General features: G+C 45.0%; 1 protein-coding gene across 2 annotated transcripts; it reads right to left on the reverse strand.

The window, feature by feature from the left end:
- Nucleotides 1-6834: 6834 nt before the first annotated feature.
- Nucleotides 6835-60262, reverse strand: hk2 (hexokinase 2). 2 transcript variants are annotated; one of them, XM_063018255.1, is made up of 18 exons: nt 60020-60262; nt 48766-48928; nt 44680-44828; nt 41686-41805; nt 34362-34457; nt 33516-33615; nt 31579-31762; nt 29112-29273; nt 24257-24490; nt 21948-22252; nt 18196-18344; nt 17090-17209; nt 13621-13716; nt 11926-12025; nt 10773-10956; nt 9855-10010; nt 7199-7435; nt 6835-7112 (listed from the first exon to the last, which is right to left on the reverse strand). In XM_063018255.1, the coding sequence occupies exons 1-18, from the start codon at nt 60080-60082 to the stop codon at nt 6971-6973; spliced, it is 2760 nt and encodes a 919-aa protein (XP_062874325.1). In that variant the 5' UTR covers nt 60083-60262; the 3' UTR covers nt 6835-6970. The 2 variants fall into 2 exon arrangements, with proteins under 2 accessions (XP_062874325.1, XP_062874326.1); XM_063018256.1 differs by lacking the exons at nt 6835-7112; nt 7199-7435; nt 9855-10010; ... (1 more) ...; nt 11926-12025; nt 13621-13716 and adding an exon at nt 16103-16199.
- Between the last annotated feature and the right edge of the window lie 11827 nt (nt 60263-72089).

Consider the following 72089-nt stretch of genomic DNA (forward strand, 5'->3'; position numbering starts at 1 on the left):
ACAGAGACGGGGGATAATGGGGATCAGTGTGTGCCTCTCGTGCATAATGCAGATCTCATTTACAAATTTTCGGCATTTAGCGGACGCTTTTATCCAATGGGACTTACAGTATACAGTCTAAGCACTTAAGGGTTAAGGGCCTTGCTCAGGGGCCCAGCAGTGGCAACCTGGCAGTGATAAACCTGTCTCTTGCAGGTAAAAAGAAGCGGTCGGTGCTGCACGTGTGTGTTAACTGTGATGAAATATGTTCGGGTAATTGGATTTGACTACATTTGGAAAAATGCTTTTGAAAACGAGAACTTGACTATTTGACATGATTGGCTCAGATCTGTGAGGTTCGAGGTGCGAATGCGTTTGAAATGACGTTCGTTTCGACTGAATTTGCAGCGATACGTGATGAGTGAGTCGAGAGAAAACAGACAGAAGCTATTTTCAGAGTTTTGACCCTCAAACCCACCTCGGTAATCTGCAGCAGAGCCGCTCGGCTGAGACCACGATGTGCTTCACATTAAAAACATACGTTTATTAAAACAGCAGAAGTTCTGACTGACACACTGAAGCGCCTGAGATTTAACACAATAATCATCGACTTCATTAAAATCTAGCCACGCAGATCACACCTAATCAGAAGATTAATTAGAGATGGATTCAAAGCCGTAAATGTAATTTATTTTTGTGGTTTTTTTAAATGAGGAAAGACAAGAAACTGCTGATGTATAAAGTGTACAGTCGACTCCACGAGTGTTAGCTCACTGATAAAGATGAAGGAATTTAATGTTCAGTAAATTAACTTTATCTGACACTGAGAAAATGAAAAAAATCTGATTATATTTAATAAAACCGTGTGTACCATGATTACCGGCACTGCTACAAATTCTGACTAATGTAAAGTAACTGAAGCATTTGGGACGGCTGGGAGTAAAAATGGGACGTCTGTTATTCAAAACTAGGAAATTAGGACCACTGTAAAAAATATTTGTAAGTTTTGATTATAAAAATAAAGTGGAAATATTATGGTTGTGTGTGCAGCTGTCGTAGGCTTGTCAGTTCAGAGAAGCTCGGGTCTCAGTACCTGGATCGTCCTCCACTTAGTGTTATTGTGGTTATCCAGTAACCCAGGATTATTTTTGGGTGGCTGTTTGTATTGTAGCTTCCATTCACATGACATGATGACTAAACCCGTCAATGCAATCATTTATAGCGATGCCATGCAGCTTTAGTTTATCATGAACATCCCTCATCCCTCATCCCTCATCCCTCAAGGAGGTTATATGGCCATGATATTTCCACTTTATTCTCATAATCATTTCCACTTTATTCTCTCAAATTTATTTCAATTTTATTCTCAAATTTATTTTGACTTTATTCTCAAATTTATTTCGACTTTATTCTCAAATTTATTTCGACTTAAATTTCAAATCTATTTTAACTTTTTTTTTTATTTATTGCAACTTTATTCTTGAATTTATTTCGACTTTATTCTCTGTTTCTACTCAATAACAGATGACAATACAGTATTATAACGATTAAATGGTTTTTTTATCCCTGAGGAGAGAATTTAATAAAAAAACATGTATCTGACTTATTATTAGATTTATTTAGAATATTATTAGAATTAGATTTAAAACTGAGATTACTTGCAAAATTTCTGAAGAAGTCATTGCTGCATTAGTAACTATAACCTAAAACTCACCAAAAGAAAATCATATATTAATTTTAGTTTAAGTTAAAAGTGATTCAGAGATTCAGAAAAGAGATTCAGTTTCTGGCTAAGACGAACAGAACCGTTTATGCTGGTATTAATGAACGGTGCAGAAGCCAGCGTGGGTACGTGAGCATGTTCGTCATTAAGCGTGATTAAGTGCAGATTGATGCCTAAAAAAATGGTAATTTTATCCATTCAAAATCAAAACCACAACATAATAAAGTGTGTCAGAGTCCTGGCGGTGGGTCTCCACATTCTGAATCGAGTGGAAGTGGTTTTAGGGAATGAACAGATTTTAAAAGTCCTTGATGGTAGGCGTGCCGTGAGAATTAAACGCAGCTCAGTTACTCATTCATACCTATAATTACTGATTTTTTGACAGGGTGCAGATTTTTTCTTTTATTAAAAAAACGCCTGGAGACAGATAGCATCACAGTTGCGGTGGGTGAACGTAACGAAGCACCGCACCATCCGAACGCCCACAATAATAAAAAAAAAAGGTTTATCGTTTTTAGGGATTTAAATGCTGGTCAGGCTGGTTTGGTTGGATGGTTTAAGAGGTTCTTCTTGCTGGTCAGGCTGGTTTTCTTTAATGGTTTTAACAAGGTTTTGGATGCTGGTCAGGTTGGATGGTTTAAGAGGTTCTTTTTGCTGGTCAGACTGGGAGACTGTCTGAAAACCAGCTAAACCAGCCCAACATCAGCTTTTCCAGGGTGGGAAACCAAGTAACCCATCAAACCAACTTTAATCTGTTCTTAAGCAGGAAAGTCTCACCTGTGTATCTGGACCACCTGAGCGGTCACGTTCCAACGTTTAGCCTAAAATTAAGCCCCTATTTTTTAATCTTGCCAGATTGATTCAGTTTACAGGTGAAATAAGGGCGTGTACATGCTGTATATGAGAACATGTACCGTTCACAATGGTTGTTAATGTTTCTCAGTATTCAGCCCCACAGATGCACAAGTTATATTTGCCTAAATTGGAGGAAAAAATCGAAGGGGGTGATAAAATTGGACGTCTTTGACAGCAAAATTGTGCCGGTATTGAGTCAGTCGGCCGGCGATCCTGCTGTGTTTTACAGCAGCCTGAGGTCTGACTGCGCTCAGCAAAAGAATAAACACAGAAAAAGCACAAAAGCACATTTTAGTCCCAGTAGATTCTGACCTCAGGTGAACGTGCACACGTACTCAGTGACCTTACACATCACTACATGTGAGCAAAAGTTTGTAAACCCGTCTTATTTAGTCAGGTTCCAGCAGATTTCCAGCTAATCAACTATAAATAAATCATAAATATAACAATGATATTAATTATGCTAAAAAAATACATACTTTCAACTATGTGGTAACAGTTTGGGGAAGGTCTTTTTCTGTTTCAGTATGACTGTGCACCCGAAGAGGAACTCCAGTCCTGACCACAAGATTACTGAGCAGGACGAACTGGAATCTCGACTACAAGCCAGGTCGTCTCATCCAATCAGTGCCTGGTCACAAATTCTCATACGTCTCATAAAAAGCCCCAGAAAAGTAAAGGCTGTTGTGGGGTCATATTTACGGTTTTAGATGCTGGTCAGGCTGGTCTGGTTTAATAGCTTTTGGGGTTTGAGATGCTGGTCAGGCTGATCTGGTTTGATATTTTTTAGGGTTTTAGATGCTGGTCTGGATTTATCATATTTGGGGTTTAAATGCTGGTCAGAGTGGTCCATGGTTAATCATTTGTGGGTCTGCTGGTTTGGTTTTATTTTTGTGGGGTTTTAGATGCTGGTCAGGCTGGTCTGGTTTGAAGGTTTTTGGGGTTTTAGATGCTGGTCTGATTTAATAGTTTTTGGGGTTTTGGATGGTTTAAAAGGTTCTTCTTGCTAGTCAGACAGGACTGACCAGCACAACATCAGCTTTTCCAGGGTGGGAAACCAAGTAATCCATCAAACCAACTCTAAGCTGTTCTTAAGCTGGAAAGTCTCACCTGTGTATCTGTGATTAAGAATTTAGGCTCAAATAATGCCAGCATCAATGATCTAGGCTTTATTATGGGTGATGTGCCAGTGAGAAAAGTGCCAATGAAATAAATAAAAGCCTCATTTTTAATGCCACTGCGGATACAATTAATCCAGGTACAAACATCTGCTATAATAAATCCCACCTGAGCCCAAGAGATAACAAACACGACACTTATAACTCCATCAGTACCTTATTTTCTCATCTCAGGTTTATTATTACAAATCATTACAGGTACACATGAGCCCTCAGTTTGGGTAGTTTCAGGATAAAAGCAGCACTACTCCAGCGTAAGTACGATTGTCCTCATTAGTCACAGAGAAATAAAGGTGAGAAGTCCATCCCAACATGAACAAAGTGCACAGATTTGAGTTTATATTTCCAGAAAATGATTTAAAGGTAAATAAACATGAATGTGTTTGTTCTGATCTTTTGATCTACATGCTATCAAACCGAGCCTGGGTGTAAAGGTTCACCGAAGCTTCACAGTCACACGGAGCGCTTTACAGGGACAGAGACGGTTCTGAACAAACAGCTTTAACAGCACGTGTTAAACCGAGACTGAAAAGTTAATAAATACAGACTGACGTTCATATGCAGACGTGTATTATTATAATTCACTGCAAATTTTGTAGTAACTCAGCAGTAATTTTCAGTTCTTGTGCTGCATTTACGCCACCGACAATAAAAATCAACGAGTGCAAGTCAAGCTTAAGAAACGGGTGGAGTCGGGGGATGCAAAAACACCCAAAAAAACAATGAAACAAACAAACTGGAGTGATAATGGTGGAAACTGAGGGATGATTTTCCACTCACATACCTGTATAAGGGAAACTGAAAAATCTGATTTGGTAATTTAGTTGGCCCTTGTACAGGGGACACGGCTCTCTTTTGGTTTCACCAGATTATAAATCGAGCAGTCACTGCTAGTGTATTGCAGAAAATCCAAAGTAAAATCTAACGTCATGCTGGATGTTGAGCTGTAACAACTGGCGCCTTTACTGGAACCAGAAAACCACCAAGTCCAGTTTAAAATTCAAACTATAATGCAATGCATCATGAGAATACACTCGAATTATACGAGGGTTTACTTCGTATGCACTTTTTTTTAAACTCTATTTATTAAGAATTTCAAAAACAAATCTCATTACTTTTCTACATCGTCACCTTCTGATGCCTCCCTTCCAGCGTTTTCTTCCTAATTTATTGAAGTCAATCTGTCTTCCGCTGCTGGTGGATCACTGATTGCAGTCGAGGTGGGTATATTACTGCTCACGCCTCCTCCGACCCGCACAGCCCTTAGCGGAACCCTTTTCCACCCATGCCCTCTGCACAGGCGCCTCTCTATCTACCAATCAGGGTCCTTACACAGCGTTTGAAGACCCCACTTACATAGTTCGGATGTCGCGCCCCCTAGCAGAAACGCGTCTGTCTAGGCACTGCCAATTATGCCCGCTAGATGGCACCCAGCCGACCGGTGGCAGCGCCGAGTTTCGAACCAAGGAGTTCAGAATGTCAGCGCTGGTGTGCTAGAGGAATATCCCGCTGCGCCACCTGGGCGCCTCGTAACAGCTTTTTTAAATGCCGTCAGCAAAAAATGTGGGTTTTTGGTTGAGCAAGTAGCCACTGATGCACCGCTGCTTTCACATCATCATCGCATGAAAATCTTCTTCCCCTTAAAGCTTCTTTGAGCGTCCAAAATGGTGGAAATCAGATGGAGCTAAATCCGGACTATAAGCGTCTCAGACACGACCGATTACCCCTCCTCCCGTCCTCCGCGCTTATAACCAACATATAAACGTGAGGAAACTTTTTGAAGATCGTCTACAAAGCAAAAGGAACGATTATTCTGAGCGTATAAAGCTACAAAGAACGTCTTCATAACAAATCTTCTCTTTCGTCTGTATTTGGTGGTTATTTTGAAATTATTTTGGTACACTTTGGTTGCTGCTATAATAATTACTGCACACCACGCGTCTGGATTGGATACTCGCCTCGGTCCTGGTCGGGGGTGGGGGGGTCTGTGAGGAATTCTGCTTGGTGCTGGGGTTTCTTCCCACCTATCCAAATCTGGCAGAGGGGGGACCGATGATTTTCATTTGCTATTTATTATAGGTAGGTATAAATAGGTGAACGGGTGATTGCATTGCCCTGTGACAGAATTATTTATTAATTTATTTGGATTTTAATGCCATGTTTAACACGTATGTGTCATTTTATGGCAAGATGGGTGTCACAGGTCTCTCTTGAAAAAGAGATTTTAAATCTCAATGAGATCATCCTGGTTAAATAAAGGTAAATAATAATAATAAACATTTCTGTCTGCTTATTTTATCTAGTTTTTATAATTTGAACTAGTTTATATTTTCACTTTTATGACTGCAAGATAGATAAATGTAAAAACAAATAAATATATACATTACATTAATAAACCCGTATTTTTATTTATTGTTCTTTATCTTTTAAACTGGATTTTGATCAGGAGGGCGACACGGCGGCCCTGTGTGTAGCGCCGTCGCCTCAGAGCAAGAGGGACCTGGGTTTGATTCCATTCTGTGTGGGGTTTGCATGTTCTCCCTGTGTCTGTGTGGGTTTCCTCCGGGTGCTCCGGTTTCCTCCCACAATTCCAACTACAAAATGAATCAGACCCACCGTGACCCTGACCAGGATAAAACAGTGGAAGAACAGACAATGAATGAATACATGAATGAATGTATTTTGATCAGGGTCGCAGTGGGTGCAGAAGTTTACCCCAGGTACACTGAGTGCACCCGGTCGTTAGCGCTAACATCAGGGTAAAGAGCCAAACCATCTACTGGTATGTTATATGTGATATGGTAAGAACATTCAACATATATTCAACATATATTCCTTATAATCAGGACTGATTTCAGACCAGCACTGTAGTTTGAAGACGTGGGTTTTGTGTCGGACCCTTAAAACCTCAATCGTGCGCTTTAGTTCCTGCAGTCATGGTTAAAATGCTGAGGAAAGCCTCAAATAATGAGTTACGTTACAAATAAATCTGCTCCCTCGTCCCTTTTTTATCCCCCACACACTTAAAAATGATTGTACACCCCCCCCCCCCCCCCCTCCTCCACCCACACCAAAGGAAAGCTAAAATAACAGAGAGGTATGAGAAAGCGCCTCCTCCACGCCGTGATCATCAGTCTCGTTTTGGTTTCTCGCGGTGGAAGAACAGTCCGTTCACATTAAAGTTCTTTTCCCTTTTTATATCCAGAACCCGTTCCGTTTTCCCGCTCTTACTGCGCTACTTTTTCGCGCCGTTTATCCGACAGGCTACGGCCGTGATCAGGGCGGCGCCCTTCCCGCTGCCGTCTTCCGACTGGACCAGGGAGACGTCGCACTGGGGCGCCAGATCCTGCAGCGTATCCCGCATCACGCTGGAGAAGCTGCAGAGAGAATTTAATCAATTAAGTTTTCCTGGTTATCCAGTCGACCAAAAACTAAACGAATCTGTGACCGGACCGGCACTTACTGTGGGTGCAGTTTATAGAGCGTCCCGTCCACTCCCACGGTGACGCTGAGCGTGTTGAGGTTGCGGTTCTGCCGGATCTTGTCCACCACGGCGGCGAGGGCGGCTCCACACAGCTGAGCGGCTCTCTGTGCGACCACGGTACACACCTCCTTCACCAGGATGCTGTCGTCACACGTACTGCTGGTCAAACCCAAGTGCTGCAGGATGGACCGGACCTGTCGCAGAGCCAGCCGGTCACTAACACACACAGAGAGAGACAGACAGAGAGAGAGAGACAGACAGAACACACAGACAGTTTAATGTATAATAATAAGATGAATAATAACAAGAATAAGAATAGAAAAAGAAAGAAAGAAGAAAAAGTCTGTGCTTCTCTGTCTGTCTGTCTGTTCTTCTGTCTGTCCATCTGTCTGTGCTTCTCTGTCTGTTTGCATTTCTCTGTCTGTCTGCGCTTCTCTGTCTGTCTGTGCTTCACTCTCTCTGTCCTTCTCTGTCGGTCGGTCTGTCTGTGCTTCTCTGTCTGTCTGTCTGCACTTCTCTCTGTCTGTCTGCACTTCTCTCTGTCTGTCTGTCTGCACTTCTCTCTGTCTGTCTGTCTGTCTGCACTTCTCTGTCCATCTTTTCTTCTCCGTCAATCTGTCTGTCCATCCGCCCGTCCGTCTGTACTTCTCTTTGTCTGTTCATCTGTCTGCTCTTCTCTGTCTCTCTACCTGGGCTTCTTTGTCTGTCCTTGTCTGCCCGTCTGTCTGCACTTCTCTGTCTGTCTGTGCTTCTCTGTCTATCTGTCTGCACTTCTCTGTCTGTCTGCACTTCTCTGTCTGTCTGTGCTTCACTGTCTGTCTGTGCTTCACTGTCTGTCTGTCCTTCTCTGTCTGTCTGTCTGCACTTCTCTCTGTCTGTCTGTCTGCACTTCTCTCTGTCTGTCTGTCTGCACTTCTCTCTCTGTCTGTCTGTGCTTCTCTGTCCATCTGTCTGTTCTTCTCCGTCAATCTGTCTGTCCATCCGCCCGTCCGTCTGTACTTCTCTGTCAGTTCTTCTCTTTGTCTGTTCATCTGTCTGCTCTTCTCTGTCTGTCTACCTGGGCTTCTTTGTATACCTGAGCTTCTCTGTTAGTTTGCTTGCTCATATTGTTTCCTGTCCGTCTTTCCATTTGTCCAGGCGTCTCACTGTTCAGGCATCCGCTTGCCTGCTTCTCTGCCTTTCCATCTGTCTGTTGTTTCATCAGTCTCCCCTCTGGCCTTTTTCTTTGTCTGTCTACAATCTGTGTGTCTGTCTGTCTGTCTGTCGCCCTGCACAAAGTTCTTCATCTGTCTGTCTGGTTTTCAGTATCCGTCTGTATTTTATCTGGCTGGACAGCCATGAAATATTTCTGATTTGTTTATCTGTCTCACCGGAGCTGCCCGTCTGTCTGATGATCCCAGAGGTTCGTACTGAACCGCCTGAGTGTTTTTCTTTAGTGCTGGGAAGCGTAAAATCCCAGCAGAAAATCCCAGCAGAATTTAAGACAGTCGAATGGAAGTGAAGCGAATGATGTAAAAAAGTGTTCCTGCACTTAAGATTATTCATCCTCACAGCACCAAACCTTCCACCAGTTACACCAAACGAGCATCTAACACCCGTCAGCCACTTCTGAATCAAGCAATCTGAGATCATTAATATTCCGACAGCTTCACACACTTTACTGGATTCTTTTCTTTGTATCCATGCTCAGAAATTCAGTTTTAAAATCAGTCATACACAATGTGAACCATTTTCTTTCTCTTTTATTTAATTTTTTACCTTTTTTACTCTTATTTCATGTCATTTCCATTTCTTTCTTTTTGTTACATCCACTCAGAATTTGTATTTTATTTTTTTATAATTTTATTTTATTTTATTTATCTATTGTTATTTATTTATTTAATTGATTTCATATTATTTTATTTATGTATTTATTTTCTTATTTATCTATTTATTTTATTTTATTTATTTATTTCTCTATTTTATTTATTTATTTTATTTAGCTATTTATTTTATTTTATTTATTTTAAAATTTTATTTAGCTATTTAATTAAATGTTTTTTTATTTGACTACTTCATTTTATTTATTTTATTTATTTATTTAGTTTATTATTATTATTTTTAATTTTATTTATCTATTTATTTGCAGTTTCAGTCAGCGCTTCTGTCTTCATGGTTTGTTACTTTTTATTTCCATAAAGTTTTATTTCGTTTCCTTATATCAAATATTTTAGCAGCTGTTTTACTTCTAATTTTTGTGTTTTTATTTGAACCTTTTATGCTCTTGGTTTTTCTATTGTTCTGTTTAGCTTCTCTTCCACTATTCAAATATTATATTTGCACCTTTTTTAATATACATGTTTCTTTTTCTTTTTATTCACTTATTTTATTTCACTTACCTTTAAATTTTCTTGTATTTCCTTAAATTCATTTACACATTTAGCTTTATTTAAAAAAAAAAATTAAATTCTCTTATTTATTTATTTTTTCTGACCTTTGGTTTTGTTCTATTTTGGTTCTTTCTCTCCTAATTTATCTTTTTTTTTTTTTCTCACCAGACACTAATAGATGATTAATTATTGATTCTGATACTGACTGATCACGTCCGGATAATCCCACATCAGCAGCTGTGTTTTAAACAGCGGTACAAACTCGCCTCTCGATCTGGGAGAGGAACTTGGTCTCGAAGATGCCGTGGGTCTTGAGTCTCTCTGAGAGTTTTCCACGGAACAGCAGACCTTTAGAGGTGAAATCCAGCAGAACGTTCCTGACGATCTCACCCAGGTACATCCCACTGATCATCTTCTCAAACCTGCCTCACACACACACACACATGCAGGTAAACTGCTTATTGAGGTGCATTAAAACTGTTATTAAACATTGTAATATCACTGCTGAGAATCGAACCCTGGATCCCCAGATCTCAGCAGTAGCGAGCGCCCCAAAATATAAACTAGTACATCAAATATAAACGCTATATAAGGTAAACCTTTAAACCTTAAACTCCTGACAAAACGTGGGAGGGATGAAAGATCAACGTTGTGAAGCCTTACCATATAGGAGCACTTTGTAGTTCTACAATTACTGACTGTAGTCCATCTGTTTCTCTACATGATTTTTAGCCTGCTTCCATGCTGTTCTTCAATGATCAGGACCACCACAGAGCAGGTATTATTTAGGTGGTGGATCATTCTCAGCACTGCAGTGACACTGACATGGTGGTGGTGTGTTAGTGTGTGTTGTGCTGGTATGAGTGGATCAGACACAGCAGCGCTGCTGGAGTTTTTAAATTCCGTGTCCACTCACTGTCCACTCTATTAGACACTCCTACCTAGTCGGTCCCCCTTGTAGATGTAAAGTCAGAGACGATCGCTCATCTATTGCTGCTGTTTGAGTCGCTCATCTTCTAGACCTTCATCAGTGCTCACAGGACGCTCCCCATGGACCACGACCACCGAGTTACAAACTGGACATTTTCATTAAGCGATTGCTAACTGAATTGCTGTAGGATTGCTAGGACACCTCATAGACACCTTAATTATAACATGCTTTGACCTCGAGACCTTCAGCTCACCTCTGTTTCCCCGGATTGGTCGAATTCTCGTCCACGGTTCGATCGAACGGCGTGCAGATATCGTCCAGCTCTCCGTCGTCTCCGAAGGCGCCCCACTCCATGTTCACGCACATCTGACCCTCGTCTCCGTCCACCAGCTCCACGTTACTCATCTCCTCCATGTAGCAGGCGTTCGTACCCGTACCTGAGGCAGCAAAAGGTGTTGCGATCAGGTTGTGATTGTTGTGAAGGCAAAATACAAAAGGGAAACCCTGGGGAGGAGTGTGTGGCGTAATATAGTTTATATCAGAATAGCTTTACAGTATTTGTGACCTTATCGTCCATGCCAAACCATCATACCAACACTGCATTGCAAAAAAACTTATTATTTTAGTATTTACTTCCAGCTCTCTTTGCAGAACAGAACAGAACAGAACACGGATGATCCCTGCTGGCTGAGTAGCCAAATCCACTCCTTCACCCAGATTCATTTATTTTACCTCTTTGCTTTTACGCTACACATCAGTGCACAAACAGCTTCGTTCGCTCACAACTTTGACACGGTATCATTAAACCCCTCGTCACTTCTTGTGTGTTTTTGTGTGACTAAACGTAGTTTGTGAGACCGGACAGACTCGTCTGAGATTCCTCCTGGTGATAGATGGTGTAGTGTGTGACCCCCTGTCGTCGATCAATCGTGTAGTGTGAAATACACAATGACTTTAAAGACTCCCGATTACAAGAGATCCAGTCGTGTAGCGTGAACTGTACAGAGATCTGAACAACTTACATTCACATTCGGCATTTAGCAGACGCTCTTATCCAGGGCGACTTACAGAAGTGCTTCCATAGTGACCATTACCTTACTGTAGTTTAAGTAGACAACAGTTCAAGAACACAAATCTGCTGAAGCCCTGTTAGAACCAAAGTGAGTTTTTTTTGTTGCAAGAACTGAAAGAGTGTTAGTAAGTAAGTAAGTAAGTACAGGTCAGCTTAAGTGCTCAGTAAAGAGGTGATGAAGGTTTTTAATCGTTTTTTAAAGACAGCAAGAGACTCAGATGTTCGGACAGACAGAGGAAGTCCGTTCCACCACTTGGGTGTTAAAGTCGTGGGTGAACTTGGCATAAAGCAACACCAAAAGCTACAAGAATCATTCAAACCCCGTCTGACTCACCCACGATCAGCCCCACTTCACACTGAGGGTCCTCGAAGGCGCACGACATCATGGTCCCCACCGTGTCGTTCACCACCGCGACCACATCCAGATCGAACTCCTGAAAGAGAAAGAGGACGGGCGGCGAATGAAAAGGAAGGACGGCACAAGACTGATCCAACAATAAAACATGGGGAGAAAGCAACAGAATCGAGGAACAAAAAACCAGGGCGTGGGGAGAGCGATCAGGTCAAACCGGACAGCAGGAACTCGACTATTGGTCAGAAAAGCTAAATTGGTAATACGAGGGATCTTCGAAAAGTTTCCTCACTTTTATATTTAGGTTATAAGTGGTGAGGGTGGAGGAGGGAGGAGGAGTCATCGCTCGTGTCTGAGAGACGCTTATAGTTCTGATTTAGCTCCATCTGATTTCTACCTTTTTGGACGCTCAGAGAAGCTGTAAGGGGAAGAAGATTTTCATGTGATGATCAGTGGCTACGCGCTTAACCAAACATATTTTCTGCTGACGGCATTAAAAAGTTGGTACGGCGCTGAAAAAACGCATCAGAAGGCCACTGTGTAGAAAAGTGATGGACTGTGTTTTTAGATTCTTATTAAATAGAGTTTAAAAAGTGCAGAAACTTTCTGAGGAACCCTGGTATCATGGCACGACGCCTGGCACCGTGTTTTTAAGTCTTTGTTCTAATAAGAGGCGGCGGCGTTTGCGCCCACACCGAGATCCGTCTCACTTCCTACGACCGCGACAGCTTTCTCATTAAAACCCTCTAATTAAAAACTAAAACCGGCCCTTCAGTGCGCCGAATCTCCGCCGCTGGGTGACGACCGACGGGTTCCTCTTCCTCCCATCAGAAAGTTCCTCAACAGTTCCACTTCCTCTTTTTACAGGACTTTTAACACTGCGTTTCCATTGTAACCAAAGCTTGCAAACGCCTGACCTATATTACATCTGGAGATATTTTATTCTAATATTATACAACCCCAAATCAGAAAAAGTTGGGACAGTATGGAAAAGTATTGTGTTCCTTACATTTACTTCGACTTTCATTTGATGGCAGACAGGATGAACCTGAGAAATTTCATCTTTTATCTGCACAATTTAATTTCATTCATTAATAAACATCCATTCCTGCATTTCAGGCCTGCAACACATTCCAAAAAACAATGGGACGGGGGAAATTTAGGGCTAGTAATGAGATGAAAAAACTAAATAATGATGTGATTCCAACCAGGTAATTGGAAAAATATAAGAAATATTATATAGTTGTAGCTATTATCCGATGTCCGGTGATGGACCCACTATTAAACATAAAATGACCTGAATACATTTACATTTTCAGCATTTAACGGACGCTTTTATCCAAAGCGACTTACAGTACTGTGACTGTACATACTGTCGAAGCAATTGAGGGTTAAGGGCCTTGCTTAAGGGCCCAACAGTGGCAACCTGGTAGTGTTGGGGCTTGAACCAGCAGCCTTCTGATTACTAGTCCAGTACCTTAAACGCTAGGCTACTGTGATTAGAATTCGAAGGGACAGTTGATGAGTAAACGTTGTTTCAAGAGTTATAAAATAGGACGTGTTTAATAAAGGGCTCGTCCGGGATTTGAACCCGAAACCTCTCGTACTCGAAGCAAGAATCCTTATACACCTAGACCAATGACCCGAGGAATATATAAAGGCGGTTTGGGTGCAGACCTCCATGCGATGAATAGCATCCTTGAGGAGAACAGCTACGTCGTGTCCCTCACAGCCGGTGGCTTTGAAGCCCTTCGTCCACTTCATGAGGACGCCCTGGAACACAAAGAGTGTGGTCACCACACAGAAAAGGGAAAACACCAAAACTCACATCAGTCACAGTCCATTAGCAACGTCCAGCACCCCGGTTCGAATCTCAGCTTTGCTACCGGTCGGCTGTGCGCCATCTAGCGGGCACAATTGGCCACCGAGTCTGCTTGGTGGGAAGAGACCGGACTAAGTGTGTGGGGTCTTAAAAAACGCTGTGCAAGGACCCTGGTTAGCAGACCAAAACGCCTGTGCACCGAGGCACGGGCGGATATAAAGGGGTCAAGGGACCACGCACTGTCGGAAGGGGCGTGGGACAGGCGAATATATATATACCCCCCCACGAAAACAAAGCCAAAAGTATTTGGACACCAGACCATTAGCTTGTCGGACATCCCACTTTAAAAACAAATGTTATTAAAATAGAGTGACCTCGTGTGGCACCTAGGTCCAGGCGCCCAGGTAGAGCAGTGGGACATCCCACTAGCACACCATCACCGAGATTCTGAACACCCCGGTTCAAATCTTGGCTTTGCTAACGGTCGGCTGGGCACCATCTAGCAGGCACAATTGGAAGTGCCTGCAGCAGACAGAATTGGCCACCGAGTCTGCTGGGTGGGAAAATGACCAGACTAAGTGGGTGGGGTCTTTAAACGCTGTGCAAGGACCCTGGTTAGCAGGCCGAGGCACCTGTGCACCAAGGCACGGACGAAAAAGAAGGGGTCGAGGGCCTGCGCATGCGTCAGAGGGGGCGTGGAGCAGGCGAATATACCCTCCTCAAACGCAATAACAATCCCCAGCAGCGGAAGACTAAATGGCTACGCATAAATGCATATATAAGTAACCTCTGTGTGATCTTTTCAGCTAGAACAGCAGCCGCTCTTCCAAGAAGCTTCTCGCAATACTTGGAAGGATGTCCGTGTATGCAAATTTGTGCCCTTTTGGTCAAAAAATGGCAGCATTTGTACGGCTGAGCAGTTATGTTGGTGTTCCGGTTCATCCCAGAGCTGTTGAGTGGGGCAGAGGTCAGGGCTCTGTGCAGGACACTGGAGCTTCTGCATATATTTTATGCATAAATGCTTGTCTGAAGGTTTTAGCGCTTGGACAGGTCGTCAAGGTCGAGGCATTTTTAATCTGCATATTTTGGCTTCTTTCTTTTTAATGGTCAGAGTCATTCTGGAACAGGAAGGAGCCTTCCCTAAACTGTAGCTGCCAAGTTGGAATTGATTTATTACACCTGTTAGCCACTGCTGTAGCTGAAACACATTAATTCAATCATTTAAAAGTGTGTCCCAATACTTTATAGAGTTTTACGCGTGTTTTTTAATACCTCTGACGGATTTATTATGAATATTCCATCTCATAACGCCCTGATCTGTAATCACCGGCCGTTGTTGATCCCCTCGGCGAGAGATAAGCGCAGCCGAGTCCAAATTAAACTTCATCGGGCCTCCGGCGCTTTTGTTAACCCTCCTGTGCACGAGCTAAGGACAAAAAAGCAAACAGAGGGCCGAGGAACGAGCGGCCGGCCAAGTGGCAAATTACTTTCGGTGCCCTGAACAGAAGGATTATGCAAAAAAGCCGGACTGACGTGTCCTCATACTGAAGCTGGAAATCTGCGCTTCACATTTAGAGACCGGCGCTGCATATTAAACACGTCGTGCTTCAGGAGTGGTGAAAATCCAAAACAACCTGAACCAACTTCACGGAACTGATGAACTAGTGTAAAAAATATACATGAGAAAATCATATGCTTCTGACTTTGCAGCAACAGTTTAGGGAAGGTCCTGTTCCAGTATGACTTAAGACTGAAAAGCTCGGTTTAAAGAAACTCCTGTGTCCTGCACAGAGCCCTGACCTCAGCCCCACTCAACAGCTCTGGAATGAACCGGAACATCAACTGACACTTTCTTGACCAGCATCAGTGCCCAGCCATTCAAATGCCATCATCTTTTGAAGAAGAAGAAGAAGAAGAAGATATACTTTATTTGTCATATATACATATACAGGTGTACAGTACAATGAAATTCTTTCTTGGCATATCCCAGCTTGTTTTGGAAGCTGGGGTCAGAGCACAGGGTCAGCCACTATACGGCGCCCCTGGAGCAGACCGGGTTAAGGGTCTTGCTCAAGGACCCAACAGTGGCTGCATAGCAGAACCTGGATTTGAACCGCCAATCTTCCGGTTGATAGCCCAAAGCTCTACCCACTAGGCTCCCACTGTCCCAAAGGCTACCACTGTCCAGTTTTGATTGACTGGGTTCAAATTCCCACAGACATACTACAGAATAATGAATGTTGTTCTAGCTGAAAAGATCACACAGAGGTCACTCTATTGTAATATCATTTATTTTCTGAATAGGACGTCCAGCATGCTCATGGTCAGGCGTCCAAATACTTTTGGTCGTGTGGTGTACTGGCTATAACGACAGGGCTCATCACAGCACCTCAAGACTTTTGACTGGGTCGCTCCACGACACACACACGTCCAGCTGTAGAGCATAAATACGCCTCAGCTTCAGATCATGGACAGATGAGCTCACGTTCTTCTCCAGAAGTCATCATTTCATCTTTATATAGACACATTTTACATCATCCTAGAGAAGAGGGCGTGTCTAAATTCTTAGATCCCTTAAAATGCTCCTACTGAGGCGCCTTAATTCTGAGTGATGATCTGACTGAATGACGAGGGAGCGTCCGACGCCTCCTCAGCGCCGACGGCAACCCCAGCATTCAGTGCGGCACGACTCTTCTCATTAAAAATAAAAAAAAAGAACTCTGTTGGTTGCTCCGCATTCGTCCGCCACGTTTTTTTTATTTTTTATTTGTATAGAGGTGATTTATACGAGTGTCGTTTATTTGTAAATTGGGGCGTCAGGGACAGTTTAACCGTTTTCGGTACACGGAGGGAGACGTTAGCTGGCGTGGTAGCGGGTTGAGTCGCCTCGGCCCGTCGGTTTGAACCGTCTGATGCTAACTGTGTTAGCTAAGTAACCTTAAACTGTGGTGACGTAATCTCTGCATAAGTAGTGCGTCTAAATAATCTGCCTCATGAGCTCCATGTCTTATTAGAATCCTTTCTGCTGAGGCAGCTGATCAGGTAGGCAGCAGGCAGCAGGGCGGGTCACTAGGTTTTCGGACAGACCCGTTGTGTCCATGTTTAACTGTGTGCATTGTTCTTACTTGGTAGTGTGAGACCCTGTGCTGTTAAAGGTATAATGTGCACTTGCACAACACGTGCTTCCTTCTCTTGCAATTGATTGGTTTCAAGTCATGTATCGTTCACTAAACTGTAGGTCACTCAGGTGAGACCCATACTAAAAATGCCGTACCCCTCGGGCCCTGGGTGGACGTATCTCCCAGTGAGTGTGTGTGTACCAACCTGGTCCAGCGCCGTCTGATGGCAGGGGAAGGAGAAGGTGAAGCCCAGGGGTAGAGATGCTCCTTTAATTCCCATGTACTCCATAAAATCAGAGATGCAGTGGACGATGTGATCAAACAGCTGCACAAAAACACAGAGGAAAACAGAAAATAAATAATTAGAGAACTGTTTCAGCCAGGTCAGGGTCGTGGTGGGTCCCCGGAATCACTGGAATGTTGGAGATTCGAACCCTGGATTCCAGCAATAGTGGGCAGGAGTAACTTACTGCCGTGTCACTTGAGTACAAGATACAAAAGTTATTTATACACTATACAGACAAAAGTATTTGGACGCTGCTACAACCTCTAACAGGTGTAATAAAACTTTAAACTTTGCCGCAGCAGTTTAGAGAAGACAATATCCTGAGCATAAATTCCCACAGTCTTGATTCAAAGTCTTGTCAGAAGCCTTCTCAGAAGAGTGGCATCTGTTATAGCTGAAAAGATCACACAGAGCTCACTCTGGTTTAAAATAATTTGTTTTTTTTTTGTTTTTAAATGAGATGCACGACAAGCTCATGGTCAGGCGTCCGAATACTTTTGACTATACAGTCTATGTGGACACCGCTCTTAATTACTGCCACACCCATCTCTAACAAGTGTACAAACTCAACTACGCTGTATAAAATCAGTTTTAGGCCTATTTTAGCATTACGCTGCTTTTAGGAATGAAGCCCTGTCCATGTCAAATGCAAGTCAGGTCTTTCAGTCCAAGATCAGGTGCCTGACCTCATAAATGCTGGAATTTCCGTAGAAACACAGCTCCCCTGTACGAGTGGAGGCTGTTATAGTTGCAACTCCATATTATTGTGCACATGTAGTGCACTAAAGCAGTGGTCCCTAACCACCGGGCATTATTACCGGCCCGCAAAGGCGTTCTATTCTATCCTTTAATAAAATGATTATGTTACTGTGCTACTTGATTTCTGACCATATTAGCTCTTCAGGCCCATGTGACCATATATGAATGAAAAACCAATAGATGGCATCAGCCTAGTAGTTCATGTAGTGGAACGATTAAAAAAAACATAGACCCCGACACTGCAGGGACTGGAGAAGGTACCGTACCTCTTCCCCCGTGCCCTGCATGACTTCCTGTGGAATGGCGTAGATCTTGTTTTGCATGTCCGCGCTGCGTCGCTTCCCGCTCCGAAGTCGAACCAGCAGCACTCTGAAGTTTGTCCCACCCAGATCGAGTGCCAGGAAGTCGCCCCGCTCTGGAAAAAAATGCTAATTAAAGGTGATGATGACTAAAAAGGCTCGGATACGAGGGTCTGTCTGAAAACCTAGTGAGCCACCCTGCCTAAATAGAGCGGATTCTAACTGACATTGAGCTTTATAAGGCAGATTATTGAGACGCTCTGGTTGGACGGAGATTACGTCATGGACCGATATATGATGTTGGAATCTCAGAGGTGCTATCAGCCAGTGGGGCGTCTCCACAGACATGACTGGATGTGTTGAGGTCAGCATGCCGGTGGATCGCAACACGGTTGAACATCTCTACATTTAAATTTTTAGTATTTAGCAGACACTTTTATTCAAAAAGCACCATGACAGTACACAGTCCGAGCAATTGAGGGTTAAGCACCTTGCTCAAGGGCCCAACAGTGGCAACCTGGCGGTGGTGGGGCTTGAACCAGCGACCTTTCGATTTTTAGTCCAGCACCGTAACCACAAGGCTACAACTGCCCCAACTTTCTACATCTTTAGCCAGATGCAAACCTGCAAACTCCACCCACACAGAAAGGACCCGGACCGTTCCACCTGGGAATCGAACCCAGGCCCTTCTTGCTGTGAGGCGACGGTGCTACCCACCGAGCCGCCCTCATTTTTACGTATAATCTATATGAAGTTAATCTGGCCGGTGTTTTTCCATATGACAAGATGATCAATGTGAAGATGCTCCCGTGCTGGTTGATCTCAACTCGGGCGGGCTCGGGCGGGCGGGGCCCTACACAGACATGACTGACTGGGCCGAAGGGATCGCTGCGATTCTGCTGCAATTACGACCCCTGCTGGCTGGACGATGGTGACATAATATGAGATCAGTGCGTGACTGAGTGAAAAGAAGCGGTTGGCTACTGGAGCGTGAGTAATGTCCGGCCCTCCTCGGGGATACAGTGGGTCAGTGGAGGTGATACGAGAGGGTAATTGGATACGACTTGATTGGGTGAGAAAGCGAGAAATGCAGAAATAGAAACAAAAACTCCCTCATTAGGAGCAAATCAATGAACAGGTCAGTTAATTACTCCGTCGATTATAATTACACAGACGTCGGTCCTGAGCGTTCTCATCATCACTGCAAAAAATGGATCTGTAATCACTACTAACGGCTAACGATGTTCCCAGCGGTTCAAATAAAGAAACCGTGCTCGGTGATTAGCTCCATTAGGTTAGAGGATGTGAGTCACTGCACGATTGCTTCCTCTCGTTCTCCTGACGTCCTTCTTCTGCTTTAAGTGTTTAGGTTTTATTTTGTTGTTCTACAATTACTGACTGTAGTCCATCTGTTTCTCTGCATGCTTTTTTTTAACCTGCTTTCAACCTGTTCTTCAATGGTCAGGACCCCCACAGAGCAGGTATTAATTAGGTGGTGGATGATTCTCAGCACTGCAGTGACACTGACATGGTGGTGGTGTGTTAGTGTGTGTTGTGCTGGTACGAGTGGATCAGACACAGCAGCGCTGCTGTCACTGCTGGACTGAGAATAGTCCACCAACCAAAAACATCCAGCCAACAGCGCCCCGTGGGCAGCGTCCTGTGACCACTGATGAAGGTCCAGAAGATGAGCGACTCAAACAGCAGCAATAGATGAGCGATCGTCTCTGACTTTACATCTACAAGGTGGACCGACTAGGTAGGAGTGTCTAATAGAGTGGACAGTGAGTGGACACGGTGTTTAAAAACTCCAGCACCATGTCAGTGTCGCTGCAGTGCTGAGAATCATCCACCACCTAAATAATACCTGCTCTGTGGGGGTCCTGACCAGGGTGAAAGGGGGCTAACAAAGCATGCAGAGAAACAGATGGACTACAGTCAGTAATTGTAGAACTACAAAGTGCTTCTATATGGTAAGTAGAGCTGATAAAATGGACAGTGAGTGTAGAAACAAGGAGGTGGTTTTAATTTATTTACAGGATGGATTTTAAATGACGTGTTCCTCTTAACTTACAGTCACCTGCTGAGTGTTGAGTGTTTATTTGCTCCAGGTGGAGGTGTTTCTACTTATCAAGGTTTGTCGCCTCTTCAGTTGGCGCGGTGCTGAGCGTGATCCTGTCTGGTTCTCAGGTTTTCGGCACTTGATATCTTTTCCTAACAACCCAGTCAGTGTGACCGCCCTTTCCAGACTGAGGCTCTGTGTTTGGACCCAAGCTGGATGGTGGAGTCCTGCTTGTTCCTCATTTATCAGGGAACTGCCATGTTGTGACAACCAGTTTTCTTTTTGATGTAAATGACTGCCAGGGACTGTTTAAGCGCTTTCGGTACACTGAGGGAGACGTTAGGTGGGTGCTAGTGGGTTGTGCCAACCAAACTGTGTTAGTTTAGTAAACTAAAACTGCGGTGACGTAGAGTAGAGCGTCTAAATAATCTGCCTCATGAGTTCCATGTTTTATCAGAATAGAATCCTCTCTACTGAGGCAGCTGTAATGAGCTCAGGACACCAGATGCATCCAACCACACTGCTGCTTTAGATATGAACCTTATATAAAGCAGGAGTCTGGAGGCGATAGAGACTGCAGGCGTATAGAACCGTGTATAGAGACGTATAAAACAGAGGACTTTTTGTGTTGTTGTGCACCACAAGCTCCTCAGCGTAGGTGGCGTCTCTCTCTGATCACTCCTCTCTCCCCGCTGACCTTTTCCGTGACGTGTTCTCATCAAAACCCTCTTTCTCCTAAAGCTCCGAGGTGCTTTCTGAGCAGGAGAGAACGTCTCCGGCGCGGCTATCAGACTGTAGGAGGCTGAACGCAGCTTATCTGAGCGCCGAGTGCGAACGCGTCACTGCGAGAGGCAGGTCGGCATCGGTACGCCGGCACCACGCTGTTCTGCTTCAATGCCCGCTGCTCTGGATGGTATCGCTAAGACTGCGCTTTTACGCTTTGAAAGTCCTGCAGCTCCCAGAGTTCCTCATTACGCCCTGCAGGAATCCAAAATTCACGTTCCAAGGTATCGACGGCGCCGATTGAAGTTCTGGGTGGATTTATTCAGAGCTACGCCATGATGATGTGGATGAAAGTAGAAGGGCATCGCTTTTTATTTTTTAATTCATGTGTTCCAGCCACAACAGTTCTATGTTTCCGACTCTGCAGCAATGGTTTAGGGAAGGGCCTGTTCTGACCTGAACCCCAGTTGACAGCTCTGGAATGAACTGGAACACCAACCACACCTAACATCTGCATCCAGCCATACAAATGCTGGCACCTTTGGACTAAATGGGCACAAATTCCCACAGATATACTTAAAATTCTGGTGAATTCCTCTCTTCTTTCATTTGCAGCATTTAGCAGGCACTTTTATCCAAAGCAACAGTGGCAACTTGGTGGTGGTGGGGCTTGAACTGGCAACCTTCTGATTACTAGTCCAGTACCTTAACAACTGAGCTACCACTGCCCACTTGGGGTGTTGATCTAGCTAAAAACATCACGTAGAGATCATTGTATTTTAATACAGATTGTTTATGAATTGGAATGTCCAGCCAGCTCATGGTCAGGTGTCCAAATACTGTTGGTCATCTAGTGTATCCCTTCTTTAAAAACATCGTCTGCACCAAAGCGGATTTGTCTCCACCCTGGATGCAGGTAGGCTGGTGTTCTCACCTGTACCGTCGGGCGTGGCTCGGACGTAACTGGGCAGCATTTTGACAGAAGCGGACGAGTGGGTGTCCTTCGCCAGTCCTCGTCTCATCTGCTCCTCCATCCTCCTCTTCACCACCATCAGCTGCTCCCGATCCAGCCGGAGCGAATCCAGGACCTGCTGCCTCTCGGCGTGCTGCTTGGCCAGCCTGTAGGCCACCGCCGTCACCATGGCGGCGCCCTTACCGCTGCCGTCCTCCGAGCGCATGAAGCGCACGTCGCAGTCGGGCACCAAGCGCCGGACCATCTTGTGCAGCCGGCGGGCGAACCTGCGGGACGGGGCGGAGACGGGTCAGACCGAAATTATACAGAACGATGAACAACGAACCTGTACGAGTAACCAGAGGGAGAAACTGATCACGGTGCGCTCTCAGTGCAGGTCCCACGCCCAGATAAATAAGGACGGTTGTGTAATGAAGGGCAAATCAGTGCCAAATCAGGTATGTGGACCATAATGAACCACTGTGGATGACCTCAAAATACAGGAGCAGCCAAAAGAAGATCCAAATGTATAGAAAGAAACAGCGGAGATGAACAAATTACTAATAAATGCAAACCCAATTCCAACACTAGGTAAAATGCATTTTTTTAAATAGGTTTTAACTATGAAAATTTAATTTAATTTAATGTTTTAACTTGCATTTTCTCCCGATTTAACATAGTCAATCTGTCTTCCACTGCTGGTGGATCCCTGATTGCAGTTGAGGTGGGTATATCGCTGCTCACGCCTCCTCCGACCCACGTGCAGCCCTTAGTGGAACCCTTTTCCACCCGTACACTCTGCACAGGCGCCTCTCTATCCGCCAATCAGGGTCCTTACACAGCGTTTGAAGACCCCACCCACATAGTCCGGTCATCCTGCCCTAGCAGAGGCGCATCTGCTTAAGACACTGCCGATTATGCCCGCTAGATGGCACCCGAGGAGTTCGGAAGCTCGGCGCTGGTGTGCTAGCGGAATATCCCACTGCGCCACCTGAGCGCAATTATTATTATTATTATTTTTTATAAATATACACTTAGTCCTGATTGGATGCCTTAGTTAGCGTTAGTTTGACACGATTGCAAGGAATTTGAACATTTACCATCTACAGTCCACAACATTATTAACAGATTACACAAATTCCAAACATGCTATTGTATTTTCTACACACTAATCACGTGATCTCGGCTATAAGGGAGCTTCATTTGGTCGAATCCCTTCATACGGAATGCCCTGCGATGTCATCACGTCAGCGTCGGCGATCTTTGAGCGTTCCTTCGCTTTCTAAACGCTCGCAAACTGGGCCGTGCATCATATTGTGTGTAATACAGGAATTAAATGTGATTTGATGGACGTACAGCAGGTTCGTGGCGTGTTTACGCCGTGTCTTAATGCTCCCGATCAGCTGTGCAAACGCTAACGAGCTCAATTAGTTTTCTGGACGTCGCTGTTTACATGGGCTGTAGCTTTCAGCGGAGATTAATGAAGCGTCAGCCTGACAGAATCCAGCTCGTACCGCTCGCTGCTCTCTGATAACACACCGGCACGACACGCAATGACTGATGGATTAATTTTACTGTTGACTCCCTGCGTAGTGATGCAGCATTACTCACGACTCCCCACACAGTCTGAAGTTCCTTCCAAACTAACTATTTCACTCCTTACGGTTCTGAACCTCACTTAAAACAGCCGAATTCGCTGTGTAGTCCAGATCATAAGCAACGAGAGCTCCGCTTTTATGGAGCAAATCAAAATAAATGAAATAAAGCAAAACGAACCTGTGCTGTGCGTGTGTGTGTGTGTGTGTGTACGGTGTTAACGATGAGGGCTGGATGAGGAGGAAACGGGGTCGTGGAATATGATGTGTTTATGGCTGATCACAGTAACAATGGTCACTGATGAGCTGAGGAGCAGCCGCGTCTGATTCATCAGTGTCTGATTCATCGACGTCTGATTTTATGCACAACAAACAAACAGAACCAAAAGATACAAACACTGTATACTAATGCGGCAAAAGTTTGTGGACATCTGATCAACCTTTTGATGTCCCGTTGCACGTCTTTGTACTGTGGGGAGGAAACCCACAGAGACACGGGGAGAACATGCAAACTCCACACAGAAAGGACCTGAATCGCTCTAACTGGGAATTGAACCCAGGACCTTCTTGCCGTGAGGCGACAGTGCTACCCACCGAGCCCCCGTGCCGCCCCTTTAAGTAAGTAAGTGAATTTGGAAGCATGTGCCTGTGGGAAGAGAGAAGAAAACGGCGCCCGGTTCGAGCCGCTGTACTCACTGCGGGTGGTTCTTGTAGACGGACCCGTCCACTCCGATGGTGGTGCGGAGTCTCTCCGCCGCCTTGTTGTCGCGGATTTGGCGCAGCACGGCGACAAGCGCGGCCGCGCACAGGTGAGCCGCCCGGGTCGACACCACCTTGCAGACGTGATGAACGGCAACGCAGTCCTCGTTTGAAGGTTCCAGTCCCAGGCTGCGCAGGATCTCCTCCACACACACCAGGCCCTCTTTACTCCTGCGACAGCAGTGTCGTACGGCTTCAGTTTCAGGGGTTCTAATCCCATTCTGTTTAATAAACTTACTGATTTTAATTGTTACACTGGACCCACCAGGACCAGGACCAGAAATGATTAGTAATTAAGATGGAATATTAGCATGGAGGGTGAGATGAAGAACTCCACTTCTATCTTCAAATAGTTTTGATGGAACGATCCATTTGCATTAATTTATTTAACCTCCATCGACCACTTTATCCCGGTCAGGGTCACAGCGGGTCCGGTTAAAAAAATTCCTGTTACACCATATAGCCCCCAACAATGATTAAGTTCAGCAACATCCACAGGTATTTAAATTCAATTTTCTAAATTCAATTTTCTAAATCTAATCAAAGAAGCGACTGTGAGGAGAAGCACTAACGCTGGATGAGACCTGGTTTCAAGTTGACACTCCAAGCTCGACCACCTGTGTTTAAATACAATTAAAACCGGAATTAGGCTGGATTATTAAATAAAGGTTATGAGCTCAGACCGCGATCGCTTCTAACTCTCACTGGCAGCATAAAAATAGCTTCTAATTTCTCCTCTCCAGACAGCAGGACAGGAAATAAAAACACCGTCCTGGCCGGAGTGTTTACGCTTTCGGTCGGCCGGTGACGTGATACGAGCCGAGCGCCGATTAATTACCCTGGACGTGAAAACAGACTCCGCGTGCGCTCTGATTGGTGCTTAACCTTCAGTCACCTGCAGAGAGCCGTCAGGCGTCTGAGGTAACCGCGCCCAACAGAGCTTCCAGATTTATCCGGCTACATGACGAAGCGACGGCGTGCACGGACAAGCATGAGCGCCGTTATTAACACGCGGGTATTAAAACGCACGCACAGCACGCACAGCACGCACACACACCTCCAACAAGAAACACAAGTCATGAATCACACATCACAATCACACAGCATCTTCATGAATCACACATCACAATCACACAGCATCTTCATGAATCACACATCAAAGGTGTAAACATGCCGTGACTCTGGTCACGTTTACACAGACTTTGATTTAGTAATCACACCATTATTACTGTCAGGCTGTTAGACTCCTACATTTACCTTCACATCCACCCACCCACCTATTCATCCATCCATCCATCCACCCACCTATTCATCCATCCATCCATCCACCCACCTATTCATCCACCCACCCACCCACCTATTCATCCATCCACCCACCCACCTATTCATCCATCCACCCACCTATTCATCCATCCATCCATCCACCCACCTATTCATCCACCCACCCACCTATTCATCCATCCATCCATCCACCCACCTATTCATCCATCCATCCATCCACCCACCTATTCATCCACCCACCCACCCACCTATTCATCCATCCATCCACCCACCTATTCATCCATCCACCCACCTATTCATCCATCCATCCATCCACCCACCTATTCATCCACCCACCCACCCACCTATTCATCCATCCATCCACCCACCTATTCATCCATCCACCCACCTATTCATCCATCCATCCATCCACCCACCTATTCATCCACCCACCCACCCACCTATTCATCCATCCATCCACCCACCCACCTATTCATCCATCCACCCACCTATTCATCCATCCATCCACCCACCCACCTATTCATCCATCCACCCACCTATTCATCCATCCATCCACCCACCCACCTATTCATCCATTCACCCACCTATTCATCCATCCATCCACCCACCCACCTATTCATCCATCCACCCACCTATTCATCCATCCATCCACCCACCTATCCATCCATCCACCCACCTATTCATCCATCCATCCACCCACCCACCTATTCATCCATCCATCCACCCACCCACCTATTCATCCATCCACCCACCTATTCATCCATCCATCCACCCACCCACCCACCTATTCATCCATCCATCCATCCACCCACCTATTCATCCATCCATCCACCCACCCACCTATTCATCCATCCACCCACCTATTCATCCATCCATCCACCCACCTATCCATCCATCCACCCACCTATTCATCCATCCATCCACCCACCCACCTATTCATCCATCCATCCACCCACCCACCTATTCATCCATCCACCCACCTATTCATCCATCCATCCACCCACCCACCTATTCATCCATTCACCCACCTATTCATCCATCCATCCACCCACCCACCTATTCATCCATCCATCCACCCACCCACCTATTCATCCATCCATCCACCCACCTATTCATCCACCCACCTATTCATCCATCCATCCACCCACCCACCTATTCATCCATCCATCCACCCACCCACCCATTCATCCATCCATCCACCCATCCACCCACCCATTCATCCATCCATCCACCCACCTATTCATCCATCCATCCCTCCCCCCACCTATTCATCCATCCATCCATCCACCCACCTATTCATCCATCCATCCATCCACCCACCTATTCATCCATCCATCCCCCCACCTATTCATCCATCCACCCACCCACCTATTCATCCATCCATCCCCCCACCTATTCATCCATCCATCCATCCATCCAACCTTTTATCTATATTATCTATATTAGAAAAGAATTTATGTTCCCTACATAGTGCACTAGATAGTGTACTAGATAATAGACTTATGTTCCCTACACAGTGCGCTAGATTGCGTATCAGATAACGTATTTAATACGCGATCGGGGAAAAAAGTCTGTGTCGCCTGCATGCGTGTGTGTGTGTGTGCGCGTGTGTGTGTGTGTGTGTGTGTGTGTGCGCGTGTGTGTGTGCGCGTGTGCGTGCGCTCTTGGCCGCTCTTTCTAGATTCCGGGAGATTTTATCTGACTTGCGGGCATCAGGGAGCCGCTACGTATATGCGGAGACTCCTGGAACTTCCGGGAGACTTGGGATGTCTCTATCCATCCATCCATCCATCCATCCATTAGGGCTGGGGCGATATGGATCAAAAATAATATCTCGATATATTTTAGCTGAATGGCGATATACAATATATATCTCGATATTTTTTCATCCCATAGGTAATAACAACAAGACACTTCTGAGACAAAGCTACATGTTCCAAATACTAAATACCAAACAATTTTACAGGCACTTTTATTAATATTCATGCTGGGGAAGCTTCACACAGGAACTATTTTTCCTTAAAAAAAATAAATAAAAAAAGTTTGCTGTTTTCTAACGTCTCGCCTGTTGTGTAATGTGAATTATAAATATATTGTCTGGCCCTTTAGGAATGTTAAGTGCACTATAGGGTGCAGGGAGCGAGTGTGTAGGGAAGGTATCGGAATTTATCTGATCACGACCACCTACAACATCCAGTACAGAAATCACTCCCCATAATGTTTGATTTTTACAGATAGAGCGAATACATGCACATCACATACACAAACACACGAGTCAGAACAACAGGAGACGCACCGTTACGTTATTATTACTTTCTCAACACGTGCATACACTGTTTATATATAAAGTAAACACGTGCGTGTCAGCGCGTGCATGCGCTCGTGTTTGTTTATTTTGAAGTGAAAAACGAATGAAGGTACACGGAGCTGGAACCTTTTGTCTGGACTTGTTTTTGGCATTCTCTACAGAATACATTATTCTGCTGCTCATCTGACACTTTGAATCCTTTGAACCTATCCGATCTATCTATCTATCTATCTATCTATCTATCTATCTATCTATCTATCTATCCAACCTTTCATCCATCCATCTAACCTTCCATCTATCCATCCATCCAACCATCTACTAACCAATCCATAAAGCAATTCATTTCTGCTTTATCGATCCATGCAAACACACACCCATCCTTTCATCCACCCATACATTCACTCGCCAATCCATACCTACATTCATTTCTACTTTCATACCTGTCTATCCCTCCACTAATCCCATCCATCCATCCTCTCATCCATCCATCTCTCCACCTACTCACCACTCCATCCCCTTATTCATTTATGCCTCAATAACTCCATCCACCCACCCATCCTTTCATCCATTCCTCCACCTACTTACCAATCCATACATGCAAACACACACCCATCATTTCATCCATCCATACATACACTCACCACTCTATACCCTCATTCATTTATGCCTCAATAACTTTATCCATCCATCCTTCCATCCATCCCTCCACCTACTTACCAATCCATACCTCAATTCATTACCTCCAAACCTGTATATCCATCCACCAATCCCATCCATTCCTCCATTCACCAAGCCATACCTGTGTTTATCTCTGCTTCCATACCTACCTACATCCACCCATCCCTCCCATCCATCTTATCCCTCCACCTACTCACCACTCCATACGCTCAATCTTTGCATCCATCTGTCTGAAAACCTCGTGATCTCTCTACATAGACGCATTTCATGTCGTCCCACACTCCCGAGAAGAAGGCATGTCTAAATTCTTAGATTAGTGTGTCTAAATAATCTGCCTCATAAGTTTGATGTCTTATTTGAATCCTCTCTACTGAGGCAGCAGGGCAGCTCACTAGGTTTGTAAACAGATCCCATATTGACACCCAGCTCTCTACTCACCCACTCACCCGACACCCATCACCGCTGTACTAACGTGCAGGATTACGAGTAAACGTTGTGGTGATACCGGTGTGAACAGGTACTGACTTGTCGTTCTCGATGGCGGAGACGAAGCTGGTTTTGAAGTGGCCGGTGGTGAGCAGATCAGGAGTGGTATGACCCTGGAACAGCAGGCCCTGTTTAGTCATCTTCACCAGGATGATCCGCACCAGCTCGCCCATGTACATCCCGCTGATCATCTTTTCAAAGCTGCACACACACACACACACACACACACACACACACACACACAGAGAGAAAAATTCATGTCCTTCAGTATAATGGGTCACTAGACTCTGAGTTGCATAATTCACAAAGTATTCAGGCTGGCACTAGAAGGCATAAACCAAAAGTATGTGGACACCCGACCATAACATTTAGAACCATGGGTATTACTAGGTATTGCACACCACCCTAAGCAGCTATAAGAGCTATAAGAGCTATAACAGCGATAACAGCCCACACTCTTTTGGAAAGGCAGTTAACCAGATTTAGAAGTGTGTCTGTGAGAACTTGTGCCTATTTAGTCAAGACATTTTTATTTATCCCAAGGGTGTTTAATAGGGCTGAGGTCACTAAAGTTCCTCTTCGTCAAACCTATCAAGCCATGTCTTCTGTCCACTGTTGGACCCTTCTATCCACTGACGAACCATTCTATCTACTGACAGACCTTTCTGTCCACTGTCGGACCCTTCTGTCCACTCTCGGACCCTTCTGTCCAAACTCTCGGACCCTTCTGCCCAATGTCGAACCTTTCTGTCCACTGTCAGACCCTGAACCTTCTGTCCACTCTCGGACTCTTTTGTCCACTGTCGAACGGCTTTGTCCACTGTTGAACCCTTCTGTCCATTGACGAACCCTTCTGTCCACCGTCGGACCCTTCTGCCCACCGCCGGACCCTTCTCTACACTGTCAGACCCTTCTGTTCACTAACGGACCCTTCTGTCGACACTCGAACCTTTCTGTCCACTGTCCGACCTTTCTGTCCACTGTCCGACCCTTCTGTCCACTGTCCGTCCCTTCTGTCCACTGTCCGACCTTTCTGTCCACTGTCCGACCCTTCTGTCCACTGTCCGACCTTTCTGTCCACTGTCCGACCCTTCTGCCCAATGTCGGACCCATCTAAACACTGTCGGACCCTTCTGTTCACTGTCGGAACACTTCTGTCCATTGACAGACCCTTTTGTCCACTCTCGGACCCTTCTGTCCACCCCACTGTAGAACCCTTCGGCCCACTGTCAGACCCTTTCGACCACCATCAAACCCTTTTGTCCACTCTCGGACCGTTCTGTCCACTCTCTGACCCTTCTGTCATAACATAATAGATGAAGAAGCTGCTGGTAACGACCACACACCAGATACCACGTGACTCCTTCAGACGAACGGTCATAATGTTTTGGCTCGCGACACCAGACGCGCTCGCCTCCCGACTGGTGACTATTTTTACTCGAAGGCGTCTCGGGTTTTCCTCTCGTTCACCAAACATCAAAGTGCTGATCATTAAAGCTCCTCAGGATCTGATACATGCTGTTAGATGACAGATGCACCAGGAAATGTAATCTAGTCACTTTAAAATCGAGCGCCTTTAATGTTCCGATTCCGACGTTTTGTTTCCTGCCTTTGATCCACACAGGCTGAACTCACCACAGTCCGTTCTGAGAATACTGGCACCCCGGAAAACATACGAAACCAGTTTATAAACATTATATTTCTGCTTATTCTTTTGATCTTTCATATAAATATAAACAAGGGTGTCACAAATCTCAGCTGAGTGCCTATACATACAAGCAATGGGAGGGATTCCTTATAACTGCTGCAGTTACGACCTCTACTGGCTGATCGATGGCACTGCACAAAGACGGTGAATAATGGAGATCAGTGCGCGATACGGATCCTCGTATGAACCAATCAAGTGCAGGTAAAAAGGAGCGGTCAGCTACTGTGCAAGGGGGGGTGTCCAAGGGGTGTGTGATAATTACAGGTCAGGAGTAAAAATTAGGGGTAAAAACTAGATCTCATTATTAAAAGTGTATTATGATTAAGCACAAGTGTATTAGATGTACAAGTGTATTATGATCACGCTGCTCTCAGTGTATTCCTGCACCGCATGTGTTAAAGCATCGACCAGACAGCAGAGGTCACTGTTGCGGCATCAGTAGAATAGAATAGAATTGAATGCCTTTATTTGTAATATATACGTATACAGACGTACAGTTTAATGTTCTTTCTTTGTGAATCCCAGCTTGTTTGGAAGCTGAGGTCAGAGCACAGGGTCAACAAGTGGCTGTATGGCAGAGCTGGGATTCGAACCTTTCAATAGATAGCCCAAAGCTCTAGCCACTAGGCTACCACTGTCCCAACCAGCCTCCCCTTTCTTACTGTCCTTTTACATTAATAATTGGGTCTGTTGAGGGCCTTGGCACAGCCAAGACTCGAACCCTGGAACCGAGTCCTATCCCTCGACCTGCACATGACGTGCTGCGTAAACACTACACGCCTCGTCCCCGTCACTCACAGCTGTTTGCCCGGGTTCAACGAGCCGGCGTCGATCTCGCGGTCGAAATCGGTGCGGATGTCATCCAGGGCGCCGTCGTCCCCGAACGCGCCCCACTCCATGTTCACGCACATACGGCCCTCGTCTCCTTCCACCAGCTCCAGGTTCCTCATCTCCTCCATGTAGCAGGCGTTCGTCCCCGTACCTGCATCAAAATACATAAAACATTAAAAAACGTCAACAACGGTTCCATTTCTGAGACTAAATGACCGAAACACAAACTATTGGAGGATCGGACAGAGTTTCTCCTCACTGCTGCTGCAACAGCGACTCCTGCTGTCTGGTTGAGGCACCAACAGAAGTAGAGGAGAAACCCTTCGGACCCTTCTGTCCACTGTCAGACCCTTCTGTCCACTGACAAACCCTTCTGTCCACTGTCAGACCCTTCTGTCCACTGACAAACCCTTCTGTCCACTGTCGGACCCATCTGTCCACTGTCGGACCCATCTGTCCACTGACAAACCCTTCTGTCCACTGTCAGACCCTTCTGTCCACTGACAAACCCTTCTGTTCACCTACAAACCCTTCTGTCCACTGTTGAACCTCTCTGTCCACTGACAAACCCTTTTGTCCACTGTTGAACCTCTCTGTCCACTGACAAACCCTTCTGTCCACTGTCGGACCCATCTGTCCACTGACAAACCCTTCTTGTCCACTGTCGGACCCATCTGTCCACTGACAAACCCTTCTGTCCACTGTCGGACCCATCTGTCCACTGACAAACCCTTCTGTCCACTGACAAACCCTTCTGTTCACCTACAAACCCTTCTGTCCACTGTTGAACCTCTCTGTCCACTGACAAACCCTTCTGTCCACTGTCGGACCCTTCTGTCCACTGTCGGACCCTTCTGTCCACTGACAAACCCTTCTGTCCACTGACAAACCCTTCTGTCTACTGTCAAACCCTTCTGTCCACTGTCAAACCCTTCTGTCCACTGACAAACCTTTCTGTCCACTGTCGGACCCTTCTGTCCACTGTCAGACCCATCTGTCCACTGACAAACTCTTCTGTCCACTGTCGGACCCATCTGTCCACTGACAAACCCTTCTGTCCACTGTCGGACCCTTCTGTCCACTGTCGGACCCTTCTGTCCACTGTCGGACCAAACCCTTCTGTCCACTTTCGGACCCTTCTGTCCACTGTCGGACCCTTCTGTCCACTGTCGGACCGAACCCTTCTGTCCACTGTCGGACCCTTCTGTCCACTGTCGGACCCATCTGTCCACTGTCGGACCCTTCTGTACACTGACGAACTCTTCTGTCCACTGACCAACACTTTAGTCCACTGTCAGACCCTTCTGTCCACTGTCGGACCATTCTGTTGAACGCTTCTGTCCACTGTTGGACCCTTGTGTCCACTGTCGGTCCTTTCCGACCACTGTCGGCCCCTATGTCCACTCTTGGACATCTCTGTCCACTTCCCCTCTAGAAGAAGGTCGGCGCAGTGGGATATTCCACTAGCACACCAGCTCTGGGATTCATCGAGTTCGAACCTCAGCTCCGCTACCGGTCGGCTGGGCGCCCCCTAGCAGGCAGCAGATAGAATTGGCCAGTAAAGCCTGCTGGGTGGGAAAAGACCGGACAGAAAAGAGGGTGGGGTCTTCGACACCGTTTAAGAACCGTGTACAGAAGTGGAGGGACATTGAGGTCAGCGTGTGACTCTCCGTACACGAGACTGACCTCACACACGAATCGACCGTAGTACGGGCGAATAAGAAGGGGTCGGTGGGGGCGTTTATTAGGCAAATATACCCTCCTCAAACGAGACTGGGGTCTCCAGGAGCAACAGAGGACTAACTGGCTACGATAAACTGGGAGAAACGGGGAAAAACGCAGAAATAAAATAGCAAATTAAACTGGTAGAAGGTCGAGGGTCAGAAATCTCTGCGGTGACTAACCAATGATGAGGCCGATCTCGCAGTGATGGTCGTCAAAGCCACAGGTCATCATGGTGCCCACTGTGTCATTGATCACCGCAACGATGTCGATGTCAAAGTCCTGGTACACAAGCAAAAAAAAAAACATCACAGTTACTGGTTTCCATTAGAAATAAACACACACACACACACACCCACACACACCCTATCCATGGTAGGGCTTCAATACCTCAATCTCCCGTAGACATGTCTGTGTAGACGCCCAGCTGGTCGATAGAGCGCCTAACGTACAGATTAACTTTGAGAATACAATTACTGACTGTAGCCCATCTGTTGCTCTGTATGCTTAACCCCCCCTGCCCCACCTCTACTCCACTAATAATCCAAAGGGACCCCAACAGGACCCCCACTGACCTCTAAATTGGACGGTGGACCATCCTGAGCACTGCAATAAAACTGCTATGAGTGTTCTAGGTGCAGCAGTGTTGTTGGGATTTATACCTTATATAACAATCACCACCCATAGGCCATTTCTTGCAAACTACTCACTCACTCACTCACTTTCTTAACCGCTTATCCAATCAGGGTCACGGGGGGACTGTTTTTGGACTGTGGGAGGAAACCGGAGCTCCCGGAGGAAACCCACACAGACACGGGGAGAACATGCAAACTCCACACAGAAAGGACCGGGACCGCCCCACCTGGGGATCGAACCCAGGACCTTCTTGCTGTGAGGCGAGAGTGCTACCCACCGGAAGACTAGGCATTAAAATGTCTATCAGGGTTCCAATTCATTCCAGTGGGGTTAAACAGGATTGAGGTCCAGGCTCAGACGACCAGCGGTGATGAAATGGTGTCGGTTCTCACCCCTCTCTTCTTGATGGCTTTCCTCAGCAGGCTGACCACATCTCTGCCCTCCACTCCACTCGCTTTGAAGCCCTTGGTCCAAGACACCAGGATGCTCTGTAATGAGACACAGCCACAGTTTAGTTTATGCCTGGTTCACACTACACGATTTTTGCCCTGATTTTTGCTGGGCGACTGGTCGGCGCTAGATTTAACTCGGCTCTCGATCACTATGTGTGAACTACTCAACAACACCATCCAAGCGGCTCGACCGAAGAGAGATATCTAGCTTGTCAAATATCTGGATCTGAGTCGCCCGACTGGCAGTGAGTGCGGTGTCGAACAGCCGATGAGAACGCAAGATACGGTGTGAGGGGAAACGCAGGGGAGGAGTGTAAACAGGTGGGACAGGGGCGTAATATAGTTTATATCAGAATACATCAGCACACACACAAGTTTTACAGTATTTCTGACCTTATCGTTCTCTACAAAACACCCATGCTGCATTGCAAACAATATTTATTAACCTCCAACTCACTATAGAACAATCCATGCTGGTCGCGTTGCCAAATCCACTCAGATTCATTTATTTTTTCTCCTTGATTTTACACTGCACACATCAGCGCACAAACTTTGATCTCTCGCTACTTCTTGACGTGCATTTTTGGACGTGGTATCATTAAACCCCTCGTCACTTCTCGTGTTTGTTTTCGTGACAGAACGTAGTTTGGGAGACCAGAGAAGCTCGCCTGCGATTCCAGTTGGTGATAGATGGTGTAGTGTGAAACCCCCTATCGCCGATCAGTCGTGTAGTGTGAAATACACACCGACTTGAAAGAGATCCAGTCGTGTAGTGTGAACCTGGCATTAGTCAGAATTCGCTCTACTTAAGCTGTTTGGAGACGGACCTTACTTTTTTTTTTTTTATAACGTCCTTTACTAGCGCACAAGCAATATCACAGCCAAACATCACGAAGCACAAGATGTATTTAATGGATTCATAACTTCATCCCAGCTTTACGGCTGAATGTCGGTTCTGTATTTGAAGAGTCAGACTGGTGGTCGATTGATTTCTCTCTCTGTGTGTGTATGTAGACTTTATTCAGCGCTCAGCGTCTTTCATTAAAGTTTTAAAGACCTTGTGCCTTTACAATCCAAGCAGTTTTTGAAGGGAACTGAGGTAAAAACGTATATATAACGTCCACTTATGTACAAACACGTCAGACAGCACGTCCGTTCCCAATGGAGCCGGCTAATTGCGAGAAATTCGATGCGGAGAAAAATGAATGTAGTCGCGTGAGATGAAATATCTGTACGGAAGGTCAAAACGTTCAGCAGTGTTTCACAAACAGACTTTATTTCATTCGTTCGGTTTCTCTGGAGGCGTTCTGAGGCTTTCAGCTCAAACCTTGGCTTGTTTAAGATAGGAGAATAGAACGCTATAGATCGCTTTTATGTCGTGTATACGTGCACACGTGTACAGTTCAGCGAAATTCTTCTTCTGCACATCCCAGGTTTTTTTGGAAGCTGGAGTCAGAGCACAGGGCCAGCCGTTGGACGGTGCCTCCGGAGCCGACAGCGTTAGAGACCTTGCTCAAGGGTCCAACAGTGGCCGCAATGGCAAAGTCAGGATCTTCCGATTGATAGATCAAAGTTCTACCAGTTAGAACTGCAATAAACCCTAATCAAAGTGTGAATCTGCATCAGATCCAGGGTTACAGCTCCACGTGTATCTGTGTTTATCTGGATTCTCCTCCCTGTTTCACTTTTAAACTTGTGTTACAGCTCCAGCTTCTGAGAAATTATAGAGAATCAGAATCAGCTTCTTCTAGAGTCTAAAACGCTTCTGGTTGAAAATGAAGCTTAACGTGGTTTAATGTAGTAAAAGAAGGAGACAGGAGCACTAAACTTCTCTTCATTATTACTGCTCATAAGTTCCTCCACTAATCACATTCCTCACTCGCTTTTTTACTACAAAGCTTTGTTCACGTTTTTAGCGTGTCACATCAAACAGTTCGTCTCATTAGAGGAGCTTTGGAAAGGTCAGCGGCAAACTGAGTCAAAGTTTAATCAGGTGAACTTTATCATAGGCATGTTCATGTTAGATTTGGATGTTCACCAGGTATTTCGATGACTTTCCCCAGATGCCAAATATCATTAATAGAACTCCTGCGTAGCAAAACTCCTCCAATCAAGACGGTTGGTCTGACCAAGACATGATGACGTAAGCAGCGTGGTTGTATTTTCATTTGAGGACCTACATTAGAGAATGGATTCGAATCATTTTGCAGGACTTGTGAGCATCACACAGTCAGTAAGAAGGTCTGTACATGGACGTTACCTGGTGGATCAAACTAGAAGATGAACGTTTTACTTACTTTAAAGTTCCAAACTAAAGTTCTGGAGAAACCAGTAAATCATGATGGCTGAATATTTTCTCAACACTGGTGCACTTCAGCCAGCGACTCCATCAAGCCTATTGAGTTAGCTGATTACTCTGTCGCGGTGGGCCTCGCTTAAAACCACTTCAAACCGTAATGAGTCCATCACCATCAATACCGGAAAGAGACGATTCATCTGGTGTGGTGTGGTGCCGACAACCAACTGGGGCAGAAACGATGGGGATTTTGGAAATGTGCACCATTTCCTCCCATTACAATAAAAGCTGTGCTAGTTAGCAGAGCAGAGTAACACAGATTCAGCTGATTCTTTCAGCCGCTGGTGTTCCGGTCCTGTTTGAGAACTCGTTGAAGGAAGGAAGCCGGGGATTTAAGTCGACACTGAGCCAGCGAAAAACGCAGGAGGTGATGATGATGGTTCTGTTATTACAGAGTGCAACCACAGCATATTGTGAGAAGTTAAAAAAAGAATGGACTAGCAGCTCTCCTCGCTCTCAGATCTGTTCTCATCCAGAGTAAAGAAGATCGTCCAGAGTAAAGAAGATCGTCCAGAGTAAGGTAAGTAAGATCATCCAGAGTAAAGAAGATCGTCAAGAGTAAAGAAGATCGTCCAGAGTAAAGAAGATCGTCCAGAGTAAAGAAGATCGTCCAGAGTAAGGTAAGTAAGATCATCCAGAGTAAAGAAGATCGTCAAGAGTAAAGAAGATCGTCCAGAGTAAAGAAGATCGTCCAGAATAAAGAAGGTCGTCTAGAGTAAAGAAGATCGTCCAGAGTAAACAAGATCGTCCAGAGTAAGGAACATCATCCAGAGTGAGGAAGCTCGTCCAGAGTGAGGAAGCTCGTCCAGAGTGAGGAAGCTCTTCCAGAGTAAAGAAGATCGTCCAGAGTGAGGAAGATCGTCCAGAGTAAACAAGATCGTCCAGAGTAAACAAAATCGTCCAGAGTAAACAAGATCGTCCAGATCGTCCAGAGTAAACAAGATCGTCCAGAGTGAACAAGGTCATCCAGAGTAAACAAGATCGTCCAGAGTAAACAAGATCGTCCAGAGTAAACAAGATCGTCCAGATCGTCCAGAGTAAACAAGATCGTCCAGAGTAAAGAAGATCGTCCAGAGTAAAGAAGATCGTCCAGAGTGAGGAAGATCGTCCAGAGTAAAGAAGATCGTCCAGAGTAAACAAGATCGTCCAGATCGTCCAGAGTAAACAAGATCGTCCAGAGTAAACAAGATCGTCCAGATCGTCCACAGTAAAGAAGATCGTCCAGAGTAAACAAGATCGTCCAGAGTAAACAAGATCGTCCAGAGTAAAGAAGATCGTCCAGAGTAAAGAAGATCGTCCAGAGTAAACAAGATCGTCCAGAGTAAACAAGATCATCCAGAGTAAAGAAGATCGTCCAGAGTAAAGAAGATCGTCCAGAGTGAACAAGATCGTCCAGAGTAAAGAAGATCGTCCAGAGTAAACAAGATCGTCCAGAGTAAAGAAGATCGTCCAGAGTAAAGAAGATCGTCCAGAGTGAGGAAGATCGTCCAGAGTAAAGAAGATCGTCCAGAGTAAACAAGATCGTCCAGAGTAAACAAGATCGTCCAGAGTAAACAAGATCGTCCAGATCGTCCACAGTAAAGAAGATCGTCCAGAGTAAACAAGATCGTCCAGATCGTCCAGAGTAAACAAGATCGTCCAGAGTAAAGAAGATCGTCCAGAGTAAAGAAGATCGTCCAGAGTAAACAAGATCATCCAGAGTAAAGAAGATCGTCCAGAGTAAAGAAGATCGTCCAGAGTGAACAAGATCGTCCAGAGTAAAGAAGATCGTCCAGAGTAAACAAGATCGTCCAGAGTAAAGAAGATCGTCCAGAGTAAAGAAGATCGTCCAGAGTAAACAAGATCTGTGCTCTGAGCCAACTGTCAATCTCCATTATGTTCCGGCAAACGTCCCACATAGGTAAAAAAAGACCAAAATGAATTTCTGATACCTATTAAGACCCCTAGGTGCATTATGGGACAGGTACTCTCTAGCCAGCCCATCTTACAGCACTTCTGATCATTAAAACCTTCCGAGCCCAAAACAAAAACATAATAACATATGGGGGGAGGGTGGGAGGGCACATCCCCCTATAGTTTGAAATTCTCGAAATGCCAGCAACCCCCAAAATACTGATGTAAAAATGATGAATAAACATAATCCACTCACTAGCTTTGTGTAATTTTAGGATCCGTCCGTGTTCCCACCCACACACACACAATATTGCGCTGATTAACTAAGACATGACAACAGGTGAGGATACCATCTATAAAACGTTATTTTTTGCACGTGTGCGGCGTTTTTGACGTGTTTATATTCGGCGGCGTGTTCGTGCTGTGAACATGCTGATGTGCAGTAAACGCAGACAGTTGCTAATTCTGTGCGTGCGCTCACGGTCGCGTCTATAAGTGACAGAGCGGGTGATGACAGGTCGCCGAAACGTTTCCCTGTTTCAGTCTCACATTTAAACTGTGATTTCAGTCACGTCTCTACCTCGTTCTCCTGGACCGACGAGGGACTGCGATTACGTGTTCTACACAAGAGACGCCGTGTACAGCACGGGTTCCTGAACCAGGAGTCTTTGTGTGACGCAAGATCTTGTAACGCAACACAAAGACGTTTAAGCATTTGTGAGTTTGAGTGTGTTTATCTCCGCCATGTCACAGCAACTGTATCACAATCCAAAATATTCACAGTGAAGGTCTGAGACCTCTAGTGAAAATGCATATATATTAAAACCACCTCCTAGTTTCTACACTCACTGTACATGTTATCAGCTCCACTTACCATATAGAAGCACTTTGTAGTTCTACAATTACTGACTGTAGTCCATATGTTTCTCTACATGCTTTGTTAGCCCCCTTTCATGCTGTTCTTCAATGGTCAGGACCCCCACAGGACCACCACAGAGCAGGTATTATTTAGGTGGTGGATCATTCTCAGCACTGCAGTGACACTGACATGGTGGTGTTGTGTTAGTGTGTGTTGTGCTGGTGTAAGTGGATCAGACACAGCAACGCTGCTGGAGTTTTTAAACACTGTGTCCACTCACTGTCCACTCTATTAGACACTCCTACCTAGTCGGTCCACCTTGTAGATGTAAAGTCAGAGACGATCGCTCATCTATTGCTGCTGTTTGAGTCGGTCATCTTCTAGACCAGGGGTCTCAAACTCGCGGCCCGCGGGCCAGTTGCGGCCCGCAGGCCGATATTTTGTGGCCCCCGACATAACGTCAAAGTTCATTGTTAGTGCGGCCCGCGCGGTTTTCTCACATGCACCTATTTTGCCGAGTCGTTGCGCAACTCTTTACCCTTCGCATTTTATTATTTTTTTCACTTAGCAACGTATTAGCAACGTCACTTGGCTGAAACGTGATTCAGAGCGACACCAAGTGGAAGGAAAATATATCCCGTCAGTCAGTGCAAGGTACAGAGGACAGAAAGGTGTGATCGCAAAAGAAAACGAATTTACCAAGAACAATTTAATAAAAAAGAGCAAGAATTTAAAATATATAAAACAGACAATGCACTTGATATTAAGAATTAAGAGAGGTGAAGTAACATGGACACCAGAGTTAGCTCAGTGGCGGAGAGATTTGGTAGAGCAGATGTAGGATGTAAACAAAAAGAATAAAATCTAGATCACTTTATTTATGAATGTGAAATGCATAAACACCTGAGAGATACATTTAATAATGATAAGAAAAACGAAGTGCTCAAAAAATCTATGAACAATGATAAAATTTTCAAATTCCTCTCAGAATATATAGAAAGGGCTTTCTGAATAATATCCCAAACACTCAGGTATTGGGCAGAGGTGGAAAGAGTACTAAAATATTGTACTCAGGTAAAAGTACTACTACTTTAAATCATTTTTACTGAAATACGAGTAAAATCACTAGTCTAAAAACCTACTGAAGTAAAAAAGTAACTCATTTAAAACGTACTCAGAGTAAACGTTAGTGTTGTGTTAGTAAAAAAAATTTTTCTTACCAATAGGGCGGGGCTCTCCTGTGTAACGCAAACAGGACAAGTGGATATATCTCACAATAGTTGTTTTTAATTAAAATATAATAGAAAAAACATGTTGATAGAACATTTAAAACATTTAGGGATGTGTAATGTGTCATTTTAGTACAGAACATCCCATAAAACATTTTCAAACTGTATAACCAGTGAAGTTGGCATTAATTGTGGATTCTATAGACCAGCCTTCTTTTCATCACCAATAAATATCAAACAACAGTCATAATGCAAATCTCATAACTCAAAACAAGTCACGGTTACAAGTGTTGTGACTTTCACTAAATGACCCAAAGAAAAACTTCAAGATGTAAGACAATTCTGGGAATAATGGATCTTTGAAGGTTTCTGGCAGCAAAGAGTAGGTAAAAGAAGCCTATGTTCTGAAGAATTGTTCTAAACTGTTATTAATAAAGATTGAGAAGTTTGGATCAGTTGTACCTTTGTTTGGAATACCTGAAACCCTTTTTTTGTGGAATACTTGATGCGGCCCAGCCACTCCTAGACTCTACCTCCAGCGGCCCCCAGGTAAATTGAGTTTGAGACTCCTGTTCTAGACCTTCATCGGTGGTCACAGGACGCTGCCCACGGGGCGCTGTTGGATGGATGTTTTTGGTTGGTGGACTATTCTCAGTCCAGCAGGGACAGTGAGGTGTTTAAAATATGAGAATGATCCACCACCTAAATAATACCTGCTTTGTGGGGGTCCTGTGGGGGTCCAGACCATTGAAGAACAGCATGAAAGGGGGCTAACAAAGCATGTAGAGAAACAGATGGACTACAGTCAGTAATTGTAGAACTACAAAGTGCTTGTATATGGTAAGTGGAGCTGATAACATGTACAGTGAGTGTAGAAACTAGGATGTGGTTTTAATGTTATGGCTGATGGATTTCTCGTTTCCTTACCTCGTCTAATTTGTTCTGCTGGCAGGGGAAGGAGAAGGTGAAGCCCAGCGGCAGTTTCTTCTCTTTAATGCCCATTTTGTCCAGGAAATTGGCCAAGCACTCGGCAATGTGGTCAAAGAGCTGCAGACGAGAGACAGAGAGAGACGGGTTAACGAGGGTTAACGAGGGTTAACGAGGGCTAACCAGCGTACCTGATGAGTCAACATTTGTCCTCTGGCCTTTATTTAATTTTACACACTTCATGACTAAACATCAGGGTTTTTTTTATATCAAACACAGTCATGGACAATTTAGTATCTCCAGTTCACCTCACCTGCACGTCTTTGTACTGTGGGAAGAAAACCCACACAGACACGGGGAGAACATGCAAACTCCACACAGAAAGGACCCAGGGAATCAAACCCAGGACTGAGTCCCCGTGCCGCCCAATAACTCCTAATATTAGCTATACACCAAGTATTAGGACGTCCCTTCTAATTATCATTTATATAATATTATATAGTGCAGTTGTAGCCTAGTGGATACGGTACGGGACTAGTAATCGAAAGGTCGCTGGTTCAAGCCCCGCCACTGCCAGGTTGCCACTGCTGGGCCCTTGAGCAAGGCCCTTAACCCTCGATTGCTTAGACAATATGCTGTCACAGATCTGTAAGTCGCGTCTGCTAAATGCTGAAGATGTAAATGTAAATATAAAGGAAATCTTAGGCCTTCGACTTGGCAGCAACAGTTTAGGGAAGGTCCTTTCCTGTTCCTGTGCATGAATAAAAGCTCAGTTTAAAGAAACTCCAGCACCCTGCACTGAACCTTGACCTCATCCAAGCCATACAAACGCTACTACTGACCTTGTACTACTGAATGGGCACAAATTCCCACAGACATACATTTACATTTCCAGCATTATTCAAAGCGACTTACAGTGTAAGCAACTGAGGGTTAAGGGGCCTTGCTCAAGGGCCCGTAGTGGCAACCTGGTAGTGGTGGGGTTTGAACCAGCAACCTTACGCTTACTAGTCCAGTACCTTAACCCGCTAGGCTACAACTGCCATCATACTTCTGCATTAAGTTGAATAGCAGCATTTGTTAGATCTGAGATCACACAGGTGTCTCTCAATCTGAACAGCATTTGTTATTGTTAAAAGCTCACGATCAGGTGTCCGAATACTTTTGCTCGTATGTTGTAGAAGCTGATTTACCAGTTCAGGATGCATCATCATCATCATCACCCCGAGCGCTGAGACACCTGGCTGCATTTTTAATTAGGGTGGAAAATAACCTGCAGCTTTCTAAAAACGACGTGTGTCCTCGACTCAGCGCGTTCACATCGACTCGTTCATTACCGAGACCTGGATTTCGAATAAACACGGCTAATTAGCACGAGCAGTCGTCTCGACTGCGTGTTTTGCGGTAGATTTACGAAGAAAACAGCGAGAGCGAATAATTGTGGGTAAAAAAAAACATGAAAGTAAAATTGTGCAATCAAAGAACTACGACAAATAACGATTATTAGAGCGTGAAATGAAATATGGACCGATGAGTGTGTTCATTTCTGGAAATACAACCATTATAGAAGCTGAATGGATGCGTGATTCTCTAAATTAGATGGTTTATAAGGTTTAAAAACAGCATTCGACTTTTATTAGTAATTTTCAGATACAATTAAACCTCAAAGATAAATTTCCTTTATTTATTTCACTTATTCCGTGTCCGTTTCACCCCGATTTATCCTATTTAGGGTCGCTGTGGGTACAATTCACTGGGCGAAAGGGAGGAAACACCCCAGACAGGTTGCCAGTCCGTCACAGGACACACCCTCAAACCAAGGGGTGAATTCAGCATCTCCAGTTCACCTGACTGCATATATTTGGACTGTGGGAGGAAACCGGAGCACCCGGAGAAAACCCACGCAGCCACAGGGAGAACATGCGAACTCCACACAGAAAGGACCCGGACCACTCCACCTGGGAATCGAACCCAGGACCTTCTTGCAGTGCTACCCATGAACAGAACTGCAACTACATTTACATTTTTGTCATTTAGCGGACGCTTCTATCCAAAGTGACTTACAGGTATACAGTCTAAGCAATTGAGGGTTAAGGGCCTTGCTCAAGGGCCCAACAGTGGCAACCTGGCAGTGGTGGGGCTTGAACCAGCAACCTTCTGATTACCAGTCCAGTACCTTAACCACTAGGCTAAATCTGCCCTAAACTAAATATTCATTCATTCAACCATCGTCTATTTGACCACCTCCTCTTTACCCTGGTCAGGGTCACAGTGAGTCGCACACACTCATTTGTAGGCGGGGTCTTCTTCAGTTAACCTGTCTGCATGTGTTTGGACTGTGGGAGGAAACCGGAACACTCACGCAGACACGGGGAGAACATGCAAACTACACACAGAAAGGACCAGGACCGCTCCACCTGGGACGGCCTATAAAATCAATTAGATCAAATTTAACATACGCTTCCATTTTCCATGTATTCTTTGTGCCAACAGTTTGGGGAAGGTCCTTTTCCGTTTCATCATGAATATTACTCAGACTTTTGTACCATTTTTATAATTTTGGAAGTGTGCAGGTCTCTAAATACGATCAGTTGGGCGGCGCGGTGGCTGAGCGGGTAGCACCGTCGCTTCACAGCAAGAAGGTCCTGGGTTCGATCCCCAGGCGGGGCGGTCCGGGTCCTTTCTGTGTAGTTTGCATGTTCTCCCCGTGCCTGCGTGGGTTTTCCTCCCACAGTCCAAAAACATGCAGTCAGGTCAATTGGAGACACTGAATTGCCCTATAGGTGAATGTGTGTGTGTGTGTGTGTGTGCCCAGCGATAGACTGGCGCCCCGTCCAGGGTGTTACTGTGTGCCTTGCGCCCATTGAAAAGCTGGGATAGGCTCCAGCACCCCCCAGCGACCCTGATTGGATAAGCGGTTAAGAAAGTGAGTGAGTGAGTGATCTACAACATATGACTGTACACACACACACACACACACACACACACACACACCTCTGTGCCACTCCCCCTCATCAGGGTCTCTGGAATGGCGTAGATCTGGTTCTCCATCTCCACCGTCTGTTTACCATTAGACGACACCTTCACCAGCAGGACGCGGAAATTTGTGCCTCCGAGATCCAGCGCCAGAAAGTGGCCTTTTTCTGTAACACACGCAGACATTATATTTTTTTTAATCATGATTTTTGTGTACATTTATAAGAAGTATGTATTTAAACAAGTACAAACACACAACATAGTTCAACCAGAGGAAAAACTCTGCACAGAAACGTGGTGTTTGAAACTTGGGACACCAGCTGAACCCAGTTTGGTTAGTTTGGAATGTAGGGTTCATTCTATAAACCTGATGGTTCAGAGTTCAAATCCCAGGACCACCTGATGGACAGCGTTAGGCTTGAATAAAACCTGAACCGTTTAGCTCTGAGCTTTGATTGGATTCTGTCTCATCTGTCTCTGTCATACACTAATGAGTTTTTTTAATTAAATACATATTTGTACTGGGGTGGGTCGCGCCACACCGCTGCATCGAGACGATAGGTTTGATCCCGGCGCCTGCAGAAATTGAAAATGAACCCAATTTGCGGGATAAATAACCGAATTAGAATAAAACTGTGGCTAAAAAGAGAAAAGAAACGAAACCCAAAACAAGCCAGAAAGAAAACGGTGCTTATACACCGATCAGCCATAACATTAAAACCACCTCACTTTGTAGTTCTACAATTACTGACTGTAGTCCATCTGTTTCTCTACATGCTTTGTTACCCCCTTTCACCCTGTTCTTCAATGGTCAGGACCCCCACAGAGCAGGTATTATTTAGGTGGTGGATCATTCTCAGCACTGCAGTGACACTGACATGGTGCTGGAGTTTTTAAACACCGTGTCCACTCACTGTCCACTCTATTAGACACTCCTACCTAGTCGGTCCACCTTGTAGATGTAACGTCAGAGACGATCGCTCATCTATTGCTGCTGTTTGAGTCGGTCATCTTCTAGACCTTCATCAGTGGTCACAGGACGCTGCCCACGGGGCGCTGTTGGCTGGATATTTTTGGTTGGTGGACTATTCTCAGTCCAGCAGTGACAGTGAGGTGTTTAAAAACTCCACCATACCAGCACAACACACACTAACACACCAGCACCATGTCAGTGTCACTGCAGTGCTGAGAATGATCCACCACCTAAATAATACCTGCTCTGTGGTGGTCCTGTGGGGGTCCTGAACATTGAAGAACAGGGTGAAAGGGAGCTAACAAAGCATGCAGAGAAACAGATGGACTACAGTCAGTAATTGTAGAACTACAAAGTGCTTCTATATGGTAAGTGGAGCTGATAAAATGGACAGTGAGTGTAGAAAGGAGGTGGTTTTAATGTTATGGCTGATCCGTGTATATAAACACGCTCTTTTATACTACTGAATGGGCACAAATTCCCACAGACATACTTTAAAGTCTTGTAGAAGCCTTCTTAGAAGCGTGCCATTTGTTAGCTCTAAAAATATCACACTGACGTCACTTAATTTGAATAGCATTTGTGTTTTTAAATGATTGGTCCAACAAAGCTCATGATCAGGTGTCCAAATACTTTTGGTCAGAGCACTACAACAGATTCTGTCAGTAACCGTGATTATACAGAAACAAGGTGCATGTGACTGTGAGTTCAGAGGAACCGACACATCAGTCATCCATGCCTCCATGCCCCCTCTGCTGGCTATAACTGGCAATGAAGACAGACATGATTTATGAACTGTTCCTGGCATCACAGTTCCAAACATGGGAGCCGGCAACTTTGTAAGTAACAAACCGTGAGAGATAGAAACACTTCCACCTAGAGCCAAGTAAAGCTCAACTAAATGAAGAGAAACAAACATGCCAGTTATTTGCACCTCCATGCCCCCTCTGCCAGCCATAAATACTGTAGCAAGACATGAGGACATGTAACCGACCTCTTACCTCTTCTGTCAGAAGTGCTTTGATCATAAAAGCACTAAACAATAAACTGCCCAATTTGGACATTAAAGGTCAGTTAAAAACTGCACAATAAGGTCTTGCAATTTAGAAGAGCCTAATTCATAACTTTACACACGCCGGTAGACACAGCGATTGGTTTGGTGCCAAAATATATACAGACAAGTACTGACTGGCCTGGTGATGATCACACCCTCATAACAACAACCTGGATCAATATCTCCATCTCCACCTCCAACCCCAGTACAAAACACCATCACGAACCTTCCAGGAGCACAAAACTCTCCGACTTACGTTAGCTTTAACAGAGCGGTGGACATGGACGCTTTGCGGATCGCTGTCCGATCGAGGCGCCTGCACTTGTGATGGGATATTGGCGGAGTTTTATCTTACCTGGCAACCATTAAGTAGAAAAAGAACAGTGGTCACCTGCAGGTTTGGGCAAAAACCCCAATCGATCAGATTATTCTGAGAGAACATTTGTCCATGTGGTCAGATTTAATCCAATCCAATCCAATCCAATCCAATGACACAGCCCAGCAAGCTTTACATCACCAAAGACTGAAAGACTGCTAATTTATAAAGATTATTTTAGTTTTATCTGGCAACTGTTAAGTAGAACAAGAACAGTGGTGCCTTGCAGGTTTGGGCAAAAACCCAATCAGTCCATGTGGTCAGATGTAATCCAATAACACTGTCCACAGCCCAACAAGCTTTACACCACCACAGGTTGAGAGGCTGCTTATATAAAAGGTTATTTTTATCATATCTGGCAACCATTAAGTAAAAAAAAGAACAGTCCATGTGGTCAGATTTAATCCAATAACACTGTCCACAGCCCAGCAAGCTTTACATCACCATGGACCTAGAGGCTTTTGTTTTTTCACTGTCTATGCTGCTGGTTTCGGAGCTTCGTTCTTACATGGCAACCCAGAAGCCGACGACTGTACAATAGAACACGGTGTTTTTCTGACTGTACTGAAGTTCACTTGGTTCAGATTCTGCTTTCGCAAAGTGACAAGAACGTGGTTTCAGTATCAGGAAGTCTGCGTTTCCTCTCTCACCGCGCTCACTCATAAAGGCGGAAGAGAAACGACTCCATTTTATAATAGTGGGAAATTTTTATTATTTCCTGAGAGACTCACCGGGTCCGATCACGAACGTCACAAACAACCACATGAAGAGGTTATACAGAATCCACCGCAGTGTATCAGGACTTTATGGTAATACTGCATAGAGTCGAATCAAAACACAAAACAAAATTTACTTTATTAATCAAAATTGTGGTAATCTGGTCCCACTGTGGTTTACACAGTGTAACGTAAAGCCTCCACAAGGGGGCGTTCATGTACAAGTTCATTTTTTTATGTGCCTGTTAAAATTCATTTTTTTAATTATTACTATTTTTGTGTGCGACCCATTTTTTTGGGGGTATACCGTATGGTCAAAAGTATGTGGACACCACTCCTACACAGCAAGACGGGTCTGGGTTTGATTCCTCAGGCTCTAGTTTTCTCCAACAAGTCCAAACACGTCCAGTCAGGCCAATTATATCAACTACGAAAGTGTGTGTGTGTGTGTCCGGTGTGTTTCCAGCCTTTCGTCCAATGAATCGGAACCACAGCGACCCTGACCAGGGCGGTTTTCTACTCTTCCGGCTCGACTGTGACCTTGTGCGTCCATAAAAATGTGGTTTGACGTTGATTGGAATGTTGATTTTGAGGCAGGCCTCCTCGCCCAGCGTTAGTGCCCAATCGAACGGGCATAAACCTCTTCCAGAACTCTTAATGGACGCCTGTGGTTTGGAACGGTGTGTTCAGCAGGTTCACGGTCGGGTCTATCGATCAAACGTTGATGGTACTTGTTCTGGACCGGGATCAAAACCTAATGGTCCTGTAAGGCACCGGACTGCCGGCTCTAACGGCTCATACGGTGAGCGCATGATGCCCGGATTGCGGTGTAACCCTGCCTCGTATCAGATCTCCACCGGCCATACCGGTGGTTAATCATTACCAGGTCATAAAACCCTGTTATAAGCGCTTCATAAAAGATAAGCAACACAAATAAACGAGCGCCGTCGTTAACTAAGCGCTACTGTCCTCTCTCTCCGCTTACCTGTGCCGTCGGGCGTGGAGCGGACGTAAGTGGGAAGCATTTTGACCGAGGCGGTGAGGTTGGTGTCCTTCCCCAGGCCTTTGTCCATCTCCCTCCTGAAGCGTTTGGAAATGTCCATCAGGTTCTCGTCCGACAGACGCAGGTGATACAGGAACTTGTCCACCTGGGAAAATAGAACAAGGCCGCCGATCAGCCGCAGTGTCCCAATAACAGTTAGAAAAACGAACCCCGGGCTCAGTTATGGAACCAAGTCCTTCTGCCTTGTCAAATTTGGTCGGCAGAGGGGGCACAGAGGCACAGATGACTGCCGTATTGCTGCTTCGTTGAGTGTTAACTCGCTCCAGGTGGAAGTATTTCTATATATCACGGTTTCCTTTCTCACAGCGCTCACTCAAAGACGAAACAACAAAACACAAAACGAAATGTACTTAATCAAAATTGTGGTAATCTGGTCCCACTGCGGTTTACAAGGTGTAACATAAAGCCTCCACAAGGGGGTATCCATGTAAAGGTTCATGCAATAACAGTTAGAAAAACGAACCCCGGGCTCAGTTATGGAACCAAGTCCTTCTGCCTTGTCAAATTTGGTCGGCAGAGGGGGCATGGAGGCGCAGATGACTGCCGTATTGCCGTTTCTTTAAGTGTTAACTCGCTCCAGGTGGAAGTATTTCTATATATTAAGGTTCCTTCCTTACAGATTTGCCGGCTTCTTTGTTGGGAAACCACACAAACTTGGGAATCGACCCCTGGACCTTCTTGCTGTGAGGCAACAGTGCTACCCACCGTGCCGCCACGCCGCCCTAGCCGAGTAGAAGCTTTCACTTTATAGGGATTTTGTAAGGGTGTTTGTGTGACTGTAAGACAACAGTTAGAGAAACGAACCCCGGGGCTCAGTTACGGAACCAAGTCCATATGCCTTGTCGAATCTGGTCGGCAGAGGGGGCACGGAGGCGCAGATGACCGCCGTACTGCCGTGTTGTCGCTTCGTTGAGTGTTAACCCGCTCCAGGTGGAAGTATTTCTATATATTACGGTTCCTTCCTTGCAGATTTGCCGGCTTCTTCGTTGGGAAAACACACGCACTTCGCACTTCACACAGAAAGGACCCGGACCGCCCCACCTGGGACTCGAACCATGGGACTTTCTGCGATGAGGCGACAGTGCTAACCACCGAGACGTCGTGCCACCCTGGCTGAATAAAAGCCCTCATTTTTCATCGAGACTTTATAAGGATTTTATAATATATCATCATAGATCTTATATGACATTCACTCCACTGTTGGCACAGGGTATGTGGTCAGGCGGCAGCGTCAGGCTGGGTAAAGGAACGCAGCGTTTCTCAGACTCCTCTCACCTTCTGTGGATCGTTTTCGTGCTTGTATGGCTTTTGATCAGTACCAGGAAGTCTGCGTTTATATTCTCTTGATTCTCACTGCACTTACATCACGACTGAAGAGAAAAACCTCGATTCTGTAACGATTCTGAAATTTCATCCTTTCCTCAGAGACTCAGCCGGTCAGATCGAGACATCACGAGGTGCTCGGAGCTACAGATCAGATCACACATGACCTACAAACTAAAATCCACCTTTATACGGTTTTTCAACCCTCCGACCCCGTCCTCGACACGTCTAAATGTTACGCTCTATGTTTAAACCTGGTGAGCAGCTCCGGTGTCACGTTTCTCATGCCTGGGATTGTTCCTGGGGGGTCTCGGTCACTGGGGAAGATTTTTCCAGGGATGAGCGGGCGTGTCTGATAGACAGCTGGATTGTGTTATATTTATGGAACGGTGGAACTGGCGCACTGGGTCTCAATACTGGCACTAGGGTCCAGACTGGAATAAAATGATAAAGATAATAATGGAGTGGGCACCAAGTGTTGATTGGCGCTACACATCAAACATCTAAACATTGGACACAGACGGTCAAGCTTTTCGCATGATTAGTTTGCTGAGAACGAGGGCGTTTGGGTGGCACAGCGGTAAGTCATGTTAGCCCACTAGCTCTGGAATCCAGGGTTCGAATCCCAAGCGATGTCTACATACAAATACGATTGGCTATGTCTGAGAAAAGGTTTTATCCAAAGCGACTTACAGTACTGTGACAGTATACTGCCTAAGCAATTGAGGGTTAAGGGCCTTGCTCAAGGGCCCAAAAGTGACAACCTGGCAGTGGTGGGGCTTGAACCAGCAACCTTTTGATTACCAGTCCAGTACCATAACCGCTAGGCTACAACTGCCCCTGGTCCTACCAATACCAGCCCCTGGGTGACAAAAGAAGGGCAGGTTTTAACCAGTGCCAGGTGGCACAGTGGTCTATAACACTAATCCATTACAGCAAAGCTTTCCAGCATAAATACCAGGAGGGGCTACCGATCAGCCTGGCACAGGACGGAGGTCAACTGGGGTTCAGTGTCCGTGTACAAGTCACGAGCGACGGGGCATGCCCGTGTCTAAGGGGGCGCGTGATAGTCTCAGTTCTCCTCGGCCAGTGCAGTGGTGGTGCGATAAATATAGGGGGGCAGAAATACACATCCTAGGCCAGGGGTCCTCAAACTTTTTAACCAAGGGCCAGATTACTGTTCTTCAGTCTTTCGGGGGGGCCGGACCGCAGGTGAAAGAGTAAACACACACACAAAAAAACTATTTACTATGTATACTGGATGTATCGTCTGTGCTATGTATAACTGTAGTTCATAATGATAATGCAGACATGTTATTTATTTTAATCATTTCCATTAACCTACCTCATACAGTGTTTCTCCAAATATCAGTGTGAGCCTGCTTTTGCCTGACGAGACGGTCACCGTCAGGTTCCGTGTTTGTTACTGCCAGTCATAATAGCTAATAAGTGTTGATCAGTGAGTCTGGACCTGGTTGGAGATTTAAGGTGTTTCAACTTCGAAAAAGTCTGCTCACGGATATAGGTGCTCCCGAAAATGGTAGTTACTCCGAGTGCATGTGGTATTGAGATTGGGGTAGCTCACAACGGAAAGAGAAGCATAAAAATTAAACAATGTGCTTGAGTTTTGATTTCGGACCGCATGAATAAATGCGTTGATCTCCGGGAGCAGGACGTTAAAACTAGAGATGCACGAGTACCGATACTGGTGTCGGGTATTAGCCCGATACGGCGCTCATTAACTCGTACTCGTACTCGCAAACGAGGCTCCGATACTAAACACCCGATACCGTGTGCCTAGTGCACGTCGCTGCGTTATGCCTGGTTCACACTACACGATTTTTGCCCTGACTTTCGCTCGGCGGCCGGTCGGCGCTAGATCTGCCGGCTCGGGAGCGACTCGGCGTTCGCTCGGCGATCAAAACTCGGCTCTCGATCGCTAAGCGTGAACTATCCGACGACTCGATCCGACCGGCTCGCCGAGCGCTCGAGTTTTCCAGCACGTCAGATATCTGATCTGAGACGTGCGACTGGGAATGAGTGACATGTGGAACAGCCAATGAGAACGCAGGATACGGTGTGAGGGGAAACGCAGGAGAGGAGTGTAAACAGGTGGGACGGGGGGATAATATAGTTTATATCAGAATACATCAGCACACACACACACGTCTTACAGTATTTCTGACCTGATCGTTCTCTACAAAACATAACAACAAAACACCGACATTGCAAAAATATTTATTAACCTCCAACTCACTACAGAACAATCCGTGCTGCTCGTGTTGCCAAATCCACTCAGATTCATTTATTTTTCCTCCTTGATTTCATCACGTCAGCGCACAAACACTTTGATCGCTCGCTGCTTGTTGACGTGCATTTTTGGACGTGGTGTCATTAAACTTCTCGTCACTTCTCACGTGTGTTTCTGTTTTAAAAAAAATGGTATTCTAAATAGGTATCGGTATCGGCAAGTACAAAAATACACGTACTTGTACTCGTACTCGGTTGGGAAAAAATGGTATCGATGCATCCCTAGTTAAAACATTTCAAAACTCGCCCCCGACTCAGCCAGCGGATCTCAGTGTGGTAAAGCACATCTTCATAAGCAGCATTCAGCTCAGACAATAATTCCTGAAACCGCCTGTAGTTAAGAGCATTAGCTTTAATGAAATTAACACAGGACACGACGATTTTCATAACGAAATTGCGACACAGTGCAGTGGCTGCGGTCAGTCATTTCTCTACTGATGCGCGCGATCACTCCTCTCGCAGAAGCCACCATGCTTGGAGCGCCACCGGTTGGATCGCTGCCGTATAATCTACGGAGACTCCGGGTGGCCAATTTGTGTTTCCTCTGTTATCGTTTTTCCACTATAATACTGTGAGTTCGAAGATGAACAAGGGCCAGACAGCATGTATTGCTGCTGTAGTTAAATGAAAGCGTCGGGCCGTAGTTTGATGACCCCTGTCCTAGGCTGTCCAGTAGTGTTGGTGCCACACAGCTTCAGTGTAACTGGACCCTATGTTGTAAAATGGAACGGAATGTAAAATGTTTCTCAGCGTCCTTTAGATTCCTTCATGTTCCTTCAAAAGAACTTCTCTTAAGTCATGTTCATGTTTTCTTATTACTCAACACTGCCTACACACACACACACACACACACACACACACACACACACACACACACACACACACACACACACACACACACACACACACACACTTCTATTCACAAGCAGTTGATCCCCGGGGCTGCAAGACTTGCGCAATCGAGGAGGCTCCTGCAGTCATGTGACACATGACACCACAAACCCTCACCCTCACCCTCACCCTCACCCTCACACATGTTCTCCTTCTCAGGCCTCCCAACCCTCGCGAGCAGGAACAGAACTCCACGTCCAACCACGCTGTGTTCCAAGAAACGTTCAGCTAAACAGCAGTATAGCTAATAATGGTCCCGTCAGTCATGCAACCGCAACATGCTGATGTAAAGGAAAGTGAAGGAAACCATGGAGCGATTTTTAGGTTCCGACACACACATTCTTTTCATTTCTTTACTGTCACCAACCACTTAATCCTGGTCAGGGTCAGATAGGGTCAGGCCAAGCCCGGAGACACTAAGCGCAGGGTTAGAAGACACCCTGTACTAGCTGACGACACACTTACGCGTTCACTCAAACCCCACGGGCAAATCAGAGCATCCAAGTTACCTTCCGCACTCAAGTACATCAAAAAAACATGCAAATCTCTTACAGGCGGTGATCTAAAGCGAGGATCGAACCCAGGACCTTACAAAGCCAAGAAACCAGACCCACCGTGACCCTGACCAGGATAAAATGACAATTATTTTTGAGTGGGAAGGCTAAGGGGGAGTTAACGTGTCGCTATCGCCTTCGGCCGGTGTTTTATTCATGAGGACGTCCGTGTGGGATCCATTAGTTCCATCACATTCAGCACCGTGTTGAACAACAGAATATTAATATTTCACTGGCAAATCAATGATTCAATATTTTAAATATTAATGTCGCTTTGTCAGTCTATCAGTGTACCCGTCATACATATACACGACTCATTTTAACTCCATTTGATAGTTCAGATCCCAGTTCTGCCACACAGTCACCGTCGGGCACTTAAGCAAGGCGCCTTAACCCTCTGGCTGACCCTGCGCTCTGACCCCATCTTCCAAACAAGCTGGGATACGTGAAGACAGGATTTCATTGTACTGTACACCTGTATATGTACATATGATAAATGAAGCTGTTCTATTCTACTCACGATTTTATTCCAGTCCAGAGCCTTTGAGTTAAGCGTGTGCAGCCAGCTCCAGAAATAATGAGACCCATGAGGTGCAGAACATCCAGATCACTAAATTCAGGTGTTCCGATCACTTCCATGGCCACAGGTGTATAAGACCGAGCACCTCGGCATGCAGACTGCTTCTACACACATCAGTGAAAGAACGGGTCGCTCTCAGGAGCTCGGTGAATTCCAGCGTGGTACCGTGATGCCACCTGTGCAACAAGTCCAGTCGTGACATTTCCTCGATACTAAATATTCCACAGTCGACTGTCAGTGCTGTTACAACAAAGTGGAAGCGATCGGGACCGACAGCAACTCAGTCACGAAGTGCTAGCCATGTAAAATGACAGAGCGGGTCAGCGTGGGTTAGCTTCGTTCTCCTCAATCAGAGCGGGGATCGGCATTGGTGGAGAGGAAAGCACGACGCAATCGGGCGATTGGACGTGTTAAAAGGGAGAAAATGCATAAACACAATATACATGAATAAAAGATGAGCACAAATACAGGATTTTATTTTATTTTATAAGAGAAATAATAATAGGAAACTTTGTCATAATTTGTCTTCAATTTAATTTTGTTTATAAATCGGGGAAAAAAAATCATATCGTAAACCCAGTATCGTGAATTGCATTGCATCGTGGGTAGAGTGTATCGTTACATCCCTAATAAAACCATCTAACCACATATTACAATACTTTAAGAACCCGGGATGGACAGTTAGTTAGTTAGTTAGTTAATGGAAGGTTAACGCCAGGATGGATGCTGTCACTGGGGTCAGATCAGTGCTTTAAGTTATTGATATTAACCTGGGCAGTGTTTTAGGATTGGTTTATTGAGGTCTCAGTATGGACACACATCAAGGATCAGAGATTCAATCAAGTAACAGGAGACGCAAGGGACGGTACGAGCTCCCCTGCCAAGAAGCTGAAACTGGGTCGTGGTTAAATATTTCAGCAGGAAAATGAGACTGGAGCTTCTGCCGGGGCCTCATCAGTGCCCTGATCTACACCCTACTGAAAAAGCTAAGGGTGAAGCTAAAGAGGAGCGTCCACACGACAGGATCTTTGAGCATTACAGAAGAAGACTCAGTAATCTACGTTAAAGAAGGTTGCACGGTGTTAAATGAAGGGGTGCCAGTACTTTTTACTTTCATTCCAGGTTTAATTTCTTCTTAAACAAGGACATTTCTCATGGACTTTAATTCTTGGCTGTATTTGCACTATTAAAGAAAAAATTCGGACTATTTCTGCTTCAGAGCTCCAGTGCAAACCACACTTGGGTGGCACAGCAGTCCGTTACGCTCTACACATATACACCGATCAGCCATAACATTATAACCACCTCCTTGTTTCTACACTCACTGTCCATTTTATCAGCTCCACTTACCATATAGAAGCACTTTGTAGTTCTACAATTACTGACTGTAGTTTATCTGTTTCTCTGCATGCTTTGTTACCCCCTTTCATGCTGTTCTTCAACAGTCAGGACCCCCACAGGACCCCCACAGAGCAGGTATTATTTAGGTGGTGGATGATTCTCAGCACTGCAGTGACACTGACATGGTGGTGGTGTGTTAGTGGTGGTATGAGTGGATCAGACACAGCAGCGCTGCTGGAGTTTTTAAACACCTCACTGTCACTGCTGGACTGAGAATAGTCCACCAACCTTTGACCACTGATGAAGGTCTAGAAGATGACCGACTCAAACAGCAGCAATAGATGAGCGATCGTCTCTGACTTCACATCTACAAGGTGGACCGACTAGGTAGGAGTGTCTAATAGAGTGGACAGTGAGTGGACACGGTGTTTAAAAACTCCAGCAGCGCTGCTGTGTCTGATCCGCTCATACCAGCACAACACACACTAACACACCACCACCATGTCAGTGTCACTGCAGTGCTGAGAATGATCCACCTCCTAAATAATACCTGCTCTGTGGGGGTCCTGACCGTTAAAGAACAGGGTGAAAGCAGGTTAAAAAGCATGCAGAGAAACAAATGGACTACAGTCAGTAATTGTAGAACTGCAAAGTGCTTCTATATGGTAAGTTATGGCTGATCAGTAAGTGTGTGTATATATAACTGGACTAGTTTGACAGTCACCTTCTGCTGAGGGAACATTTGTCTTTGTACCCACATATAGGGGACAGTGGGAGCTTAGTGGGTAGAGCTTTGGGCTATCAACTACAAGGTTAGGAGTTTGAATCCCAGCTCTGCCATGCAGCCACTGTTGGGCCCTTGAGCAAGGCCCTTAACTCTGTCTGCTCCAGGGGCGCTGTACAATGGCAGACCCTGCGCTCTGACCCCAGCTTCCAAACAAGCCTGGATGCGCAAAGAAAGAATTTTGTAGAATGACATAGAAGGACAGATAAAAGCATTCTATTAATTTAGACAAGCCAATCCACCTTCTGCATGTTTTGGGGAAGTGGAGGACAATCACCAAGTGCTCGGAGTTCCAAAAACCTAGTCCACACTGGACCAAACAGTATCAAGAAGCTGCTCTCAGGGGCCACGTACATGCGCCGAATTACTGTAAATGAAGACTTGGCTGATCAATCAATCGGTGCAGTTCTAATTCATCCCAGAGTAGCTCAGTGGGGTTGAGGTCAGGGCTTTAAACAGGTGGAAGTTGGAACTGTTAGTGTAAGGTGTGCCTCTGAAAGGCCATAATTCATCACTCGGGACGTCAGTCACTCTAGCACGGAGAGAATGTTTGGATGGGTGTGACTCTACCACGTGGTGATGACGCACGACTGCGCTGGCGTCTCCGGTTACACTACGTACACGTGCGAGCGCACGCGGCGTGGCAGGAAGAGGCGCAGGACCGGTTTTTGGAGAAGTTGCTTCATCACTTCACAGCTTTTTATTTGTTATTTCAGCCACACACACAGAGATATTCGCGTGTGAAGGAGAGATCAAAGGAAACGCACAATAAAGCTGCTTGTTTGAGCATGTTGATGAAAAATGAATGCTGTTCCTTCTCACTTTCAGTCCGTGTGGGGTAGAAAAAAATGCAGAACTGGAACATATTTCTCACACAACTCATGATTTAATGATCATTAAAGCACGAATAGATATAACAACACTGTATAACTGTCAGTCTACTAATACAGAATCACATTTAGTCAGAAAGAGTCACAAGAAACCGTGTTCCATCTTGTACCTTAAGATAAGATAGGGCTCGGTGGGTAGCACTGTCGCCTCACAGCAAGAAGGTTCCCGTGTGTGTGTGTGTGTGTGTAGGTTTCCTCCAGGCGCTCCAGTTTCCTCCCACAGTCCAAAGAGGTGAACTGGAGATACTAAACTGTCCATGACTGTGTTTGACATTGAACTTGTGAACTGATGAACCTACTGTTTGTCATGAATGTAACCAAAGTGTGTGAAACATGACGTTAAAATCATAATAAATAAATAAGATAAGATAGCATTTTATCACCCCACAGGTTAATTCACTTATGCACAAAGACGTTCATTTAGAAAGAGCCACAAGAAACCGTGTTCCATCCTGTATCTATCACTATCTGAACCTACTATCCACCCAGGCTGTATCCCAATTCGCACCTTCTTTACCATCAAGTGCCCTACTTCGCAACTTTAACCAATTCAAACAAGTCTATACATCATCTCTGAGATCTTTAAAAAATTCACTTATGCACAAAGATCCACCACAATTTAAGTGATGCTGAGTGAACCGTGTCCCAAAGCAAGTATAAGGATTATTAAGTGCGTAGGGAGCAAGGGACCCTGGAGCAATTTGGGACGAACTAGAATGTTACCATGGTGACCCCCGTACTATCTAGTGTGTAAGTACAGGTCCTTCTCAAAAAATTAGCATATTGTGATAAAGTTCATTATTTTCCATAATGTAATGATAAAAATTAAACTTTCATATATTTTAGATTCATTGCACACCAACTGAAATATTTCAGGTCTTTTATTGTTTTAATACTGATGATTTTGGCATACAGCTCATGAAAACCCAAAATTCCTATCTCAAAAAATTAGCATATTTCATCCGACCAATAAAAGAAAAGTGTTTTTAATACAAAAAAAGTCAACCTTCAAATAATTATGTTCAGTTATGCACTCAATACTTGGTCGGGAATCCTTTTGCAGAAATGACTGCTTCAATGCGGCGTGGCATGGAGGCAATCAGCCTGTGGCACTGCTGAGGTGTTATGGAGGCCCAGGATGCTTCGATAGCGGCCTTAAGCTCATCCAGAGTGTTGGGTCTTGTGTCTCTCAACTTTCTCTTCACAATATCCCACAGATTCTCTATGGGGTTCAGGTCAGGAGAGTTGGCAGGCCAATTGAGCACAGTAATACCATGGTCAGTAAACCATTCACCAGTGGTTTTGGCACTGTGAGCAGGTGCCAGGTCGTGCTGAAAAATGAAATCTTCATCTCCATAAAGCTTTTCAGCAGATGGAAGCATGAAGTGCTCCAAAATCTCCTGATAGCTAGCTGCATTGACCCTGCCCTTGATAAAACACAGTGGACCAACACCAGCAGCTGACATGGCACCCCAGACCATCACTGACTGTGGGTACTTGACACTGGACTTCAGGCATTTTGGCATTTCCTTCTCCCCAGTCTTCCTCCAGACTCTGGCACCTTGATTTCCGAAAACAGTACTTTGGACCACTGAGCAACAGTCCAGTGCTGCTTCTCTGTAGCCCAGGTCAGGCGCTTCTGCCGCTGTTTCTGGTTCAAAAGTGGCTTGACCTGGGGAATGCGGCACCTGTAGCCCATTCCCTGCACACGCCTGTGCACGGTGGCTCTGGATGTTTCTACTCCAGACTCAGTCCACTGCTTCCGCAGGTCCCCCAAGGTCTGGAATCGGCCCTTCTCCACAATCTTCCTCAGGGTCCGGTCACCTCTTCTCGTTGTGCAGCGTTTTCTGCCACACTTTTTCCTTCCCACAGACTTCCCACTGAGGTGCCTTGATACAGCACTCTGGGAACAGCCTATTCGTTCAGAAATTTCTTTCTGTGTCTTACCCTCTTGCTTGAGGGTGTCAATGATGGCCTTCTGGACAGCAGTCAGGTCGGCAGTCTTACCCATGATTGCAGTTTTGAGTAATGAACCAGGCTGGGAGTTTTTAAAAGCCTCAGGAATCTGTTGCAGGTGTTTAGAGTTAATTCGTTGATTCAGATGATTAGGTTAATAGCTCGTTTAGAGAACCTTTTCATGATATGCTAATTTTTTGAGATAGGAATTTTGGGTTTTCATGAGCTGTATGCCAAAATCATCAGTATTAAAACAATAAAAGACCTGAAATATTTCAGTTGGTGTGCAATGAATCTAAAATATATGAAAGTTAAATTTTTATCATTACATTATGGAAAATAATGAACTTTATCACAATATGCTAATTTTTTGAGAAGGACCTGTATATGTAGTAGATTGCTCCGCGTTGTATTTTTTCCTATTTAAAAGTTTAAAGTAGATGTATTCGGGTTCAAATCAGAATTATAACACCCTGAACATCTATAAAAGTGAATAAAGTCGCTGTAGGTGATGTGATAAGTCAGTTTTAGGCAGTTTTGTACTTACTTTCTGCACCTGGTCATGATGGAGTTCGGTAACGTAGTAGGCCAGCATATGTGAGGCTATCATGATGTTTCTGTTCCACTTTACCGACTGTTCTCTCTTCCAAATAATACGTTTATCGACTCTAACCCAAGTTTCCCGACTTCTGTTGAGTTTGTGAGTGAGTTCTCCTGGTTTCGGCTCGGTTTGAGATGATTCTCCTGCCCTCAGACTGCAGGAGCTGAAACTACTTTCCTCATCCGCTCACTTCCCATTCACTACTACTCATTTGCATGTGCGTGACGTCACCACTTTCCTCGCTTCCTATTGGCTCAGCTGGTACCAACGAGCCACCGCCTGTAAACATCCCCATCACTCAATCCGACTAATGTCAAATTCAAGTAGTAACCTGATTATTCAAGCAAATTCGGGCTATATTTAAGTTAAAGGTAGTCTGAACAATATAACCGGATTTCTGCTCAGTCATCATGATGATTCGGATCATTCGGATCATCTCGTCCAGGTATTCTGATTACTTTCGGTTTTCTGCGACTGCGCATGTGCAGAAGCTGCCTCTGTTGCAGCCAGTGTTGCCACTTCTTGGGATTTTTCCCAAAACCGTGAGATTTGGGGGATCGATTTGGGGATTTCTGCCAAGTAATCTTGGGGATTTTTCATTTGCACTCAAGCAGTTAAAATCTGCATGCAATTTTATAGTGTACAGTTATAAATAAGGAATGACAAAGCATACTACTACTAGATAGATAGTCGGATGGACGGACGGACGGATGGACAGATAGATAGATAGGTAGATAGATTTACATTTTCGGCATTTAGCGGACACCTTTATCCAAAGCGACTTACAATCATGACTGAACACAGTTTTGAGCAGTTGAGGGTTAAGGGCCTTGCTTAGGGGCCCAACAGTGACAACCTGGCAGTGGTTGAACCGGCAACCTTCTGATTGCTAGTCCAGTACCTTAACCACTGGGCTATTACTGCCCTAGATAGATAGATAGATAGATAGATAGATAGATAGATAGATAGATAGATAGATAGAGAGATAGAGAGATAGATAGATAGATAGATAGATAGATAGATAGATAGATAGATTATACAAATAAGGATCTGTATAATCACAACAACACTCAGACAACACACTACAACAACAGGACCTGAGGGTACGTATGGAGGTGTTATTTCGGTTTACACCACAGATTGGAACCACAGTGCAAATATATGAAACATAATAACATTTGGTTCCATTATCAACATTAAGATTTATTTATGAATTCTAGTGTAACGTTTTTGCAGAAGAGTGGAGGCTGTTATAAGCACGACAAGGATGTAATGTTCAGATTTTGGGATCTACAGAATCCTATAGTTTCACCCTTGTCTTCTGCTTAGCGCAGTTGCTGGGTGTTCACAATGTAGCGTGGGTTCAGTTTGCTGGACTACAGTATGTAATAATTATTGACTTTCAGACTCTGTTGGCTGTAGGTGTGAGAGACGTGGGCATGGTTACATGGCATTAATGAGGTCAAATCATGTCAGACTCTTTATCTCTGCACTTGTTAAGTAGGAACATGAACCAGACGAGGCCGTTACGGATGATCAATTTAGATTTAGGTGGATTGGAGCTGTGTGCCCACCAGTGGTGTCCATGCCATATTTATACCTCCATATCAACCTTTAATGGTCTAACCTGCCAAACACAGAGCCGCCCACGAGTGAAAGTTCAGGCCTGTATGCTGGTACTGTTAAGCTAGCCCACCACCACCGAGACCCAGGTTTGAATCTTAGCTGTGTTTACACAGACATGACAGGCTATGTCTGGGCTGTGTCTGTCACCCTGTCCAGGTTTTTGTCCCTTGTGCCGAGAGTTTTCCAGTGGAACTAGACCCGCTGTAACCCTGACCTGTGTAAAGTAATGCTTTGTTCTGTGTGTAGAAGAAGTGGACAGTTGTGCACTGCACCCATTAGACTGAGCTGTGAGCATTACCATCGGAAACTCTTGGTAGCACGGCAGAATTTATTTGTTAATTCGGGGTCGCAGTGTGTACGATTCACTGGGCGAAAGGTCGGAAACCACAGGTCAGGTCGCCAGTCCATCACAGCGCAGACACACCCACACATTCACATCTAGGTTCATTTTTAGTAGCTCTACAGTAGTTAGCCTGACTGCATGTCTTGGACTTGTGGGACTCCTGGAAACCCATACAGACATGGGGAGAACATGCAAACTCCCAGACCACTCCACCTGGGAATTGAACCCAGGACCCAGCTGGTTTAGAAAGGCACAACGTGCCCACAAGAGCCCACATTATAGAACCGAAACCAAACCATGAAGTCCAAGAAACTGTCTGTGGATCTCTGTGAGCAAACTGTGGAAGAACTTAGTGACCAGGGCTAGCTCATGGTTTAGGTACTGAACCAGTGATCAGAAGATTGCAGATTTAGAGCAGACCACTGTTGGGCCCATGAGCAAGACCCTTAACCATCAATTGCTTAGATTGTATTTGGTCACACTTGTATGTCGCTTATCTAAGGCATGGAGTGTTACAAGGACGACAGTGGCCTCAATAATTTTGACATTGACATCTGGTTCCTCTCAAGGTTCCTTCCTGTAATTTTAAAGGAGTTTTTCCTCACCACTGTCGCCCTCGGCTGCTCAACAGGGGTTTTGGTCTGTCGGTCCTGGATTCTGTAAAGTTGCTTTGAGACGATGTTGGTTGTAAAAAGCACTACCCAGGACCCAGCTGCAACACAGTCCTGTGTTTTATTGCTTAGTTCACACTGTTTAAGCTTTATTGAGTGTAAAAATGAATAAAATATTGCACGTTGCACCTTTACATTGAAAACATGTTTATTTACTCAGGCTTTTGATTAAGTCTTTTTTTAAACTAAGGGTTTTTGGGCCCGGTCCTGGATGTCTGGGGTCTGGGCGGTCTGGTGCTCTCATGTTTGTCAGGTTTGCTGGCGCTGGGCACCTATAGGACCGGAGCTGCCCACCACAAATATAGACAAAGGCTCAGAGCTTGGGGGTCCTTGGTCATATAAACTTGTGGTGATCAGGGATGTTGGGTTGCTGTCGTTCTCTCTCTCTTGTCCGATCACTCGGGTTTGATGACGGTGGTGGAGGTGGGCACTGATGTCCTGTGAAAACCTTCATGACCTTGTTACCTGCTTGCTCTGCCTTTTAGTTATGCTGTAATAATCAGGGGTGCCAAAGTCTAAAGCTACTCTCTGTTAAACTGATATTTTACTCTTAATGATTTCACACTTTAAATACATCTGTTGTTTTACCCTGAGGTGGTTCTGACGGAAACCTGTTTAGCCACCTGAGGTTGAAGACTGCAAGTCGAGACTGCAATGCCAACAATGCTGCTCCTGCTAGATGTGACGGAAAACTGGCTTGTTTGCACCAAAGATGTCAGGAACTCACTACAGACTTTATCACAGATGAATAATGAAGAACTTAAATAATTTTTTGCCAGTTTTAACTTTTAGTTTAATTTAATTTTGTGTTTATGTGATTTGTGTAAATCCTATTTATTTAAAGTATCCTCCAGACCACCCAAATAAGGACAGAGGTTCCTGCTGAGTCTGGTTCCTCTCAAGGTTTCTTCCTGTATTTTAAAGGAGTTTTTCCTCGCCACGGTCGCCCTCGGCTTGCTCATCAGGGGTTTTTTGAACTGTCGGTACTGGATTCTGTAAAGTTGCCTTGAGATGATGTCTATTGTAAACAGCGCTACCCAGGACCCAGCTGCAACACAGTCCTGTGTTTTATTGCTTTATTCAAATTGTTTAAGCTACTTTGTTTACTCAAGATCTTCAGATATTTCCCTCTTAGTGAGTGTAAAAATGAATTAAATATTGCACGTTGCACCATTAAATGCGTTTGAGCGTTCTGTGACTACAAGCACGGAACCAAAGTGTGGACGTGAATTTGAACACTGTTTTTTCTTGCCTCATTTCAAAAGTTGCACCAATTATTACAGTTTCCTGCGTTCAGAAAAAAAAACTCATTTAACTTTTCTCATTTCTGCTGTTATTATTTTGCGCTGATGCTAAATGTGTGGGTTGTCAGTGTCAGTGCGAGATTATTGGGCACGTTACACCATATAAGTGAAGTTTAATCGCGGGTCAGATCGGCTGTCGGCTCTAATATTCACATTATCAGTTTGTTTTCTCTCTCTGTAATAATACAGGAGGAGAAAAAGCAGCAGAGAAACGTACGACTGAAACGATAATTTTAATAATCATACTCACAGTCCTTTAGCATCTTGAGCAGAATGTGCATGTTTCCTGTTTAGTGGGTTTCTTTCTGATTGGATATAATTGCCATTTTAACAGCACTTCATTACCCAGAATAACAAAGTGAAAATTAAACTGCAATCAAAACTGAAAGGTTTTATTTGTGAAAGGATTCAGACCTTTCGTGTGTGCCCTGAGATGGACTGGCGCCCCGTCCAGAGTGTTACTGTGTGCCTTGTGCCCATTGAACAGCTGGGATAGGCTCCAGCAGTATGATACTGACATTGGCAGCATCATGTGCTGGGGTGCTTTTCAGAAGCAGTTACAGGGACACTGGTACAAGACTAATGCAGCCACACACAAGGAAGAACATCCTTGTTAAATTCCTCCTCCAGAGCTCACACAAACACTTCAACATGACAATGACTGAAAGCATACAGTCAAAACTCTTGTGGCTTCAAGGTCAGTCTTTGTCCTTGCATGATCCAGCCAAAACCCTGAAGTCCTGAAGTTAGCAGTCGACAGACTCTCACTATCTGATCTGGCGGAGTTTTAGAATATCTGCTGTGAAGAGTGGAATAAACTGCACATCTAGGTGTGCAAAGCTTGTAGAGATGTAGCCGAGTAATAGTTGCTGAGAGGGTTTTAAGAACGTGTTAAATAAAGGCTCTGAATACTTAACCACTCTGAGTATTTCTGCCTTTCCTGGTGGAACTGGATCCTCTGTGACCCTGACTGGAACAAAGTGGTTAATAAAAATAAAAAAAAAACATTTTCGGTTGGCATTATGGGTATTTAAGTGTAGATTGATGGTTTAAAAAAAAGTGCAATTATTTATATTGATGATCAAATGTACACATTAATAAGTCAAAAGGAAAAAGTCAAGGGGTCTGAATACTAGATGTGGAAATTATTATGTATAACACATCATATTTCTGGTTGCGTGGTCGCACAGAAAGTAGCGCTGTCAGCTTAGAGCAAGAAGGGCCTGGGTTTGATTCCCCGTGGAGTTTGCATGTTCTCCCCGCCTCCGGTTTCCTCCCACAAGTCCAAAGACGTGCAGTCGGGTTAATCTGAGCTACTAGAAATTATCCTAGTTGTGTGAGTGTGTGTGTCCTGTAATTCCCAGCATTCCGCCCATGAATCAGACCCACAGCAACCTTGACCAGGATGAAGCTGTGGTAAAACAGACAATGAATAAATGATTGATTAAAACACGAGTCTTTGTGAAGGCTTGGAAATCATGTGATTTCACCAAACCAGGATGTGGTAAACATTACTCAGATCATCTGATGTGAATAATATAAATATAAAGACTTTTATGGTTCAATCGAAGCTGAGTGGACGTGAGATCTGGACGTGATCTGGTGAACCGTTACTGTTTTATGATGCCGGTTACATCAGATCTTGTGCTTTTTTATCTTGTGCAATTAAACGTCATTTCTTGCGACCTTTTCTTTCCTCTGTTTGTACAGCACGGTTGAGGTTCGCCGAAATGTTCTGTTACCTCAGCCGGAGTCGGCGTAGGTGAAAACGGAGGGCGGTGAAAACGTGTCAGACGTCTTTTAGAGGAAAAGTGCATGATGTGATCTGTCGGCTGATTAGATTCCAAACCTACCGCATTGTTCCTGCTCACATGACTGATCCTGCGAGAACTCCTACAGTATAAATAAATAAATAATGACTTGAGCCCACGAGCCGGGATATTTTGGACCTGACGCCGACTGAATTAGCAGCTCGGTTTGAGAGGACCGTTTTTGCCCAGTCACTTCCGTATCACAGTAATACCAGGGATCTTCGATAAGTTTCCGCACTTTTATATGTTGGTTATAAACGGTGAGGGTGGGAGGAGGAGTCATCGGTCGTGTCTGAGACACTGTTAGCGCTTTTCCACCAAAAGAACTCTGGTTCTGGTTCTTGAACCGGTTCTGTTCAGGTTTCTTCAAACCTTGGTGTTTTGTAGAGGACCGACCCGCGTTTCCACCAGTTTTTGGGAACCAAGCCTGGGTTTCACGATACGAACAAACATCTGTGTGAAATAACCATCAGACCCAGTCTAAAAGCTCCACATGTATCTGTGTTTAACTGGATTTACTTCACGTGTGCTGGTTCTGCAGCTCCAGGTTCTGAATCCACAAAAAGCTTCAACTAAATAAAGAGTAACGAGGCTGAATGTACTAACAGTACCACACAGGAACTAAACCTCTCTGTTATTACTGGTTATAAGTGCTCTGTGCTGGTTATAAGTGCTCTGTACTGGGGTTATAAGTGATCTGTACTGGTTATAAGCACTGTGTACTGGTTATAAGCGCTCTTTACTGGTTATAAGCGCTCTGTGATCTGTACTGGTTATAAGCACTGTGTACTGGTTATAAGCACTGTGTACTGGTTATAAGCGCTCTGTGATCTGTACTGGTTATAAGCACTGTGTACTGGTTATAAGCGCTCTGTACTGGTTATAAGCGCTCTGTACTGGTTATAAGTGCTCTGTACTGCCAAAACAAGCCATGTTAAGCTTTATTTTTCACGTTAAGCGGTGTTCGTTCTGTCTGAGTCACTTTTACCGCGTCATATCAAACAGTTCATCTCTTTGAAAATATCAGCGAATATCAGCGGCAAACTGGATCAAAATTTAATCAGATGAACTTTAAAAGATGAAAGTGGTTTCAATTCTATAAAATGTTATAATGTCTCATGTAAAAGCACCCAAACCTCGACACTCTGACAGTTCGCGCTGAAATACCGAGTATTCTGTGGTGCCAAATTAGACGCTAGTTCTCTGTCTGGAACCTCTTTTTTTTGGTGGAAACACGCAGAACCGGTTCAAAATCAAGTTTGCAAACCGGAACGGAGCCGGATCCACGTCAGTGGAAGAGGGGTATGAGAGACGCTTATAGTCCGGATTTAGCGCCATCTGATTTCCACCTTTTTGGACGCTCAAAGAAGCTTTAAGGCGAAGAAGATTTTCAAGTGATGAAGACGTGAAAGCAGCGGCGCATAATTTTTTGCTGATGGCATTAAAAAGTAATGAATTTGTTACTTCAATTTTTAATAAATAGAGTTTGGAAAGTGAGGAAACTTTTTGAAGAACTCTGGTAAACGCTGACCTTAGATAAGGATGGACACATGAGCATCCTACAACCTCAGACACGGTTTTATTTAGACTGATTTTTTAGCTCTCCTGGACTATCTGTAGATCGTGGCGTGGTGTTCTTGTACAAACTTTATCTTAACAGTTTGACTTTGATGATAAGGTTCAAGGTAAGTAGGAATTTCACTCTACAGGACTAAACTGAAGCTAAAAACACCGGTCAAGGTCATGGTGGGTCAGGTTTGAACAGGAAACACAGGGCACGAGGCAGTAATACCCTGGACAGGGAGGGCTTCAGATGGCTTTGGCAACCCTGACTGATAAACCCCCACTTGTTTCAGACATAGCCAATCATATCTGTGTATGAACCTGGATCTGCAGGGCTTCAGCAATCCCTCCTTAGACATAGCCAAACATTTCTATTCATAGCCCCCAGACCAACCAATAGTACCACTGGAGGTATGACGGTTTCTTGGTAGCTTATGTATGATGAGATGAGAAAACTTATGTAAATGTGACAACTGTACCGACCTGGCAGTGATGGGGCTTGAACCAGCAACCTTCTGACTTCTAGTCCAGTAGTTAATGACAGGCATTAGAGAATCCCAGCAGCATCGCTTCAGCAGAATATTCTGATCCTTCTGAGCAGAACAGACAGGATGTTTGAAATAGTTGTATCAGAACGATGAAGGTCAGCGCACATTCCAAACTCCAGACGGAGCTTCATTAGGGTCGACAGTATTATAAACATGTCACGGCGATGGCTTAATGACTTCGTAACACCGCGCGTGGACTTTAATTAGGAGTGAACGCATCAAGGTTGTGTCCGGTCTTTATTCAATCCATCAAAGTGATTTAGAAGTAAGTTTATGATTAAATAAACCGCCCTGTTAGAGGTCAGAACCTATTCTGGACATTTTATAACTTCATTTATATGAAACCACTGGGCGCAGTGCAGTAACACACCAGATAGGACGCCAAACCATCAAACCATCACCACTACCCAGATATAGTCAATCACGTCAGTGTGTAGACTCCTAAGTATTCAAACCCTGGATCCCAGCAGTGGTCGGTTAGTGCAGTTTACCCCTATGCAATTTGGGGGAAGTTGAGAGTACCAAATCCACCTAGTGGCATGTTTTTGCAAAATAAGTTGAATGCAAGTGTAACCAGAAAGAAATCCACATGGACACAGGAAAGAACATGAACATGAAACTGCATGGGGCAAGCCTTAGCCTAGTGGTTAGGGTAGTGGACTAGTAGTCAAAAGGTCGCTGGTTCAAGCCCCACCACTGCCAGGTTGCTGCTCTTGGGCCCTTGAGCAAGGCCCTTAACCCTCAGTTGCTCAGATTGCATACTGTATCTGTACTGTAAGTCGCTTTGGATAAAGGCGTCTGCTAAATGCTGAAAATGTAAATGAAACTCAGCGCCTCCAGTAATCAGAGCCGAGGATCACACCTGCATTTTTGACTTATTATTATAACGAAGCCTGTAGTAGCTGGTGAACGTGCCCCGGGTTCCCAGCGAAACAGGTCTTACAGAGCTCAGAAAACAAAGCCCTAAGTAGTGGGTTACTCATTAGGGCTGATCGCCCGCAGCTGTGGGGCGGACTATTTAAACCAGCTCCACACAGCTACGGGTGTCGCACCTTCTGTTTGTTTTCCGTCTCCTGTGGTAGCTCGTCCACACTATTTCTTAGCCGTAGGTGGTAGCCCTGGTGGCGCAAGGCCATTCGGGCAGGTAAAACCGCAAGGTTTGAGGTATTGAGGGTTTTCTTTACTTCTTAGAAATTGGGTGGTGCGACGCCGGGCAGTCCGCGAACTGCTGTTTGTTTATCGCTTTAGCCATTAGCATTAGCGGTTGCACGCCGTGCCTCTGTGTGGCGCTGGTGTCTAGCTCCGCTATTAGAACTCTTATTGAACGCTGTAATCGAATTCGGTAACCGTTGGGTGGCGACCCCGTACAGCGTTCGGTCGGTCTGCCAGCGATCCCGGTTCGAATCCGCAAGTTAACCTTGCCTAACTGTGCTTGTCTTTTTTCCTCCTTTCAGGTCGGAGTGCCTCTGCCCCGCGACCGTGAGCTCGTCGCACTCCGAATAGTTTTCCCCGAATGTCTACCGCTGTTCCGGGGTTGGCGTTAAGCGGAGCCTTTCCCTCTCGCCTCGGCTTACAGCAGCGTCTTCAGCGCTAACGCGCTTTTGTTTTGCAGTGCCGCGTTAGCGCGGTGTTAACGCTCCCGGCTCTCACTACGGAGACCGGGGTTCGCGTCCGTCCTGTTGTGCTTTTTTTGTTCGCTGCACCCGCAGCCTTCCGTCGGAGGTTCCGATCGGTTTTTTGGTTTGCTTTATTATTTCTCTGTTTTATTTTTCTATTGATTATTATTTAAAAACAAAAATAAAAGTTTTTTTTATCTTATTCCTGCGTTTGAGTCCTCCCTTCTTCACCCACGTGACAATTATTCATACATTTATTTTGACATACTGGTTTATCCTGGTCAGGATCACAGTGGATTCAGAGCCTACTCCAGAAACCCGAAGCTGGACAGGAAGACAGTCCATCACTGATCATCACAAAGTTACACTTTCTTACACCTAGATTTTATTTTTATTTTATTCTATTAGGATTTTAATGTCATGACTTACACTGTGGTTACATTCATGACAGGAACGGTAGTTACTCATTACACAAGGTTCATCAGTTCAAGTTTTTAATGTTAAACAGTCATGGACAATTTTGTATCTCCAATTTATTTCATTGCACGTCTTTGGACTGTGGGAGGAAACCGAAGCACCTGTAGGAAACCCACACAGAAACGGGGAGAACATGCAAACTCCAAACAGAAAGGACCCGGACCGCTCTATCTGGGAATCAAACCCAGGACCTTCTTGCTGTGAGGCGACCGTGCTACCCACCAAGATTACACCTAGATAAAATTTAAAATGGCATATCCATCTACCAGCATGTGTTTGGGAGGAGGGAGAGAGCTGTGTGCTACCAGTGCTGTTAATGCTTACAATACGTGTAATGTAAATTGTATTTATTATTCAACAATGATAAATATGCTAACCAACTACAGCTGAGATCTGGGGATCCAGGGTTTGAATCTAAGCGTGCTATCGACCTATCAGGCATCTGAATAGACATGATTGGCCTAGCCATTGGTAGGTGCACTTGTCAGTGCTGGTCCCAAGCCCGAATAGAAAGAAAAGGGTTCCGTCCGCACCGCAGATCATATGAGGTGACCCCAAAAAATGGGACCAGTTGAAAAAAACTATTCCTGGTGACTCCTAGGGACTAAAGGCAAGAATCCCATGGTGATGTGCAGCACCCACTCCACCTGCTGCACTACCATGTCACCCGTTACATATAACACAGCAATAATAATAATAATAATAATACGTAATAATTCTCAGTTATGAGCAGCACAGTGGCTTATCTGGCAGAGTAGATGCCACATAGCATCGGGGTCTCGGGGGCAAAACCGTGCCAGTAGGTGAACTGACGACTCTAAATGAGCTTCAGATTGAATAACCAAACACAATTTGAGCAACTGAGGGTCAGTCGAAGTCCAACAGTGGCATCTTGGCAGTGACCTTCTGCTCTAAAGTAAGCGTTTTGCTCTGTATTAAATTAGAACCCTGTCTGGAGAGTTTCCCCGCTTTGCACTCGGTCCTGCCGTGTAGTGGTGGACCCACTGTGACCCTGATTAAGGTGAAGTGGTTAGTTAAATCATTGAAGGAGTCCTCAGAGCTCTACAAGAACGAGAACGAGCGACTCAGCGTCGAGACAGGACAGATTTTCCTGACGGGCACTCGTTAAGAGGTGAAGCATCTCTCGTAGCTTCAGGGACGTGCTTGTTATATCACAGCGGGACTTTTATCCCTCTCTAGTGGACGCTGAATACGGAATACCATGTCTGGTCTATAATCTACAAAAGCGTGCTTTACGATGCTCAGTCCACTCCTCTGCCCTACACTGATGTTTTCAACATAAAGGTTTAGCTCACGCTCACACCGATATTAAAGTGTACAGTCTGTTCTCCTGACCATCAGGTTGTTGGACACCCCGTTCCAAAACCATGTTCATAAATATGAAGCCACTTTAGGATTATTAACAGTCTCTACTCCCGTCTCAGGGAAGGTTTTTCCAAGGTTTATGAGTGTGTCTGTGGGAGTTTGTGTCCCTTACAAGTGCACCAGTCACAATAAACTTCATCAAACATAGACAATCAGCATCAGCGAGGAGGAACAGCGGTCTTATGTGGAAGTTCAAGGACAGGAATGGACGCCACTTTACAGTATTGTTTTTCAGTTCAGCAAAAAATCTGACTTAAAATTATGACTGAATAGAATTTGCAATGGAGGTTAAGGACTTTGCTCAAGGGCCTGGAAACCATCTGATTATTAGTCCAGGACCTTAACCATTGAGCTACCACTCCACTACCCTACATACACCGATCAGCCATAACATTAAAACCACCTTATTGTTTCTACACACGTCCATTTTATCAGCTCCACCTACCATATAGAAGCACTTTGTAGTCCTACAATTACTGACTGTAGTCCATCTGTTTCTCTGCATGCTTTGTTAGCTCCCTTTCACCCTGTTCTTCAATTGTCAGGACCCCCACAGGACCAGGTATTATTTAGGTGGTGCATCATTCTCAGCACTGCAGTGACACTGACATGGTGGTGGTGTGTTAGTGTGTGTTGTGCTGGTATGAGTGGATCAGACACAGCAGCGCTGC

Source organism: Trichomycterus rosablanca, chromosome 21 (assembly GCF_030014385.1).
Source record: "Trichomycterus rosablanca isolate fTriRos1 chromosome 21, fTriRos1.hap1, whole genome shotgun sequence".
NCBI lineage: Eukaryota > Metazoa > Chordata > Actinopteri > Siluriformes > Trichomycteridae > Trichomycterus > Trichomycterus rosablanca.

Bases quoted from the DNA above. Each gene is read 5' to 3' on its own strand.
- hk2 (XM_063018255.1), bottom strand. From the start codon at position 60,082: ATGATAGCCTCACATATGCTGGCCTACTACGTTACCGAACTCCATCAT. The intron at 29,274-31,578 runs GTGAGTGACGGG...GTGTGTGTGCAG, and splicing joins TTGAACCCGGGCAAACAGCT to CTTTGAAAAGATGATCAGCG. The intron at 7,113-7,198 runs GTAAGTGCCGGT...TTCTCTCTGCAG, and splicing joins CTCTATAAACTGCACCCACA to CTTCTCCAGCGTGATGCGGG.